Source organism: Geotrypetes seraphini, chromosome 6 (assembly GCF_902459505.1).
Source record: "Geotrypetes seraphini chromosome 6, aGeoSer1.1, whole genome shotgun sequence".
Classification (NCBI taxonomy): Eukaryota; Metazoa; Chordata; class Amphibia; order Gymnophiona; family Dermophiidae; genus Geotrypetes; species Geotrypetes seraphini.
In genome coordinates this window covers 216,893,916-216,944,728 of record NC_047089.1, presented here as the reverse complement: position 1 = coordinate 216,944,728, position 50,813 = coordinate 216,893,916, and the positions used below count along the sequence as shown (strand labels likewise).

Below are 50,813 nucleotides of genomic sequence, written 5' to 3'. Positions count from 1 at the left end.
GATTACAATGATCTAAAGGAATTTGAAAGGTTAAAAAGAGGGGAGATAAGAATAGATGCAGAGGGAGAACCGTTGAAGCAATAGAATTCTGGGAAAATTTAAATTAAATTTGAATGATAAAATAAAACAAAATAAGTGGTAAAACAATAAGTGAGATTAAAAAATATATCATAAACTAAAAAGAAGTGAAAATAAAATCAAAACAGTCAAAACTGAAGTCCAGCTTGAACGGGCCCCCGAGCCGACCGTTGGTCCGATGGCCGGACTGCAGCCCTCCTCTGTCGGCTCTCCCCTGCTGGAATGGGGGAGGAGCGAAGACAGTGTCGGGTGCCCCGCTGGAACGGGCCCCCGAGCCGACCGTTGGTCCGATGGCCGGGATTGTGGGGAATGGGGCCCGGGGTAGATAAGGGAGCAATGTATTTCCTCCTCTTCCCTCCGCCGCTGCTGCCGCCACAAATTTAATCTTACCTTTGCTGGTGGGAATGCCCAATCCCCGCCAGTGGATGAGGTCTGCTACCCGAACTGTCCCCAGCAGGAAGAAGTCAGCAGCCTCCTTTCCAGCTGCCGATGTCTGCACTCTTTGCGCATGCTCAGTTCGGGCTGATGGCCTAGGCGACTGCCTCATCTTGTCTAGACTAGCCCTGAGCTAATGACTTCCCAGATAACATCATACCTACAACCTGTAAATGACTTGAAACTGTACAGCGCATGTGATAATTGCTTGATGGTATAACACTAATTAGTGCCAAGTTATCAAGTGATAACTTCAGGATGGACAAATGTGCAAAAGCAACCTTCCTTAATAGTTAACTAAGTAAAACAAAACAAAAAAGGGCCTTTATGCATCACTTTTGTGTACAAATGTACAGAATACCAACACTTTTTGAGGGTAAGTGTCCTTTGTATGTGTATAAGTGGTAAGAAAAAGGACTAAGGGCTAGATTCACTAACCCTCCGATCCGTTTCCATTTGCATACAGGCCGACGAATTCACTAAGGCCTGCATGCAAATGGAGACGATCGTTGGCACGCCCCCAGCCAACTGCATGGATCGCTAAAGCCGTGACAGGAGAAACAGCCTTCTGTCACTGCTGTCAGGGCTTCTGTCGGCTTTTAAAAAATTTTTCCGGAACGTGCTATGATGCTGAACGGTTGCTAATCGCTTCGGCTCCTCTGCGACCTCCCAAGCCCGACTAATAATCATTTTAAAAACCTCTTTAGATTTGCATCTGACAGCAGGATTGTCAATCTAAATCGCATGATGCGGGTCAGGGCCTAAGGCCTCAGAGTGGTTGCGGGAGGCATTGGAGCAGGAGGAGTTGGGCACCCCTCCTGCTCTGTTAAAGGGAGCCTGTTAAAGGGAGCCTGGAATGGGGAGGGGGAGTCTGTGTGTGTGTGTGCCAGGAGGGAGTTGGCATCCGTTCTGCAGTTTGTTTTTTGGTGGGTGGGCCAGGCCGGACTAGATTTTGCCACAGGGAGGGAGGTGGGCTGGGCCCGGCCCGGCCAGGAGGGGTTTAACATGGTAGGAGGAAGTTGGCATCTCTCCTGCCTTTTCTGGGGCATCGACGCATGAGGGAGGGGGGGGGGCATGCGTCTGAGCCGTGACTTTTTTTTTCTTTTTTCCATTTTTTTCCTTTTTTGTCGGGAAGGGAGACCGTAGTTTTAACCTGCGAGTAAAAACCACGGGCTCCCAGTACGGGAAGGGCAGGAGAGATTCGGGGCAGCAGAAAGCAGGGCTTTTAATGGAGTTGGAGAGTCGAAAAGACATTTTCGACTGGTCCCCAGCAGTCGCTTTTTGGGTTGATCGGCCAGCCCAATCGGATCGGGAAATTTGTTTAGAGAATCGCATCCCTACCTATTTAGCATGCAGTTCTCCTCATTTGCAGGGATTGGAAGCGGATTGCAGGAGAGGTTAGTGAATCGGGCCAGGGTCGCAAACTGATCGGTACATGATCGGTTTGCTTAGTGAATCTAGCCCTAAGTGCTATTTGATAAGGGGTGTGTGCACTGTTCGCTTTAAAATGAGCAGAAGTCCTCCAACTGCAATCAGTTCTGGTCTCCTTATCTAAAAAAAATATATATATATATATAAATAACGGCACTAGAAAAGGTTCAAAGAAGAGGGACCAAGATCATAAAGTGGATGGAACTCCTCTCATATGAGGAAAGACTAAAGAGGTTAGGTTTCTTCAGCTTGGAAAAGAGACGGCTGAGGGGAGAGATGATTGAAGTCTACAAAATCCTGAGTGGATCGATTTTTCACTGCATCAAGATTTACAAAGACTAGGGGACACTCTATGAAGTTACAGAGTAATACCTTTAAAACCAATAGGAGGAAATATTTTTTCACTCAGAGAATAGTTAAGCTGTGGAACGCATTACTGGAGGATATGGTAAGAGCGGTTAATGTAGCTGGTTTTAAAAAAGGTTTGGACTAGATCCTGGAGGAAAAGTCCATAAACTACTGTTGAGGCAGACATGGGAGAAGCTACTGCTTGGCCTGGATCGATGGCATGAAATGCTGCTACTATTTGGGTTTTTGCCAGGTATTTGGATTGGCCTCCATGAAGAAGGAATACTGGGCTACATGGAACATTGTTCTGATCTAGTAAGGCTATTTTTATGTTCTTATGCATTGCTGCCAGTGTGTGTGTGTGGGGGGGGGGGGGATGTTATTATTTCAGTATTGTATTTTGAGTGGCTAGAGGCAGGCAGGTTCCCTGGAGTCCTGCAGAGCTTGTCTGTATCTCACTATTGAAAATGTGATAGTGAAACAGCACCACCTATTGGCAGCATTGTAGGTGGAGGATTCCTGCTCAGCTTAGAGGGAACAGTGTAAGTGTGTAAGTGGTATAATGTGTAAATGAAAAGGGGTATTCAAGTGGGCGATGCATGGGAGGAGCAACCACCAGTATGCCAGGCCTACGTCTGTTGTAACTGCGGTCATGCAACTGTTAGAACACTGTTGCCGGGTTGTGTTATTGTTCTATAACAGAATCTGGGTTAGAATAGGCCTCTCACCACGTGGCTTCAGGACACCTTAAAGGGGCCACCTAGTTATAAAAATCCCCCCCCCAGTGTCTATCTGATATAAGACTGTAATCCAAAAGAGCTTGAGCAGGAGGGTGTAGAAAAATGTCAGAATTTCTACAGCACCCACTGCAGCTTCCTGCAGCTACCCTGCAGCTACCCTGGGCAGGTCGCTTGGCACCTCCATTGCCCCAGGTACAAAAACTTAGATTGTGAGCCCGTTAGGGACAGAGATAGTACCTGCATATAATGTGTACAGTGCTGCGTACACCTAGCAGCACTATAGAAATGATTAATAGTAGTAAGGAGCCACAGTCCAGCACAAATTTCCAGAAGACTGAATCTGACGCTGAAAAGTGCTTTAACAGAATGAAATAAGATACACATGATCAAATCAGCTTGCAATCTCAGTACTCTCACAGTTTTGTACAGTAGCCTGCCCTCTCCCTCCCCCCCCCACATGCACAAGTGGTGTAATAAGGGGGGTGTGGACCGCCCCGGGCGCCGAGTCGGTGGGGGCGCTGACTCTTCTTTGTTGCGCCATCCCTCCCTCCCCACCCCATACCTTTGTATTACTGTCGTTAGCACAAGCATCTTCTGCCTGTTACTCGTGCCAGCCTGGTTTCCCCTTGGAATCACTTCCAGGTCGGGGGGGGGGGATCAGGAAGTGACATCAGAGGAAAACCCAACGCCGGCGCGAAGAGCATGCTGCTGAAGCCACTCATGCTGGCGAAGATGTAGAGGTACGTGGGGGTGGGGAGGGAGAGCACAAGTGTGGAATGGGAGGCAGGAAGGAGCGGGGAGGGCGCGGAAGGAGTGGGGGCACAGGGGAGGGTGACACTGCCCCCGGGCACTTCCTATGCCACTGCCTCCCTCCCTGAAAACTGGATGTAAAAACAAGAAACCTGAGAGCTGAATAGAGGAAAAGGACATATTCTGCACCAACAGCACAACTGGTGCTGCCCATTAAACAAGTCGTTCTCCCTTTCCTCCTTACCTCATAAAGGTCTGACTGGAAAAACAAGTTGCACTTTGGCCATTCATTTTGATTCCTGTCTGTTTATTGTCCTCAAAATTAATAAACGTTTGACCATTAACCCATGCAGCTTTCACCACATGGCAGCAAACTAGAACAGAAATGGATCCGTGCTGGGGATTTCAGCCCAGTCTTGAAACAGCAGGATTTCTAGAAAATTCCTATTAAGTTCTATGGTTGTTTTCCTGTGCAGTATATGGGCATACTATTTATTATATCTGGGATTATATTTGTATGATATAAAATTATCTATGCTGCTGTTATATTACACACGGAGCAGTGAACATCTCTTGGAAGGTCTGTAATGGTTACATGTTTCTCTTGAGCCGCAGGGAGTTGTCCAGAGCCACCAGCTGGCGCAGAAATCCCCGGTTGGGGATGATTCCCCGGTGATCTTTCACAGTTTTGATGGCCTCCACCAAGGCCATATGGTGGTGGATCATAAGATAGGCTAGCACCAGTGTCGCTGACCTGCTGACCCCTACAGCACAGTGCACCAAGATCTTGCCTGAAGAAGAAAAAAACACGAGAGACGCTGTGAGCCCTCTACATTGTCACAAGTTAAAGGTCATATATGCTGAAGTAATCAATGGCAGACCCACTGGTCATATGACATGGCTAACCTTCATTACAGTGTACAGGATGGCTATTAGAGAATGACACGGTGACAAAATTCATCACCGTTCCCGTCCCCGCGGGAAACCATCTTCATGTCATTCTTTAAGGAGAGAGGAAAGAACCAGAGTATAATTGGGCACAACCATTGACCCGCAAGCTTTGCTTTGAAGAATGCTGGTGTAGAAGGACTGAGGTTGAGATAGACACTACAGAATGACAGTCTCTGGTATCCAGAGCAGATATTGTGATGTCATAATGCCTCATTCCACCAGAGCCTAAGAGCCAATCACATCAGTGATGTCACAATGGCTTTATTATCCTTGGCTCACATAAGAATCAGAGTATGAATGGCCACAACCACTGACCCGCAAGCTTTGCTTTGAAGAATGCTGGTGTAGAAGGACTGAGGTTGAAATAGACGCTAGAAAATGACATGGGATTATTTCCCGCGGTTATCCGCGGGGACGGGAACGGTGATGAATTTTGTCACCGTGTCATTCTCTAATGGCTATCCCCCTTTTGCATCCAGAATGCAAGGCAATCAGTAATCTTATTAGTTTAAAAGGGTGTGGAGCCCATTGACATCATTTATTGAGTCACAATAGCTGTCATGTACCTTTTCTTTTTATCTGACCTTCTTACACATCCAGGGTGGGAGGGAGGGAGATGGGAAAACATAATCATTATTCATTATATCTATTCTATTGAAATTATACATGTGGTTCTATTTTCATTGGTTAAAGGGAGGAAGGCTTGTGAAAATGTTTGTTTTTGGAAATATTTATATATTTAAAGTGCTTTTGTTTGATTCGTTTATGTTCAAATTCATTGTATTGCATGGTTAATAATTGAAAACTAATAAAGATTTAAAAAAAAAAAGTAATCTCATTATTTTCATAGAGCTCTGCAGAACCCTGACGGTACTGCCCCAGAGACCCTTTTCATAAAGTTTTGGGCTTGGCCTCCTCCTGTTACAGCAGAGGGGCAGATGGGTTGACAAGTCCCTTCGATTATCCACGTTTTTTTCCCCAGGCCCTTGAGAAAAAATGGCCCTGGGACTTGGAGGGAGGCGATCAGAGACGGCGGGAGGGGGTGATCAAAGGCGGAGGGAGGTCACCAGAGGCGGGGGGGGGGGCAATCAGAGGCAGAGGGGGCGATCAGAGGTGGCGGGGGAGCGATCGGAGGTGGCATGAGGGCGATCAGAGCATGGACCTTACCTGGTGGTCTAGCGGTGACGTGGGGCAAGAGCGCTCTTTCTACACTCCTGCCCCATGCAGAGCCGTGCTGTGAGCTCCCGTGGTCTCACGAGATTACAACAGGGAGTTCCTGTTGTAGTCTCGTGAGACCACAGGAACTCAGCAGCATGGCTCTGCACGGGGCAGGAGTGTAGGAAAATCACTTCTGCCCCGTGTCATCGCTAGACCACCAGGTAAGGTCCGGGGGTGAGTCAGAGCCGGCCAAAATTATTCACGATTTTTCCCTATTCGCGGGCCGGCTCTGCCCCTAACCCCCGCGAATAGGGAGGGAGAAGTGTATAAAAATCAGGCCCCACTTTACAGTCATCTGAGTGGTGGGAGTAAGGGGCAGAAAGGAAGTTGGGCGCCTGTGCTAAAGAGCCATCCTCAATGTTATAGGGTGTGTCATACCTCCACTCTCTCTCAGGGCCTTGTGAATGAAGTCAGCAGCTGGGTAGAAGTGGACACTCATGTCAAAAGTGGGAGAGTCTTGAGCCTCAATGCCCTGATAAGTGATGCGCATGCCCTCGTAGTACTCAGGACCTCCTCTCCACTTGCTGTGGGATGCATTCAGTATGTGAGTGATTCCCAGCCGAGATAATTCCCGACGATCTGCAGCAATGTCCCTGAGAAAGAAGGAGAGGTGGGGTAAACAGTCTGCCCACTGCCAGGGCACTTGCCTTGTTCCTGTTTGAAGTGTAGTGTCTCACTTGCACCCAGCCCGGGTCTCTGAAGGGCACCCTCTGAGTACCTCTTCACATCTTCACCGGCAGTCAGCAGGCTGTCCTACGCACTGCTCACGTCGGCCTCGTCCCTCACTCTGCCATCACTTCCTGTTCGCAGGACCAGGAAGTAAGGTCAGAAGGCAGGCTCAGCTGGCGTGATGTGAAAAGGGACGGGGTGGGAGTGGGGCATGGTAATATTGGGGCAGCAGGGAAGAATGCACTGGGGAGCACACTGCTGGACACCCCTGCCCTGTGCACCAACCTCCCTTGCTCTCTAACATGTCCCTTTCCATGTCTCCTGCTCCCTCTCTCTTCCTGATACTGTAGTGCTGGTTACATACTGGTCACCCAGATAGAGGCTGGGCCAGACTTCATCGGCATGGTTACAGGCCGTCTTCCCTGTGTACAGCAGTCGCTCCAGCTCAAAGACACTAAGGACAGGAGGGTTGGAGGCCTCCGAGGAACTGCGGCTGGGGGAGTGAGATCTTCTTCCGGACAACCTGGATATAAAAGCCATGGAACTGGGCTCCAGAACTCATTCCGCTGGGGAGCACAAAGCTTCAGACAGATATAGATCCTGAGGACAGAAACACAGAATTAAACTCCTCTCCCTCTCTGTCTGAATGAACCCCCCCCCCCCCCCCCCACACACACACATACACATACACATAGGGAAGTGTGTGGGGCAATGGTTAGACCTACAGCCCCAGCATCCTGGGGGTGTGGATTCAAATCCCGCACTTCTCCTTGTGGCTCTGGGCAAGTCACTTAATCCCCCAGTGCCCCAGGTACATTCGATAAAGTGGGAGCCCGCTGGGACAGATAGGGAGAAAATGCTTGAGTACCTGAATAATTTGTAATCCACAGAATTGTAGGATATGCAGAATATAAATAATAAAAATAAATAAATAAACTCCTCCCAGATCTGGATTATTCTCCTTTCCTCCACCATTAGGCCTGAGGTACTTTCAGATGCCCTAGTTGTAATCATACACCCATAAACACTACATTCCCCCATATCTAACGTGAGCATTTATTTTTTTCATCAAAAGGAGACATCTATTAATTGTCAGTCCCTCCCCCAATCCCGCCCCCAATTTCTTCCATTCATTTTTCATGTATACATAATATCTTATTAATTCATAACGGTAACCATAAAATTTTAAAAAACTACAAAGCACACTATACGCAGAGAAAATGTTAATTATCATTTATATTTGGGGGTGTTTCAAAGATGTCAAGGCAGATAACTTTAAAACATGCAATGTCACCTCAGTAACTATAGAAAAAGAGACAAATATAGTGCAAAATACAGACAGCAGATATAAATTCTCAAAATTGACACATTTTGATCACTAAATTGAAAATAAAACCATTTTTCCTACCTTTGCTGTCTGGTGATTTCATGAGTCTCTGGTTGCGTTACCTTCTGACTGTGTATCCTTTCTTTCAAATTTCTTTTTTTCTGCACTCAGTCCCAACAATTGTCCCTTTCTATTCCCTCCCTCCTTCCTTCCCTATGTCCTTAGTGCCTTCAGTGCCTCCTTCGCATGTCCTTAGTGCCCATTCCTATGTCCTTAGTGCCCCCAGTGCCTCCTTCCCATGTCCCCCTCACTGCCTTCCAGACTTTGTCCCACCCCCACCCCTGAAGCCAGCCTGCCTGCTTACCTCCCTCCCTCACAAAAAAAAAAAAGACTCCCTCCAGCACTCGATTTAAACCCTCGCCCCGGTCTGTCGCCGCTGCTGCCCTCTTACCTCCCTGCTGCTGCTCTTAATCGCCACCCAGAAGCCTTCTTCCTGATGTCAATTCTGACGTCGGAGAGGACGTTCCGGGCCAGCCAATCGCTGCCTGGCTGGCCCAGAACGTCCTCTCAGATGTCAGAATTGATGTCGAGAAGAAGGCTTCTGGGCGGTGATTAGCAGCAGCAGCAGGGAGGTAAGAGGGCAGCAACGGTGGCGGACCGGGGGAGGGGGGGGCGGAAGGGAGGGTTTGAATTGGGCACTGGATGGAGGCTTTTTTATTTTTTTTTTGTGCAGTAGGGAGGGACAGGAAGCGATCGCCTGTCCCATTGTCCCTGCCCATAGCTTCGGGACGCTGTCCCTGAAAACGGGACATTTCGGCGTTCCGAAGCTGTGTGTGGGGACAACGAGACAGGGGATCCAAAAACAGGACGGTCCCGTTCAAAACGGGACGTATGGTCACCTTACCCATATCCCAGATAAACATACACTTTGCCTTAAAATAGAGTTCTCAGGACACACCCCATTGGTAAGGTTTTCAGAATGCCCAAATGAATATGCATGAGATAGATTTGCATTCAAATTTATGTCATGTATATTCACTGTGGATATCCTGAAAAATCCACCAGGCTAGATGTGTCCCAAAGAATGGGTTGATAGCCCCTGCTCTAAACTAAGATACACTAGGGTTACCAGATTCTTGCTGGGCAAAAAGAGGACACGTGGGCCTGTCCTGTTCCGTCCCCCATTCCACCTTGTTCTGCCTATAGCCCAACCCCATCCCACCCACAGCCCTGCCTCGTTCCATCCCCCAACCCCAGCCCCACACAAACCTCGCCTCTATGGGCCGCGTTTGGAGAGCATCTAGACTAGATGTCACCCGCATGCACGCACGTCATATCTGCACATGTACAGATGCCCTCCAGACACCGTCCCAAGCTCAAAGCTTTTTCAAAACCCAGATGAAGTGCCGGGTCTTGAAAAGCCATCCGGATGCCTGGACAGTCCTCTAAAAAGAGTAAATCCAGACATCTGGTAACCCTAAAATACAGACACAGATCCTATACCCAGATACAAACATACTACCCCACACTCTTCTCCAGAGATCTGTATGAAAGGTTTAGCTACCTGTGAATGTTCCTGGTGCTTTTTGAGTGTATCTTGTGTCCGAATGGTGTGTGCTCTGGAGCAGGTGGTGTCCTAGCTGAGACTTGTCAGTAGTGCCTTTTCTGGTTGGTCCCCTATGCTCCCCCTCCCCTGAACTCCATTCATTGGGCAAGTCCCTCCTATCTAGGGTTACTGGATTTTCTGCTCTAGAAACCTGGACACATGGCCCCGCCCCATTTTGCCCCCAAGTCCCGCCTTGTTCCACCTTCAGCCCCCCTCAAAGCCTCGTCTTTCTTCTCCGACCTCTGGGCCGCATCGGACCTTCTGGGCCGCATCCGAGCATGTGCAGATGTGTGTGACGTCATCCATGCATGCTCGGAGGCCCTCCAGACACAGCCGGAGGTTGGGGCTTTCCAAAACACAGACAAACTACTGGGTTTTGGAAAGTCTGTCCGGGTTTTCTCAGACGTCTGGTAATCCTACTCCTGTCTGTACCCTTCTCCTCCACTGCCAACACCAGATTCCGTCCCTTCTAGCTTGCTGCGCCATATGCATGTAGGGTTACAAGACGTCCAGATTTACCCGGACATGTCCTCTTTTTAGAGGGTATGTCCAGGCTTCTGGAGGCTTTTCAAAACCCGGCACTTTGTCTGGGTTTTGAAAAGCTTCTTCTTTGGAACCGCGTTGGGACGGCATCCGTGCATTTGTGGATGCGTGCGATGCCATCCCTCAAGACAAGAACAGGTTGAGGGGGCAGGGCTGGGGGGGCCATGATGTGGGCATAACGGTGGGGCTGGGTGGAACAGGGCGGGGCTATGGGTCCAGATATTAGTCAACTACAATCTAGTAACCCTATATGCATGGAACAGACTACCTGAGCCACAGGCTTCTCTAGCCCTCTAGCAGTATTTAAATCCAAGCTAAAGGCCCATTTTTTTCGAGGCTGCTTTCAACTCCTAACTCCCACTTACCGTAAAACTACTTATGTCCACGCTATCATTCTGTTTGCAAAAAAACTCTTCAACCCCTATATGTCATGTCTGTCTGTCCAAATTAGATTTTAAGCTCTTCCAAACAGGGACAGTCTTCTCTATTGCATGTTAAATGTACAACTTTCAGCGCTATAAAAATTGTGGTAGTGGGCCTCATTCTCAGTCTTTGGGGTGGTTTAGCTGGGGGTGGAGTGCATGTAAGCTGCATCTCCTCCCTCTTCCCCCCCCCCCAAGAGCGTCATGGGCTACAGGCTCATATTTTCTCTCCTATCTCCTCCTGCTCTGGTGAGTGGCGACCATTGGTTATTGCCATCCCTCATCACAAGGGTGCTTGGGGGCAAATGTCCTGTTTGCCCTACACCTAGAGCAGCATTTTGCTTTGGGAACAGTTCTTGCTGGCCTGCAGCTCGTGGTGTGTGCGTATTCCGTGCTCTAGGGCTCTGCCCACCACACTCCTCTCTCTGCAGCTCCTGGTGCATTTGTTATAATGTTTGTGCTTTGCCAGCCCCCAGCTCATGGTGTGAGTGCAAGTTTTGTACGTCGTGCTCTGTGCCCACGCCCTCTAGACCAGCAGCTTGTGGCGTGCTGTGAACGAAAGACATGTTTGGAGGAAAAGGACTGAGTGTGTGAATCCTGGCAGAGCTCGGAGATTCTGCAGTGCAGTAGGCAGAGGCTGTGTCATCCCCCCCCCCCCTCAAATGCCTTACCTCCTTCAGGGTGTGTGTCTGTTGCAGGGAAATCCACGGAGTTGAGTTCTGTTGTTTGCAGAGCTTTCAAGAGCCACAGTGCTGACGAGCTATTTTAAGGCATGGCATGTCTGGCAGACAGATCTGTTTATATCAAAATGTGTATGCGTGCCTGTGTGTGTGTGTGAGAGAGAGAGAGCAGAAAAGAGGGGAGGCAAGAGAGGTTGAGCTAACATATGGTCTCAGCGCACACAGCTGTACATAGACACCTCTTTTCTGAATCTATTGTGCTATGCTCCTTTCTTTTCTTCACAGATTAATCTCTGGATGTAGGCCTTTTTTTTCCCCATGATATCATTTTAAAGCTCTAGGGTGAGTTCATATGTTGGGTGGGAGGTAGAAATGGTGCACAGACTGCGCACAGCAGTTTTTGTGTGGGTGAGATGTCTATATTTGCAGCACAACCAACAGGTCCTTTAGTATTTTTGACAATGGTATTATTATGATGGTAGGATTTGCCAATTGACATTCTGAAGGAACAAATAGCTCATTGTCTACAATTGAAGTGGAATGCTATTTTAGGAGATTTTAACTGGCATTTAGAAGATTTCACTGATCCAGTGACTCATTTATTGGTTTTATGGCCTCACTCAACAGGTGTTGGCTCCCCACATCAGCTGCCTATATTGCTGGCCACGCCCTGGAGGGAGCGTTTTTATATCTGGTCCGGCTACTACAATCCAGTTGGTGATGTTGTTAGGTACCATCGACTTGTGCTCGAGTCCTAGAGGCTTGATGAATTGCGGATCTAAAAAGAAATCGGTTTTGTGCTAGCCCAGAAAGATCCTCTAGCGTTATCCCCATGGTTGTTTTCAACGTGTCCAGCCATCTGATTGCAGGTCACCTTCTTCACCTGGTTCCTTCAATCTTCCCAAACATGATGTCCTTCTCCAGTGATCTCTCTCTTCTGATGGTGTGGCCAAAATAAGATAGTCGTAACTTCATCATTAGGGCTTCGAGTGACATAGCAGATTTGATCTCTTCCAGAATCGATTTGTTAGTTCTTCTGGTGGTCCGCAGCACGCCTAAAATCCTTCTTCAGTACCAAAGCTCAAAAGAGTCAGTCTTCTTTCTGTCTTGTTTCCGTAGTGTCCAGAAATTGAGTGCGTGGACAAGTCTGATCTTCGTTGGAGTGTTACCTCCTTGCCTTTGAATACTTTGTCGAGAGTCTTCATTGAAGAGTGACCAAGTGCTATTCTGTGGAGTATTTCCTCCCTGCTAGTTGCTTCTTTGTTTACAAAAGAGCTCAGGAGATTGAAATCCTTTACATCTTCTATCACTTTCAAGGTCAAAATATCATTTTCTATGTTATGACTTTTGGCTTTGACTTTTCTCAGTAGATACAGCATGTCTTCTTTGCTGCTAGTGATGAGCATAGCGCAAGGTGTTTACATTTTAGCCATCAACTTTGAAACCGATACTCTTCTTCCAAATTTGCTTTTTTCTGAAGATGGTTTCACTTGACTTATCCGCGGCATTTGATACCATAGACCATCATCTACTCAGCAAAAGACTATCTTCAACTGGCATTTCCGACCAAGTATTAAATTGGTTTAAATCATACTTTCAAGATCGTTCAGCTAAAGTCATCTTTAATAATTCATCATCTAACAACTTCACTAATTCCTTCGGGATTCCGCAAGGTTCGATTATTTTCCCACTTTTATTTAATATCCTAACCCTCAGTCAGTCTATTGGATTTTCCTCATTTGCATATGCGGATGACATCCGACTTCTGTACCCTTTAAACTCAGCAGACCCAAAGGAGATAATAACTATAAATAACAAGTTAAAACAATAAGCCAATGGCTTAAGGACAATATGTTGGCCTTAAACGCAACAAAATCTTCTGTAATGTTCTTCCCATGGAAAAAGGATCTTAAATTTTCATCACAGATACTCCTAAATAACATCCCTCTCCAAATAGTAACTACAACAAAAATATTGGGAGTAACACTAGATCAGGAACTTTCTTATCAAAACCAAATTAGTTCGTAGTTAAAAATTGCTTTTATAAGTTACATCTCATCAGATCATTATCAAAAGTTTTAAAACCTGAAGCTCTCAACATCCTAATCCACTCATTAATCATTTCTAGGCTAGATTATTGCAATACTTTATACCTTGGCATAACCCCCCCAAAATAAGAAGGCTACAGATAATACAAAATACAGCAATAAAAATTATTACAAATTCAAAAAAATATGACCACGTTACACCACTTTTACAAGCTGCACATTGGCTGCCAATCACACATAGAATAGCTTTTAAAATCATACTGTTAACTTTTTAAATTCAACAATCACATGTGCTGATATTTTTGGATCGTCTTTTGATACCGTATTCTTCATTTAGGGCACTCAGATCAACACAACATTTATTAACTATTCCTTCTCTAAAAATAATAGGGACCAGGAGATCTACCATTTTCTCGGTCATAGCACCCCAGCTTTGGAACAATTTACCATTATATCTAAGTAATGAACCTTATTTAGATAAATTCAAGCTCTCCTTAAAAAGGACGCATTCAAAACATAGACAGCATAACTTACCAAGTACTAAATCTTTAGACCTTAATGAATCTTATGAGTAGGTCGCCAAATTATTCTTTATTTTACTTTGTTTTCTTTTTATGTGCTCCCACCATATGTGTTCTTCCCTAAATGTTTCTTTTTCTTTCTTTAAAGATTGTAGTTCATCGCCTTGCCTTTTGTACCAGTTTGTATTAGAACGTATATAATTAATATACAATGTCTTGTTTTGTCCTCCCCCTTTTTTATTTTTATTTTTTAAATTGTTATACGCATTGAAATATATGATATTGCGTAGATAACAAATCTTAATAAACTTGAAACGTGACAAGATGCATCCTTTCCTGACGCCATGTTTTACTGAAAACCAATCAGTGTTGCCGTATTCATTTCTCACAGCAGCTTCTTGATTTTCATGTAAGCTCTCTATCAGCCAAGTTATATGTTTGGGTGTTCCCATTTGAACTAGAGTTCTCCATAGTTTATTGTGATACAAAGCTGATGAAGCAAAGGTATAGGGGTTTTTGGTATTCTTTGCTCTTCTCCAATATCCATCTAACATTGGCAATAATGTCTCTTGTTCCTCGACCTTTTCTAAAACCAGCCTGAACTTCAGGTAGTTCTTGCTCAACGTGTGATTGGAGCCTTCATTGTATTATTTTCAGCAATATTTTGCTGGCATGTGGAATTAATGCAATTGTTCTGTAGTTGTTACAGTCCTTGGCATCACCTTTCTTCAGTATAGGTATGAACAATGATCTTCTCCAATCGGTTGGCCATTTATTTTCCTTCCAAATCTGTTGACACAGGCGAGTGAGGGCCATGATAGCACCTTCTTAGCCTTTTATTACCGGTAATTCAGTTGGAATACCATCAATCCCAGGTGACTTCTTTTTCGATAAAGCTTTAAACACTGCTATGACTTCTTTTAAAATATCTGGTTCTTCTTCGGCTTCAGTTTCCAGTTCAGTTTCCCCAATGTTATCCTCATTGCTTGGTTTGTATGAATTTTCCATATATTCTTTCCATCTCTTTTAATGCTTTCTGGATCATTCAATATCATTTCAATTGGTACATGCCGTTTCACTGAGCCTTTTAATCAGGATTGATCATCATTGTTTGGAATTTAATTTATGCAACCTGATTCTATTCTGTCTTACTCGTTCTATTGTTTTAGTTGAAAACTGCATGTAAACCATTGTATGGTTCCATGCGGTATATCAAATTAATAAATGATGATGATGATGATGACATAAGATGGGAAAATTTGAGTTGGAGCTGGTTTCAATAAGGATGTCTAGAACATGTTTAACTTTGTCTTGAATCCCTGGAGGGAAACAAAGAAATACAGTATGATGGCAGATAAAAGCCAACTGGCCCATTCAGTCTGCCGATCCATAATCTCTTCCTCTCTCTAAAAGATCCCACGCAGTGGCATAGTAAGGGGGGGGGTGTGGGGGGTACCGCCCCAGGTGCGGTCTTCCTGGGGGTGCTGGAATCCCTCCTGCTCTCTGCCCCCCCTGCCACACGTGCACACGCACCCCTTCCCTCCCATACCTTTTTTATCTTCAGCACGAGCAGCCATGAAGTCACTGCTCGTGTTGGCTTCGTCACTCTCTGACGTCACTTATGGGACCCACGCCTAAGAAGTGACATCAGAAAGTGTTGCACCAAAGATAAAGAGGTACGGGAAAGAGGTGTGTGTGTGCATAGCAGGGGGCGGGGAAGAAGGCGGGAGAGGGACGCCATCACCCTGGGGGCTGCTCACCCCTGCTACGCCACTGATTCCATGTGCCTGTCCCACGCTGTCTTGAATTCAGACACAGTATTTGTCTACACCATCTCTATTGGGAGCCTATTCTATACATCTACCACTCTTTCTGTAAAAAAGCATTTCCTTAGATTACTCCTGAGCCTATCACCTCTTAACGTCATCCTATGCACTCTCATTCCAGAGCTTCCTTTCAAATTGAAGACTTATTTTTTTATTTAATTCATTCATTTTCTATCCCATTATCCCCAAAGAGCTCAGAATGGGTTACAGGTTCTTGCCTCATGCACAATTACGCCATGTAGGTATTTAAACATCTCTCAAGCAACCAAAAGAATTATAACACTAAATATTCATAGTTCAAAAAATGTTATCAGCCAGTGGTAGAGGTGCCTGTCAGAACCACGCAGTTGATTCAAACAGGTGGAGAAAAAGCCTGAAGATATATAAATAAAGCACGGCAATCCACAGAGGATTTTTAGTCGATGCAAATCTTATCACTGGCAAAAAAAAAACTCCACCTAGGCAAAATGCAATTTTCTAAACAGGAACTAAACACACCTCTGTGCACGGGGGTGGGGGGAAGAAAAACCAAAGCAACTTAGCTCAATCCTCTGATTTTTCATGCGATAGCCTGTTAATACACGTTTTTTAGCGCTCTTTCGACTTGGGCAATATGCAAGCTTTTTGATATCAGACTGAGAGCATCTTTTTTGCCTTTTACTTATACGCTGGCGCCATCTACTGGATTTTATCTACATGCCCCTGAGGAAGGCTAGCCGAAACATGGACCGTGCTAGGGTCCAGGGGATCCAGCACCAAAAGGAATTAAGGACTCTCTATGAAACTTGACTTATGTTCTATTTTTTAGCCATTTATTTGTATATGCTTTTATTTATGTGTTTGTAATAAATTGATTTGTTCTTGTGGCTGATGTATGGTGTCCCTTCCCCACTCTTTTTGCTTTGTATAATCAGGAGCTATCATTAGTCATAAAAACCTCCAAAGTCAGTATTTAATTAACCATCCAATTAATAATTCTGAACAATTGTAGATAATTATAAATTGTTCAAACTGAGTCAAGTTGAGCAATGCAAACAATATAAACTTCCCACTGCCAGTTATCATGTGTCATCATTACGCACAAAAATTATGTCACCATATGAATAATCACCTGTATGGGTGGCAGAAAATTCCCTCTAAGCTGAGCAGGAGTCCTCCACCCACAGTCTCACCAATAGAGGGTGCTGTTTTACTGTCACATTTTTCAATTGTGAGGGACAGGCAAGTTCTGCAGGACTCCAGGGAACATACCTGTCCTTAGCGACTGAAAATATTCCACCCCCTAGTGGTAGCAATGCAGCTGGAGGACACCTGCTCAGCTTAGAGGGAATTTTCTGCCACCCATACAGGTGATTATTCATATGGTGACATAATTTTTGTGCGTAATGATGACACATGATAAGTTTTGGTGCTACCTTGATAACTTTCAAATGAATACTGATACGGAGAAAGTGAAAATACTCTTTTCTCGGTCTGGTTAGTATTGGTTAAGTTTTCTTAAAAGGTTATTAATTGTCTGATACACATAGTTGATGCTGGCTGACTTTTATTTTTTTGCTTTTGCAACTTTAGAAATTTTCACAAAAATTTGGATTAGCCACACGGCTCCTGAAGAAGCGGATTAAGTAAAACGGAGAAACTCCATAGAGCTGACATTGCTGCCTGGATGTCCTGCCTTCATCTAAAACTAAATATGTCCAAGACTGAGCTGCTCCTCTTTTCTCCTAAACCCTCTGCTCCTCCTCCTCCTTTCTCCATCTCTGTAAATAATACTGTCATTGTTCCAGTCTCCTCTGCTCGCAACCTTGGAGTGGTCTTTGATTCTGACCTCTCACTTTATACGTATATCCAACAAGCTGCTAAGACCTGTCGCTTCTGTTTCTTCAATATCACCAAAATTTGCCCCTTCCTCTCTTAGCACACTACCCGGACCCTTGTTCAAGTTCTCATAACCTCACGCTTAGATTACTGCAATCCCTCAGTGTCTCCTCTCCCCCTTGCAATCTGTGCAAAAAGTCTGCTACGCGACTCATCTTCTACCAACCTCGCTACGCTCATGTCACCCCTCTCCTTAAGTCACTTCATTGGCTCCCTTATCTGCCCTCACATATAGTTCAAGCTCCTATTGCTGACCTACAAGTGTGTTCATTCTGCTGCCCCTCAATATCTCTCCTCGCTTCTCTCTCCTTATACACCTCCCAGAGAATTCCGTTCTTCAGATAAGTCACTCTTAGCTTTACCCTTCTTCTCCACTGTCAATTCCAGACTTTGTTCCTTTCATCTGGCTGCCCCCTATGCTTGGAATAAATTACCTGAGTTTGTCCGTCAAGCACCTTCCCTTGTTTAAAAGCAGACTGAAAATCCACCTTTTTGATAGAGCTTTCAATCCTTAACCCTACTCCTCTGCCTTCCAACCAAGCCCGCTGATTAACCGTTCCCCTTAACTGTAATCATGACATCCAGTTTGTCTGTCTTGCCTGTTTAGATTGTAAGCTCTTTCGAGCAGGGACTGTTTTCTTACTCTTTGTGTCTCTGCAGCGCTGTGTGCGTCTGGTAGCGCTATAGATATAATTAACAGTAGTAGTAGTAGTAGTGGAGCATATCATGGTCCACAAAGCCAGTGCACTTAACCACCACCATTGAGCCTTGGACCTTCTAATGTGTATCTGAACAGATTTCGGAAAGTGGGCTCTTGGAATTCAACTGAGGATTGTTCAAAACACTGTGAGCTGCAGCTAAGTAACAATGTTTGGTTTTACTGCTTGACTTTGGGCAGTTTATATTGTTTGCATTGCTCAAACTTGCTTCAGTTTGAACTATTTATAATCTAATATAATAAAATGATAGGCCGCGCATGCGCACTAAAAAACGTGTTCCCTGATCCGTCGCGAAAACATGAGTGCGCATGCGCGGGTTTTACGTCACCACCTGCTCGCTTAATACATTACAGCCTCCCTGCTCTACACAAGCCCGACCGCAGCCAGACGACGATCTCCGTTCCTCCTGCCGCCGCCGATCTCCGTTCCTCCTTTGCCACCCACCCCCTTCTCTTCCCCACAGCCTCCCTGCTCTCCACAAGCCGGACCGCAGCCAGACGACGATCTCCATTCCTCCTGCCGCTGCCGATCTCCGTTCCTCCTTTGACACCCACCCCCTTCTCTTCCTGCGGGCCCGAATGGCGATTCCAGCAGCGTGTGCATCAGTCTTCACACGCTGCTTCGGGCCCTTCTACTGCCCTGATTTGCTCTGCCGCGTCTCTGATGATGTCATCAGGGACGTGCCAGAGTAAATCAGGGCAGTAGAAGGACCCGAAGCAGCATGTGGAGACTGATGCAAGCGCTGCTATAATCACCACGTTTGTAGTCTGGGCCGCGGGAAGGGAAAGGGGGGGGGTAGAGGAAACGCTAATGCTGCTGCACAGGGAACTGGTGGGGGGGGGAGGGAAATGGAGGGGGAGGGAATGCTGCTTTGGACAGACAGACAGAGAGAGGAAGGGAAACACAAAGAAAATAAGAAAGACAGGGGCATGTGCACAGGGAACTGGTGTGGGGGGAGGGAAATGGAGGGGGATGGAATGCTGCTTTGGACAGACAGACAGAGGGAGAAAGAAGAAAGACACAGGGGCAGGGAGATACACAGAAAGACAGATAGGCAAAGGGGGCCAGGGACACAGACAGACAGAAAGGACAGCGGGAGCCGCGTCAGGAGGGGTGCAGGATGCGGCAGTGGGAACTTTTCCAATGGGTGCAACTGGGCGGCTGTCGGGAACCTCTGATCAGGGACAGAGCAAGGTAAGAGTATCATAGGGATAAGAAGGAGGAGGGGGGATAAAAAAGGAAGGGATGCCTACTGCTGGACAGGGGGGAGAAGGAAAGAGATGCTGATGGACAGGGGGGGTGAAGAAAAAGGAACAGAGGACAGCCAAGGAAAAATAAAGGCAGAAAGAAAGAAAGCGGCTAAGGAGAGAGAGAGAAAGAAATAAAGACAGACACACACACATATGTTCTAGCACCCGTTAATGTAACGGGCTTAAAGACTATCTATAATTGTTCAGAATTATTGGTTGGTTGAAGGTGTTTATGACCAATGACAGCTCCTGACTATAGACATAAGGCAAGAATCATTTCTCTACTGTATGTCTGGAGCACCTGAGGTCTTTTTCTCCTACAATAGAGTTTGCTAGGTGTATCTAGCTGTTTTTTTGGGACAATAAGAAATTTGAAATCTGCCTTTAAGGGTCTGTTAGACATGCCTTCCTTTAAACAAGTGAGGCTTGATATATACAGAGAAAAGATATTTATGATTGCTGGTCCAGTCTTTTAGAACTCGCTGTTACATTATATTAGACTGAGATAGATGACAGGAGCCTATGGGAAACTTTTACAGGTTGTGAGACCTATTCCTACTTTTTGCTGAAGTTGCTGAAGTCTCGGGCTTGTGCAAACTGGTTTCAGTTCAAATGCTGAGATGCTAATGTGTGGCATGTGAGTGTGTGAATTTCTTGCTGTGAAGTTTCTCAAGGACACCAACCAGTGCTGGAAAGACAATGAGCTAACAGTGCTGAAAGAAAAATGTCAGTCAGCAAGACGCTCTATCAGTTGGGAACCTAAGAACTGATAAAGTGATGCCAGGCTAATGCGCTCAGGCACTGATATTGATGTACCCGTGTGAAGAATGGAAACTTCAAGAAGAAAAAAGTTCTAGAAGCTCTGCCTGTCCAGGGCCCCCCAGGGAAGAATGGAGGCGTGGACCAGGAGAGGGTTAGATAGGCAGTTGTTTTTATCCAATAGGGCAATACATATTCCCAGCCAGGGGAGCGGGTCTAAGTATACAGATACTTTCTATATAAAACCCCCATGCTGTGGCAGAGTTTCTTTGGAGAGACTGCGCCATACTTACAGAAAAAAATGCTGGCACTGTTTGTATGAGGCTTTTTTTCTCTCCATTGTATATGTCCAAACTGATTTATTTCTGATTTGACAAATGCTGCTATAATATTAATTACTAGAATAAAAAGTTATTTGCTTTGGAATATACAATTTAATCTTGTGGGTTTTATTTTGGGGGTTTTTTTCCTTCATGACGGACCCCCGGTGAGGTAAAGTAAGCAGCCTTTTACTTCAAGACAAATTGAGACATTTTCCATTTTTAGAAAACAGGTTAAGGCTTTTTTAAAAATGTATTTACATAGTCATATATTTGAATGTGCTTTGGTAGTAATGAAATTATTTAGTATGGTTTATGTTTAAAAAATATTATCCTTCCCCCTTTCACAAAACTGCATTAGGCTTTTTTTATTACTGGCCACAGCGGTAACAGCTGTGAGCATCGGAGCTGTTACCGCTGCAGCCAGTGATAAAAAGCTGCTGAGAATTGTAGCTGGAGTGGGATAAGAAATTTTTGAAGAAATAAAGGAAGGAATGTTGGAAGTTAGAAAAATCATGGATTTCCTCTGGATTAGATAGCAATAAGCTAGGATGGAAGGAGTGCATTAAGATCTGTAAATCAGCAATCAGTTCAAATTTAAAAAAAAAAAATCTTATTACTCTGAAACCCCCCCACCCCCCTTAAACGAGTCTCACCCTCTCTTTTGATATTGCACATTTTCTATTTAAAGATCCCTCACAGGATGATAATTAGAACAGCTGCTGAATTAGGAAATTATTTGGAACTTAAAATTTGTATTAGATGGCAGATGTTGAATAATCATTATCACCAATAATTGATGAGACTGTTTTTAACAGGGGAAGTGATGTTCCGGTTGACCAATTTTGGTGTACTTTCTCAGAAGTAAATCTAATATTCTTTCCTAGATGGTACTTGAAATTTGGCAAGCGAAGTTGTGGCTTGGACCCTTGCCCAGCAGCAATGTCAAAACATTTATTTATTTAGTTAATTTTATAGCCCATCCACCCAAGAGCCCAGAACGGGTTACAAGGATACATACACAGTTTTCAGGATCAGATATACATACGCTACAGAGTCAATAACATGCTACAGGATCAGAGACACATAGCTATAGAATCAATAACTTACAACTTATAGAGAATGCAGCTGGGAGGGGCCTAATGGCCTGATTGGCTCAGGCACTTAAGGCCCCTCCTGGGCCTGGTTCCGATTGGCAAAATCCCCTAGGAGGGGTCTTAGGCACCTAGGCCAATCGGAATCTTAGGCCATTCCCAGTGCATCCCAGAATGCGCTGGGAGATGGGCCTAGGATTCTGGTTGGCTCAGGTTTGGATCTTCTTATCTTTGCAAACTTGGATTTTCAGCTCTGACAGATATTAACCCCCCTTTTACAAAACTGTAGCACAGTCCTGGTGGGGGCTGTGGCAAACTATTGGGAGGTGGGGGGTTAACGTTTGGGGGAATCGTGGGGTATTGGTAGGAGGGATTGTGCACCCCTCCTACCGGAGAACAAGGGGGGGTATGTGGGGTGACAGCAGAAGGGATTGAGCATTCCTCTTGATGGGGAACATTGGAGTGGGGGGGTTCGCGGGGTGTCAGGAGGAGAGATTGGACATTTGTCCTGCCGGCGATTATTCGGGGGGGGGGTGGCGATTTTGGGCAGGAGGGACTGGGGATCCCTTCTGCTGCGATTGTTATGGGGGCGGGGGGATGGTTTGCCAGGGCCACTGAGCTGATCGCAGTAGCCATGATCAGCTCAGCGGCCCAATCCGGAACTCAGTGGCGTACCAAGGGGGGGTGGGGGGAGGTCCGCCCCGGATGCACGCCCCAGGGGGGTGCACAGCTGGCCACCCACCGGGGAATAAGCTGCGGCTGGGGAAAGGCTGCCACTGGCTATCGGGAACAGGCCGGCGCCGAGTTCTCGCTCCCTGCTTCTCTTCCCTGGCAGGCCGGAACGTCCTCTCTGACGTTAGAATTGACGTCAGGCAGCGAGAGTTGGTCGGCCCTGCAGGGAACAGAAGCAGGGCGAACTCGGCGCTGGCCTGTTCCCGATGGCCAGTGGCAGCCTTTCCTCGGCAGCGGTGGCAACAGCATGTTTCCCAATGGTGGTGGCATGGGGGAGAGCAGGGAGAAAGAAAGAAAGAAATAAGGGGGGGGGGGAGACAGGAGCCAGAAAGAAAGAAAAGGGGGGGATAGGGAGCCAGAAAGAAAGAAAGGGGGCATTGTGAAACAAAGAAAGAAAAAAAGGAGCATGAGGAGAAAGAGAGAAAGACAGACATAGAGAAAGAAAGGGAGCATGGAGAGAGAAAGAAAGAAGGAGGCAGGGTGAAAGAAAGAAATAAATGGGACACGGAGAGAGAGAAAGACAGACACAGAAAGAAAGGGGGCATGGAGAGAGAAAGAAGGGGGCAGGGTGAAAGAAAGAAATGGGGCATGGAGAGAGAGAGAGAGAGAGAGAGAAAGACAAACATAGAGAAAGAAAGAATGAAGGGGGTAGGGTGAAATAAATAAATAAATGGGGCACGGAGAGAGAAAGACAGACAGAGAAAGAAAGGGGGCATGGAGAGAGAAAGAAGGGGGCAGGGTGAAAGAAAGAAATAGGGCACGGAGAGAGAGAAAGACAAACATAGAGAAAGAAAGGGGGCATGGGGAGAGAGAAAGAAAGAAGGGGGCAGGGTGAAAGAAAGAAAGAAATGGGGCACAGAGAGACAGAGACAGACATAGAGAAAGAAAGGGGGCATGGAGAGAGAAAGAAAGAAGGGGCAGGATGAAACATAAAAAGTTGGGGGAGGGAATGAAGTCTGGAGGAGAGGAAGCATACAGGAGGCTGAAAGAAGGGAAGAAATATTGGATGCACAGTCAGAAGAATAAAGTGCAACCAGAGACTGATGAAATTACCAAACAAAGGTAGGAAAAATGATTTTATTTTCAATTTAGTGATCAAAATGTGTCCGTTTTGAGAATTTATATATGCTGTCACTATTTTGCACTATGGCCCCCTTTTACTAAACCGCAATAGTGGTTTTTAGTGCAGGGAGCCTATGAGCGTTGAGAGCAGCATGGAGCATTCAGTGCAGCTCCCTGCACTAAAAAACGCTATTGTGGTTTAGTAAAAAGGGAGGGGGTATATTTGTCTATTTTTGTATAGTTGTTATTGAGGTGACATTGCATAAAGTCATCTGCCTTGACCTCTTTGAAAACCCGCGGAATATAAATGATAATTAACATTTTCACTGCGTACAATGTACGGCCCGCACCTATCAGGTACGCTTCAACTGCAACCTCTCTAAAACATGGAGAAACCCATCAGGCGTTCCACAGGGGTCCCCATTATCCCCTCTACTCTTCAACGTCTATATATCATCACTAGGCATGCAGCTGGCCCAGCGAGGTATAAAAGTATTCAGTTACGCGGATGACTTTACAATCATTATCCCGTTTACTACGTCTCCCTCCGAAATCACCCCCACAGCAACAGAAGCACTAAACCTGATGGAACAATGGACCACAGAATTCAAACTCAAGCTCAATTCAGATAAAACTAAATTCTTTATAGCCTCGCCACACCCACATAACACGACAGAATCACTACGCATTAACAAACTCAATTACCCTATTCAACCAACAACGAAGGTTCTAGGGGTAATACTGGACCAAGGTCTAACTATGAAAGACCATGTAGACTCCCTAGTCAGAAAAGGATTTTTTACCCTCTGGAAACTTAGGTCCATTAGAGCATACTTCGACACCTCAGCATTCAGAATTCTGGTACAATCCCTAATACTAAGCCACCTTGATTATTGCAACATTACCCATCTGGCAATCTCTCGGAAGCAAATGCAGAGACTACAACTTATATAAAATGCAGCAGTCAGGTTGATCTTCGGGTTGAAGAAGTCCGATCACATAACCCCTTCCTACCGACTCCTGCACTGGCTGCCAATGGAGGCTCGCACGAAGTTCAAGCTAGGATGTCTCTGCTTTAAGGTATTATCAGGTCTAGCCCCTAAATATATAATAGACCTCTTCTCATTCCCAACTAACAGACATGAGAGAAGCACACACCTGAAATTTGTTTCCCCACCGGCTAGAGGATGCAGATATAAGAGACATCATCAACAACTTTTATCGTACCAAGCAGCCTTATGGGGCAAAGACCTAGGAAAACTAATCACACACTCAAACAACTATAGCGAATTTAGGAGACACCTAAAAACATACCTGTTCTTGAATTACATAGGTAACGCACAAGGACAATAGCCCCCTTCGTAATTCCACCCATATCTGATCTTGCAAACTGTTAACCTCTAATCTCTAAACTATGAATGTCCCAATCAATTAATGAAACTTTTCTAACTCATTGTAAATAGCACGGAACTTCCCGGTCCGGCAGTATATAAACTGTTGTTATTATTAATGTTGTTAATATCAGATGGTCACTGTTATACTCTGTAATTCACTGACTGTACAGTTTCACCTCACTGTAAACCGCCTAGAAGTCGCAAGATTGTTGGCGGTATATAAGAATAAAGTTATTATTATTATTATTATTATTCTTTGTGTTTTTAAAATTTTATTGTTGGTAGATCATTTTGACTTGGCCACGAAGGTAAGGGGGAGGGAGGGAGGGGAGCTGCTGAAAGACATCTAGTAATCCTTGCAGGCTTGACTGTGCAGGGAATTATTTTTGTAAAATCTTGTTTTGTTATGTGACTGGCATTATTTAGACTTTAATTTCTATGAATGAATAGAATGAAAATGATATAAAATTACTTGCTTGGTTTTATGTGTGTGTGCTGAAGGAAAGTGGAGAGAGGGATGGCTGAGGACGCTGAAGGGAAATGGGGAAGAGAGAGTGGGGAGAAGACGCTGATTTATAAATTGACAATTGTACAGAATATTGTTTCTTTTTATACTTTAATATAATAAGTTCAATATAAAACAATTCAAGGCTTGTGTGGATGGAATCAGGTGGTTAGTGGGGATGGGGACCGAGCTTACGGGGATTAGTCCAATAAAATGGTATTTTCTTATTTCTCATTATTTGTTTTATTTTTATTTGTTAATTTGTAAAGTGGTGATTGTTTTGTATCAGTTTTTTCAAATTTACATCTACTGTCTTTATATTTTGCACAGTATTAGAGGACATGTATTACTGTTTTTGTGGTGTGGTGTTGCATTGTATGTAGAGTCTGGTTTCTTGGCTGTTCAGTTTAACTTTTGTCTACATATTTCTATTTTTAGTTTGTGATTATTCCATATTGGGCGAGGGTGTATCTGTCTGTGTGTATGAAAGGAACATGGCTTTCTGATAGCATCGACTGTACAGGATCAATTGACTGTGCAGGATCTGGCTTGTTTAGTTTTACAATGTATGTGTTGGTGTTCTAGTGCTCACTGCAGTGTTTAAGATGCTGCCTTTTCCTAGGTACACTCTTGTTGTGCAATATGTGGATTGTTACTAAAATTCATATTTTTCATATAGATGGGGGGGTGTCAAAAAATGATGGGCCCCGGGTGCAGGGTATGCTAGGTATGCCACTGCCGGAACTTATACCTGTTTTGACTTGGTCTAAGTCAAAATGTATAACTTCCATCCAGGCAACCTGTCAAACTTTTCAATTATGGTTGCCAGACAACTAAGTGTAGGTCAGCCCACATCCCGCCCACCTCCTGCCATACCTACTCCTCCCAAAACACCCCTTTTTGCTCTGGGAGCACAGAGGCAGAGAAAAGGCCTAAGCTGGTTTTAGATATGTCTAAAACCCTGTTTGATCAGTACTTGGACGACCTGTCTTTTTGGTCGTCCAAGTGCCGATTTAGGCCGGTTTTTAGACGTATTTATTTTTTGATCATGAGCCCCACAGCACATATGTTATATGGACTTGCCGTGGGAAAACTGAAGGCAGGAATTTTCGATGGTCCACAGATCAGACAACTTATAAATGACCCAAATTGTCTGATCTGTGGACCATCGAAAATTCCTGCCTTATAAATGACCCAAATTTCATAGCATCAGTGAATGAAATCAAATCATGTGCCTGGTCTTCATTTGTTCTTTTTGTGAAAATCTTTCTTGGCAACAAGAAGGCAGACAACTACACACAATTAGTAGAGGATATGCTCTTTCATTTCAATAGGCTTGGCTGTAACATGAGTGTTAAAGTCCATTATCTGCACAGTCACTTAGGACTAGATGCACTAAAGTCAGTGATCATCACTAAACCTGTTTTCACAGCTTTAGCAATGAATGCTATTACTGATCCAATTCACAAAATGGCTCACCGCGTGTTTTTCCCCTCAATAGCCCATTTTCCGAACCAGCCATGAAAATGAGCTAAAATGCCATGCAAAGTAGCTAAGTGATTGATGCACTAACATCACTTAGCTATGCAAAAAAATAAAACAGGGGTTTTATCTATTGGAAAAAATTACAGTTTAGACCTGTCGGTAACTGTGTTACTGACAGCTCAGCCTGTTGGGTTTTTTTTCAATTGCACAGATATTTTGCGTGTGTTACACACAAAAAATATCTGTCCCATAAGAAAAAAAGAAAAAACCCCCACCCCTTTCGCCAATGATGGCCCTCCCTCCTTGACAAAATGACACTGTGAAATGGCCCTCCACACCAGTGAAAACATCAAGAGGAATGCTGACCCCCCAAAAAGAAAATTGGCCATGAAGGTAAGGGGCAGGGAGGGAGAAAGGGAGCTGTTTCAACACCATTCACCGCTGAATTTTCCGGACCTGGCCGGCTGTGCAACCCCCCTAAGGCTGCACCTGGGGCGGGCCACCCCCTCCGTCCGCCCCCCCTTGGTATGCCACTGCATGGCTCCATGTCATTCCCTTCATTCCCTTCTTGGTTGGACGGAGAACTTTCAGGACCCCCCTCTTAGGTGTGGGCATTCACCAGCCACATAGATAGCATAAATGCTTGCACCGGAAATTAGGTGCATAAATGCAGACTGATGCTAATATTCTATAAGGGCGACTGCGTGAGCAATTGCCCATATAGAATTTGTGCTTAGCATGCATTATCTTGGAGTCTAATTTTAGGCAATGTTTAGAGAATTGCTCTCTAAGTGGGGTTTTTTCTAAATTTTGTAAATGTTTAGGGAAAGATTTTTACAACACAATTATCCAAATCATAGTGCTACAGGGCTAGTTCCTACTGCTCCAATTTATGCCTTTCATGCTGTGCAAACACTAAGGTTTAGTTTAGTTTAATATTAAAGTCCTTTGCCATTAAGTACAGTTGGTTGTATCATGCTGCCATCTACTGGGTTGTAGAAGGAATGTCTCCTGCAGCCAGGTACAGAAATAGCAATACAGTGTTTCTCTACTTCTTCAAGTCAAGTGCCCCTTAAGTAGATCACATTTTCAACTAAACACCCCTGAGCTTTGATTGGCAAAGATTTTGGAAATGGACATTCCATAAACAGACATATTGTCATCACAAAATAGAAAATGGTATTATGTAGAAATAATCCTATAAAAATACGCTGTCACACAAATAAATACACTCTCACAAAGGTATAATAGAGAGAAATCAGGGGTCTCAAGTGCTCCCAGCCAGAAGCCTGATGTGCATTACAAAGCTAATGGCTTATATAGTGAGCTATCATCGGTCCCGTTTATGTTCTCTATACCAATGCTTAGTGTTTATTTTTATTTTCTTCTATTTCTATTTTGTTCTATTTTTTATTCTTTGTTATATATATAAATAAGTTCTTTTGCCATTATATTAGAGATTACTTAGCTTTCTCCTTCTTTGGCAGACTATGTCCTATTACAATTTTCTCAACATTTCCTTCCGACGGAAGATCTCCGTTTCGCTCTTATGGGAGCTTCGTCAGGAAAGCGCCAAAGGCAACACTGCAGATAAAGCAAAACAACTTTTCTGTTAATTTATATTAATTTAATTTAAAAAGTTAGATATTACCATGTACCATAACATTTATGACTACTTGTGTTCGACGAGGCTTCAAGGCATAACTCATGGGAACTTGAAGCCTTGAAGCCTCGTCGAACACAAGTAGTCATAAATGTTATGGTACATGGTAATATCTAACTTTTTAAATTAAATTAATATAAATTAACAGAAAAGTTGTTTTGCTTTATCTGCAGTGTTGCCTTTGGCGCTTTCCTGACGAAGCTCCCATAAGAGCGAAACGGAGATCTTCCGTCGGAAGGAAATGTTGAGAAAATTGTAATAGGACATAGTCTGCCAAAGAAGGAGAAAGCTAAGTAATCTCTAATATAATGGCAAAAGAACTTATTTATATATATAACAAAGAATAAAAAATAGAACAAAATAGAAATAGAAGAAAATAAAAATAAACACTAAGCATTGGTATAGAGAACATAAACGGGACCGATGATAGCTCACTATATAAGCCATTAGCTTTGTAATGCACATCAGGCTTCTGGCTGGGAGCACTTGAGACCCCTGATTTCTCTCTATTATACCTTTGTGAGAGTGTATTTATTTGTGTGACAGCGTATTTTTATAGGATTGTAGTGTGATTCACAAATTTATAAAAGTGATTATGTAGAAATAAAACAAAAAAGGAAACATATTCCTCTTTTATTGGACTAACTTACCCCCTCTTTTACAAAACCGTAGTGCAGTTTTTAGCACCTGTGAGCATCAGAGCAGTTACCGCCGCGGCCGGAACTAAAAATCACGCTAAGGTTTTGTAAAAATCACGCTACAGTTTTGTAAAAATCACACTAAGGTTTTGTAAAAATCACGCTATGGTTTTGTAAAATGGGGTGTGTGTGTGTGTTAATGTAGTTTATGATTAGCTTTCAAAGGTAAGCCCTTTTTCCACAGATCATTTCACGCCGTTTCAAAGCAGAAAATACTGGACTTAGTGCTTATAAATGGGGAAAGTGTTTCTGATGTTACAGTGGGTGATCATCTGGCATCCAGTGATCACTGCATGGTACGTTTTAATATTAAGACGGGTATAGAGAGGGCTCATTCAAAAGCAAAGGTTCTAGACTTAAAAAAAATGAACTTTGTTCGAATGGGGGATTACGTCAAGGAATTGTTGTCTGGATGAGAACGTCTGGAAGGAGTGGGAAAAACTGAAAGGAGTAATTATAAGGGCGACAAACCTTTTTGTGAGGCATGTAAGTAAAAGTAAGAGGAAAAGAAGGTCGCTTTGGTTCCCAAAAGTAGTAATACCGTAACAAGTGTTATCCAGGCACCGCAGGCAGAGAGTCTCACGTGTGGGTGATGTCACTGACGGAGCCCAGGTACAGACACTTTAAAAGTGCATCGCCACTTTAAGACTTCAGAAAGTTTGCGATAGCCCGCACCTTGCATGCGCAAGTGCCTTCCCGCCTGACGTAGACACGCGGTCTCTTCAGTTAAGATAAGCCAGCTAAGAAGCCAACCAGAGGAGGTGGGTGGGTTGTGAGAATATCTGCCTGCTGTCCCTGGATAACACCTGTTACAGTAAGTAACTGTTCTTTATTCCAGGACAAGCAGCCAGCATATTCTCACATGTGAGTGACCTCCAAGCTAACCAGAAAGGGATGGGGGGAGGTTGGCCTTTAGGAAGACATATTTTGCAATACTGATTGGCCGAAGTGCCCATCCCATCTGGAAAAAGATTCCAGACAGAAATGAGAGGTGAAAGTATGAACCGAGGACCATGTAGAAGTTTTACAGATCTCATCAATAGGGGTAGAGCGGCGAAAAGCTACTGAAGCTGCCATAGCTCGAGCTTTATGGGCTGTGACTCGACTCTCCAGTTGCAGCCCAGCCTGAGCATTACTGAATGAGATACACAAAGCCAACCAATTGGAAATCATTCTCTTGGAAACAGGATGACCCAACTAGTTAGGATCTTACTCTTACTCTTTGTGACTCTGTACAGCGCTTCGTGCGTCTGGTAGCTCTATAGAAATAATTAATGGTAGTAGTAGTAGATCAAAGGAGACAAAAAGTTGAGGAGATGATCTAGCGGCTTTGTTCTGCTGAGATAGTATGCCAACGTCCGCTTACAATCCAGAGTGTGAAGAACCATTTCTCCTGAATGAGAATGAGGCTTAGGGAAGAATACTGGAAGAACAATTGATTGATTGAGATGAAATTCAGTGACGACTTTAGGGAGGAACTTTGGATGAGTGCGAAGCACAATCTTGTCATGGTGGAACACTGTGAATAGTGGTCCACCAGTAGCGCTTGACGTACACTGACTTCTGGCAGAAGTGAGAGAAATGAGAAAGACAACTTTCCAAGTAAGGTATTTGAGATGAGCCGTAGACATTGGCTCAAAAGGAAGCTTCATCAACTTAGTAAGAACCACACTGAGATCCCAAACCACGAGGTGGTTTGACATTGAAAAGACCGTGCATGAATCTGGAGATAAGAAGATGAGCAGTAAGAGGTTTACCATCCACTGGTTGAAGAAAGGCAGTGTTAGTATTGAGATGGTGGGGAGAGAAATATTAGACATTATAGATAATTTAAAAATGTAGTATTTACTCTGAAATAAGATATATAATGAATTAATGAATTGCTTTGTATACAACTGTGCAAGTTCAGATGTTTTTAATTGCATTATTTTTCAATAAAATATATATTTTTTTTAAAGTAAGAAATTTGAACTGTATGCGGAAACGGATAGGGAGCCAATGAATTGACTTGAGGAGAGGAGTAATGTGGGCATAGCGACATTGGCGAAATATGAAGCATGCAGCAGCGCTGTGAACAGATTGAAGGCACTAGCTCTGTGGGTACTGAGGATGCCTGAGCACCCTCCAGTATTCTTCGATGTAAGTCTGTCAATGTGAAGCCAAAAGCTCCATGCTTCAGAGCTGCAGGGAAACAGAGGAAGAGGGCACTTCTGTATATTAGCGACTGCTCCCGCCTTTCCCTGCAGCCTGTTGACTGGATCTCTCTGACCCAGAGGAGAGAGTTGCTGGCCCCTAGCAGCTACCAGTTGGGAGGGAAAAGTGCAGTAGACAGACACTGATCAAAGAAAGAGACAGATTCAGAACTTCCCTCCTTTTACTAAACCGCAGTAGAGGTTTCTACCATAGCCCGGAGTGCTAAATGCTCTTGACACTGCTCTGATGCTCAGAGAATCGAAGCCGCGTTGAGGCAGCATTGGAACATTTAGCGCCCTTGGCCGCAGTAGAAACCTCAACTGCAGCTTAGTAAAAGAGGGTGTTTGTTGGTGTGACAGTTTTAAGAGCATAAGAATAGTTTGGGTCAGACCAATGGTCCATCAAGCCCAGTAGCCTGTTCTCACGGTGGCCAATCCAGGTCACTAGTACCTGGCCAAAACCTAAAGAGTAGCAACATTCCAGCATCTCAAAGAATAGCAAGATTCCGGAACCCCAATGAGAACAACTTTCTAGAGTTGAGACTGTGATGTCATAATGCCTCATTCCACAGTGCCTCAGAGCCAACCTCATCAGTGATGTAACAATGGCTTGATTGTCCTATACTTGGCTTACGTAAGAACATAAGAATAACCATACTGGGTCACCGTCAGACTAATGGTCCATCAAGTCCAGTAGCCCGTTCTCATGGTGGCCAATCCAGGTCACTAGTACCTGGCCAAAACTCAAGGTATAGCAACATTCCAGCATCTCAAAGAATAGCAAGATTCCGGAACCCCAATGAGAGCAACATTCCAGAGCTGAGACTGTGATGTCATAATGCCTCATTTCACAGTGCCTCAGAGCCAACCTCATCAGTGATGTAACAATGGCTTGATTGTCCTATAGTTGGCACACATAAGAACATAAGAATTGCCGCTGCTGGGTCAGACCAGTGGTCCATCATGCCCAGCAGTCCATACTGGGTTAGACCAATGGTCCATTATGCCCAGTAGCCCATTCTCACGGTGGCCAATCCAGGTCCCTAGTACCTGGCCATAACCCAAGGAGTAGCAACATTCCATGCTACCGATCTAGGGCAAGTTTTTCAGATTGTATGTTGCTAAAGTAAGCAATTGAGGTAAAAAAGACATATACCGGGCGAGGAATACTTGTAAGGGAGCAAGGAGAGGGCTGGCTGGGAGAGAGAATGGTGCTTTGAAATATTGAAGATGCAAAACTAAGAGAATGGCATAAAATAAATTGTATCCTGTCTTTAATAATAATAATAATAATAATTTATTGTTTATATACCGCCAAAGCCAAAGTAGTTCAAGGCGGTTTACAATAAAGAAGAGCTGGACATTCAGCGAAAAAAAACCCAATGAAGTCTTTGAGTACATGAGTAAGGTAACATTGTAGGGGCGGGTTTACAATAAAAAGTAGGTCGAGGCGGTTTACAAAGAGAAGAGCTGGTCATACAGTGTGGGATAAGCAGTGAAGACTTTAGGAATTCTTAGTCACAAATCGGTTGAACAGGTTGGTTTTGACTAGTTTTCTGAAGTTGAGGTAGGACGAGGAGTGCTTGATGCTGCTGCTTAGCCAGTCGTTCTGTAGACTTGCTTTGAAGGCAAGCGTTCTGCCAAGGAATCTTTTGTATCGGCAGGTTTTTATTGTAGGGTGGCTAAACAAGCGTATTCTGCTTGTAGGCCTAGTGGAGCAGTCTAGTTTAAAGTGGGAGACCAGGTACAGAGGGGCCAAACCGAGAATGGATTTGAATCAGAGGCGGGCGAATTTGAGCAATACTCTTGCCTCCAGGGGCAACCAGTGGAGTTTTTGGTAGTAGGGGGTTATGTGATCCCATTTCTTTATGCTGAAAATCAATCGCACAGCTGAGTGTCGTATGATTCGGAGTCTTTGAATGGTTTTCTTGGGAGACCCCAGATAAATGATGTTGCAATAGTCGAGTAGGTTTAAAATGGAGGATTGCACCAGTAAGCGGAATGATGTTGTGTCGAAGTACTTTAAAACAGGAAGTTATATCTCTGGGAGCAACGTTCCTGTTAGCTTACCCTTGTAAGTGTGTTGAGAAATATGTACAAGTCAAATATGTATTTTTTCCAACCAGACCAGTTAAAATCTTTTCTGGAGCTAAAAAAGATAGCCTGATGGAATAGATATGGTGCATTGGAATTAAATTGATAGCAAACTTGCGCTATAGCCTTACTTTGTTAATTTTTATTTCCTTTATTTTTTGATTAAGAAATGTTCTTCTCTTTATACTGGCGGCAACTCCCCTCATTATATTGGGGGTCTAAGGAAGGCTATACAATTATTCTACTTTGTTAAAATTTTGACGGTATATATTTACTTACTCTGCTGTATTTCTTTAACAAGGAGTTAATTTTCTTGTAAATATGATTTTACAAAGGTGCGCCAGCGTTTTTAGCTAGGTAGCGGTTAGCGCACACAGCATTTTAGCGCGCGCTATTCCGCGCGTTAAGGTTCTAACGCACCTTTGTAAAAGGAGCCCAAAGCATCCAAAGCAACAATGTAGGACAGATAATATCCAAAATATGTTATTAAGTGCTTATTTAAACAAAAATGTTTTCAATAAGCTCTTAAAACTTTGTAAATCCTACATAACTCTGAGCTGTTCTGGGAGCAAATTCCACCACTGAGGACCTCTTAGATTAAAAAAAAAAAATTAAAAATAAACACCCCCCAAACAGAATCTTTCCATTCCTCCAGATAAATCCCTGTTCTCAAAATGAAGCTTGTGATCTCATTTCTCCCCCAGGATACCAGGTCACTTTATTGAGTAGAAATGGTGCTGTTCAGTTTTTAAATGCAGTGTGGAGCTAATATTGAGAGGGAAAAAATCCTCAACACACTAGGACAGGAGCCTAAGAGTTTAGGGCACAGAAAACGAGGGATCCCCCATCTGATTCAGAAAGTTCCCCCTGATTCTTGGGTGCAACGTATATATGTATGCCCCCCCCCCCGGGCAATAAGTGTTTCTTACATTTAAAAGTCAACTGCAAATCTCTAAGTTCTATCAGCAGGAGATCATCTACTATTCAGCATCCACTATTCAGGCAAACTGGGAAAATCCCTTCTCTTCAAAACCGCAGGTCTTTGGAACGACCTCACCACCCCGCTGCGGAACCTGAGCTCCCTTCAGTTATTCCGCAAACAACTGAAAACCTGGCTTTTCAGCAAATTGTAGCTCTATCCTTCCCCCCTTTCTCTCCCCCCTTCTACACATAAGTTCATGTAATCCTTTTTCTTCTTCTCTACCCACTATTTTAAGTTCTTGTAAACCGTGTCGAGCTCCATTCTCATGGAGATGATGCGGTATATAAACTTAAGGTTTAGATTAGATTAGATTAGATATCCTATTCCCTCAGTATTCAGCTAAAAATAATTCACAGTCACTAGGGGTTGGTACTGTTATGAAGCAGAATCTTCCAGAAGTGGTATGGCAGAGATGGTACATTCTACCAGCCAATACTGGACAGTATGAATTTTCTACTAGGTCACCCTCCTTAGGAGGATCTCGCTGGGGAATTGGATTTGGATTTAACTCAGAACTTTCAATTGAAGGGCAAGGTCAAAATGTGGTAGAGTGACACGGCTGGAAGTAAGTTTAATGTTTGCTCCTGCACTTACCACTTGCCAGCTTCATTAGAGGCTTGATCTTTTACCTGGTGGGGGTGGGGTGGGAGGGAAGCACCCTTCCTGCTATGGGAGATCCTATGTAAAATTTGGCTTGAGGGCCTAGAATTTGTGCTTATACGACTGACCAACATCTCCCTAAGCATGCATGTCTTTCCTTTCCAGTTACATTGTAAGTCCCAAAGTGTTGGAATTAATGGGCAGTAAGTGAAGAATGGACAGTAGGACCTAATTTTATGCAACCTAGAATCCTTCTAGCCTATCTTATTTTCAGCTTTTGGCCACATGCGTCCTTTCTATGTTCACACACAGCCTGCTTCATTTAGGTGTATTGCTATACACAACCCCCCTCCCTTTTTTACAAAGCCGCGTTATAGAAAGAACATACGAGAACCTGGACAGTCTTCTAATAAGAGGACATGTCTGGGTTTTCCCAGATGTTTGGTAACCCTAGGAATAACTCAAATTATACTGTAGTAAGTGACTTGAAAGCTCGATGGCTGTGAGAGTATTTCTTAGTTTGGCCACCAGAGGGAGCTCAGAGCTAAGGCAAAAGCAATTCCCAGTTAAGGCACAGCTCTGATCCAAGTATGGTAGTCCTGGGACTAACTCCCAATCTTTCTTAGCTCATCTCTTAGTCCTTGTTTAAGATGCTTCTATTTCCTTTATCATTGCTTTCACACTGGGCTCTGTTTTAATATAAATACAATTTTATGTGTGTCTGCATACTAAGAACATAAGAAGTTGCCTCCACTGGGTCAGACCAGAGGTCCATCGCACCCAGTGGCCCGCTCCTGCGGCGGCCCATCAGGTCCGTGACCTGTGAAGTGGTTTCTGTCTAATCCTATAACCTACCTCTACTTCTTTCTGTACCCCTCAATTCCCTTATCTTTTAGGAACCTATCTAGACCTTCCTTGAACCCCTGTAGCGTGCTCTGGCCTATTACACCCTCCGGGAGCACGTTCCATGTGTCCACCACCCTCTGAGTGAAAAAGAACCTCCTAGCATTTGTTCTAAACCTGTCCTTTTTCAATTTCTCCGAGTGCCCCCTTGTGCTTGTGGCTCCCCACAAGAAGAATTTGTCCCTGTCTACCTTCTCTATACCCTTCATGATTTTGAAGGTTTCTATCATGTCTCCCCTAAGTCTCCGCTTTTCCAGAGAGAATAGCCCCAGCATTTCCAATCTGTCAGCATATGAGAAGTTTTCCATACCCTTTATCAACTTTGTCGTTCTTCTCTGGACTCCCTCAAGTACCGCCATGTCCTTTTTGAGGTACGGCGACCAGTACTGGACACAGTACTCCAGATGGTGGCTTTGGTATGTAGTGTTACAGCAATCTAATCAGCTCAATGAGATAAAGAAAGAGGAGAAAAATCAAAGTCTATATTGCTCTGGCATCATGCCCTGCCATGTGGTGGAGCTCCAACTAGCTGTTCGGGGTCGTTGGGGGTCCGCCCACCCCAGGGCTCATAAAAGAAACGCAAAATAAAACCAAAATCAAGTCAGTTGAGATTTTTTTTCACAGTCACAGTCATAGTCATAGTCACTCACAGTTCTTACAGGAGCTTGGGCATAGGCAGGGGCCAGATAAATCCAATGGACAGTAGGACTTGTGATCCTGGGCTCAATCACAGACGCAGAACTCAGTCTCTCATCAGTCCCTTGCTTCGCAGTAAACCAGCAGGTGGCCAAGTGGCAATTGAAACTTAAATGTTTTTGTTTTTTTTTAAATCTTTATTGATTTTCAAACTTTGACAGTGCAATACAATTAATTGAACATAAAATACTGCATAAAGCGCACTATTAACTACACAAGTAATACATAAAATAATCATTTTCTCCCACCCTCCTCCCAATTATTATTTACAGACAGCTTTATTTGTATAGACAGTCAGCAAGAAAAAGGAGGACAGATTGAGACATCCTCCTCTCTCATGGCAAAAAGGGACCTCTTCCTCTTCCTGTGTCATCTAGCCTAGTTCACCAACTTAGTGATCCCCCTGGAAAATCCCACACCACTGCTTTACCAGTAGATGCATTTTCCAGGAGGGAGTCAAACTCACACCCCTCTGGGCAAAAAAAAAAAAAGGATTTCTTTTTCCACCTAAAAATCATTTTTTTCTGCCTTCAGAGGGCAATTTTCCACCCTTCCCCCATCCTTAAAGGAACCTGCACAGTTTCTAAGACCATAAGAATTTCTGCTGCTATGTCAGACCATCATGCCCAGCAGTTCACTCACGCGGCGGCCCTCTGGTCATAGACCAGTGCCCTAACTGAGACTAGCCCTACCTCCGTACGTTCCGGTTCAGCAGGAACTTGTTTTGAATCCTTGGGGGGATAACAGTCCCTATAACAGTCTCCGGAAGAGCGTTCCAGTTTTCCACCACTCTCTGAGTGAAGAAGAACTTCCTTACGTTTATACGGAATCTATCCCCTACTCAACTCTATTCTACAATTTTCAGTCCACATTATCTCTTATGTTACCATTTTTTTTCTATCGGGATTGCACCTTTATGTACATTACTGAAACATAACACTTTACTATAATTATCCACAGGGTGCACACAACCCAACTTTTAGAGTTTTTCATTTTCTCAGATACAACACATTTGTGTTATACCTTTTCTCATCCTAACAGCAATACCCAAATACAAAATGTTACTTTTCCCCATTATTATTGCTTCTCAAGTCATAATCTTTCCTCTTCCAATACCACAAATATTCCTCCCCAATTCAATTTCGCATTATATTAATGCAGTCACCTTCCTTTTTTCATTCTTCTCATGCTACAAATGTCTCTTTTTCTATAGTATCACACAATCCTCCCAAATATTCCCCTTACTATGCCACTGGGTGGGATCTTTTAGGAAGAGGAAGAGATTATGGATCGGCAGACTGAATGGGCCAATTGGCTTTTATCTGCCATCATACTGTATTTCTATGTTTCCCTCCAGGGATTCAAGGCAAAGTTAGACAAGTTCCTGCTGAACCAGAACGTAGGCAGGAAAGGCTAGTCTCAGGGCGCTGGTCTTTGACCTAAGGGCTGCCGTGGGAGCGGATCCAGCAACGGCAATTCTTATGTTCTTATCTTCTTAACACATCCAGCTTATACAGTATACTGTAATTTCTCACATCCTCAACTGATTTTTCTTAGTCACAGCCCATAATATATTCTGTTAGCATCTTATCCAGGATTTATCACTTATCATCACATTCATATATATATATATATATCTTCCACACTCCTGCTCTCCTGCTCCTCACCCAACAAACCCCCCTCCCCATGCAGGTCTGACATCTTTTACTCGTGGGCCCTCCCAAAGTAGCAGCAGCAGCGGCCGACCGGCAGAAGTAGGGCTATGAACAGGGCCTTTCTTCCGCTGCATCACATATTCTAATGAGGAGAAGGGTTGAAAAGGAGCATACGAGACTTTATACACTTCTCCCTCCGTAGTCGCTGTGATAGGGGATTAACAGACCCGCGAATACAGAAAAACCGCAAATAACTTTTTCATATGTTATTCGCCGTTTTCTATTAAAAACCATCGTGAATATAGTGAAACCGCGAATAACATGGTGGGAGACCTGGCCTTTTCCTGAAGGAGAGGCAAAACACGGTGAAGAAAGTGCCGGGCATTGGCGATTTTCTCTGTAAACGCTTGGAATCAGCGATTTCTCTTTGCAAGCTGACGGAATTGTGGGGGGAGGAGCCATCAAGCTAAAAAACGTGTATAATCGAAACCGCAATTGCTGAAACCGCGAATACGGAGGGAGAAGTGTAAATACTCTTTACAGTCTGCCTGTGCCATGGTTACTACTTCTGCAATTGTTATTGGTCCCAAACAGTGGCGTAGCGAGGGTGGGAGGTACCCAGAGCTGTGGCGCCTCCGCATCCTCCTCTCCGCCCTCCAACTCCTTCCCTGCCCCGTGCCACACTCACACCTTCCCTTCCCCCCTCCCTCTTTAAATCATCGCCAGTGCGAGCAGCTTCTTCTGCCTGCTGCTAGCGCTGGCGTTGCCTGTCCCTCTGACATCACTTCCTGGCCCCGAGACCCAGGAGTGGTTTCAGTGGGGAGCCAGGCCGGTGCGAGCAGCAGGCCTGAGAAGATGCTCACGCTGCAGGAGATTATGGGGGGAGGGTGCAAGCTTGGCATGTGGGGTAAGAGGGGTGCCAGTGCCCCTATCAAGATGGCCCCTGAGGTGGTCTGCTCCCCTTGACCCCCCCTTTCTACACTTCTAGTCCTAATTTATATATTGAAGAGCACCAGTCTTGGAGTGGGATGTTTTACTGAGTGTGTGAAGAGTGCGACGTGTGGAATTACTGCCAAAATAGTCTCTCGGTCATTGCTGGTCCCGGTTTTAGTCCCAAACCAATAAACTTGCTATGTGAATGGTCCTCCATACAATATTGAAGCATGCAAAAAGAACCCATTTACACATAAGTCTTCACACCTCTTGACTCAGCACTTGGTAGAAGCTCTTTTTCCAAAATAACAGCCTTGAGTTCCTTAGCATAAGTGTCTTTCAACTTTGCAGAGTGAGAAGGTGCAGTTTTTGCTCATTTTCCTTGTCAGAATAGCTCAAGCATTTTCAACTTGACTGGAGATCTTTGTTTTGCAATCTTTCAGTCTTGCCGCACATTTTCTGTTGGGTTTAATACTGATAAACCTTGCTCCCACACACTCAGAGGGTCACATATTAGATTTGCCTTTTATTTCCCCCCTTATGACGTAGATAAAAAGGGAGAAGTTTAACAAATGATCTGACTCGTCGTACCTCCCCTTTGATTTGGCCTGATCATTTAAAACTTGATTTTACTGTGTTTTGATTTACTGATTCTATTTTTTAAAAAATATTATAATTATTTATCCATTTTAACACTTCCAATAAGTGAAAACAGTAAAGAAAACAGTTTGCACATTAAACAACACTTAATAATCTTACATGACATTAACAAAGTAACATCCCTACCCCCTATTATCAATCAAATAATCCATTAGTTCTTAGAAGTATAATAAGTATCATAAAACAAATCCTGCCTATATAACAATCATTTTGAAATCATAAAAACAGTAAACAGAACCTTTACCCCCTCCCAAATCTTTAAGAAAGATATTATTTCATTTAAACCCTTTTGTTCCCTCCCCCTCCCTTCCTTTGGATATGTAAAGTAATACGTAAAATAAATTTAAACTATAATAATTCTACAAAAGACGTCAATGGGCCACATATTAATTTGAAATTTTTTGTATTCCCTGTCAGATCAGCATTCATTTTCTCAAATTTATAGATTAAGCGTAAGTTTGCCCACCAAAATGTGAAATTAAGTCGATCCCAATTTTTCCAATTTCTTGTGATTACCGGTAATTGTATCACTATTCCCGTCATAATTTAAAAAAGTTTTCTTTTATATTTATCTAGGGGATCTTTTACATATAACAGTGTGCCACAAATCACAACTTCATAGGTCAAAGGGATCACAACTTCTAAAATATTATTTATATGTCCCCAAATCGACTTCCAAAAAATTTGAATCAGAGGGCAATAAAACAGTAAGTGATCCAATGTTCCCATGTCCAGATGCCAGCATCTATTAGACCTTGAATTATCTAACTTATTCAATCTAACCGGGGTCCAAAAAGAACCAAGATTGTTTCATAGATGCCGACGCTGTACATCTCAACCTCCAAGACCAAATCCGTGGCCATCGAGATACAGAAATGTACTGTTTAATCTCGACACTTCAAATGTCTCTAAGAGCATTTTGGGGTTTCTTATGCACGAGTTCAGATATCAATTTATACCACCCGACAGCTTGATGTCCAAGCATATCTGCCTGAAAGCAAAGGAATTGCAAGCTATAATAATTTTTTAAATTATGCCATTCAGGGAACCCTTTCTGGGGATAGATTCCGTACGAACGTAAGGAAGTTCTTCTTCACCCAGAGAGTGGTGGAAAACTGGAATGCTCTTCCAGAGGCTGTTATAGGGGAAAACACCCTCCAGGGATTCAAGACAAAGTTAGACAAGTTCCTGCTGAACCAGAACGTATGCTAGTCTCAGGGCATAGTCCTAGTTTTTACATTGTGCTATTCACATCTCTTGCCCATGTGCTTTCCGTTATACTCCTTTGTGGTTTTATGCTTCTGTTTTATTTCTTTCTATGGCTGGATATTTATTAACCTAATTTTACACCATCAAAGTTTTCTAATAATAATAATTAAAAAAAAACAGGTTAGAAAACCACTGCTTCATAGAACACAAGGGACAATTCTGACCATATGGGGTCGCTGTGGCACCAAAAATCAAATCGGACTGTGCCACAAGGTCAGAGTGGAAATAGTTTAGCCAAAAGGTTGGTACAAATTTCTGACTAGACACTCCCAGGAAGTCCAGGGCTACCTCTACCATGAAGTGCAATTTACACAAAAGCCCACAAGCGTGTTGCAATCATATATATACAAGCCAAGGCATAAATCCACTGGAAGGAGGGCATGCTTGAGCTTGATCTCTAGGAAAGCAAACACGCTTTATAGTAATGGGCTGAATTTAAATCTCATTTTGGAGAAAGATGCTTTTGAGTAACAATGCATTCTGTACTCCCCTGCCCCCGAGCGCCTGCCACCTTGAGCCTCGGCTTGGAAGAACCTGGACGCCAGGACTGGTGGCGTATTGATTTGATTTTTCATGTAAAATTAACGTGACCATTTATTTTTTTCATCAAAACGGGACATCTATTAATTGTCAGTCCCTCCCCCAATCCCACCCCCAATTTCTTCCATTCATTTTTCATGTACACATAATATCTTATTAATTTATAATGGTAACCATAAAATGAAAAAAAAACACCCCACAAAGCACACTATACGCAGAGAAAATGTTAATTATTAGATTACATTACATTAGGGATTTGTATTCTGCCATTACCTTGTGGTTCAAGGCGGATTACAAAAGAGTTAAAGAGGGTGTTTTACAAAAACGATTTCTGGTATTTGGGGAGTTTTCAAAGATGTCAAGGCAGATGACTTTAAAATATGCAATGTCACCTCAGTAACTATAGAAAAATAGACAAATATAGTGGAACATATAGACAGCAGATATAAATTCTCAAAACAGACACATTTTGATCACTAAATTGAAAATTAAATCATTTTTCTTACCTTTGCTGTCTGGTGATTTCATAAGTCTCTGGTTGCATTTCCTTCTGACTGTCCATCCTTTCTTTCTTTCTGCACTCAGGCCCAACAATTGTCCCTTTCTATTCCCTCCTTCCCTCCTTCCTATGTCCTTAGTCAGTGCCCTTTCCCATGTTCTTAGTACCCGCAGTGCCTCCTTCCTATGTCCTTAGTGCCCCCAGTGCCTCCTTCCTATGTCCTTAGTGCCCCTTCCCATGTCCTTAGTGCCCCCAGTGCCTCCTTCCTATGTCCTTAGTGCCCCTTCTCATGTCCTTAGTGCCCCCAGTGCCTCCTTTCTATGTTCTTAGTGCTCCCAGTGTTCCTTCCTATGTCCCCCTCACTGCCTTCCAGCCTTTGTCCCACCCCCTCCCCCGAAGGCAGCCAGCCAGCCTCCCTCCCTCCCTGCCATGCTAAAGCCTGCCTGCCTCCCTCCCTCCCTCCAGCGCCGAAGCCTGCCACCCCGGACCAGCCCCCGCTGCTGCTTCCTGCCCACCGAAGCCTGGCCTACCGCCGCTTCAAACCCTCCCCCCGGTCCACCACCGCAACTAAAGAAAAGGAAGGTCCAGGCGCCGGCCAACAAACCCTCTTCCCGACGTTAATTCTGACATCGGAGAGAAAGAGGAAGTTCCGGGCCAGCCAGGCAGCGATTGACTGGCCCGGAACTTCCTCTCTGATGTCAGAATTGACATCGGGAAGAAGGTTTGTGGGCCGGCATCTGGACCTTCTTTTTCTTTAGTTGCAGCGGGCGGCGGTTGACCGGGGGAGGGGTTAAAGCGGCGATAGGCCAGGCTTTGGTGGGCAGGAAGCAGCAGCGGGGGCTGATCTGGGGGGAGGCAAACTTCGGCTTCGGCTTCAGTGCTGGAGGGAGGCTTTGGCGCGGCAGGGATGGGAAGCGAGACATTTTGGCGTCCTGAAGCTGTGCGTGGGGACAACGGGACAGGGGATCTAAAAATGGGACATATAGTCACCTTATGTAAAATGGCAGTGGCTGAAAGTCGCTCCGCTGCACAAGGCAGACAGCAAGGCCTGCAATAGGCAGGCTTTCAGTTCCATCGGATAAAAAAAAGCATCAGGACGAACAAGTGACATTTTATTTCATTTTATCCTAGGAATGAGGATCAATACTAGGCTTGGGGGATGGAGCTATTGCCTGAGGAAAGAAAGAGGGCCTCTTTTTAATCCGCGTGTGGTGGGAACAGGTGCTACACGCGGCATGGCTTTAATTTCTTGTTTGCAAACTTTGATTCCATCGATTTCTGAGCAAAGACTCCAGTAAACACAATATGTTGAGAGAAGGCACCTAATGGAAGCACGAGGGCAGCCAGGAGGCGGTGGCCTCGGGAGCACAGCAGGTCCTTTGCCTGCCACCTGATCACATGCTGCTGCTAGCAATTTGAGCATCCTTTCCCCCCCCCCCAATAAACTCATGCTGAAAATCGTGCTGTCTCAAATTTGGGGCTGTGATTCAATGTTATCATCTGGGAAAAAGTGTCAGGCGGCACGCCAGGTTCTAATCCATCCAGCTGAGTCCTTTTTTTTGTGAACCTCTGGTTGAATCACCTAATCTCCAGTCCCTTTGCTTGTGAACTAATCCCTGGCTCTGTCCCTGATTTTGTGTTCGTACAGTATGTGACCTTAGGTGCTCTAATCCTTTCCTCTGCTCTGGGAATGTGACTTCAGGTGCCACTTTTTCTCCCTCTGTCTCTTGACTGTGATTAGTTTTTGAGTTGTAAGCTCTTTGGGGCAGGGGTCTTGCTGTTTTTCTTTCTTACTACCCTATGAAGACACACTGAAGAGGGTCAGAGCAGATCTGCACAAGCTATGTACTATTCATATCCCTGAAAAGTGTGTGTGTGTGTGGGGGGGGGGGGGGGAGGGAGGGGAGGGAGAGGTTTGAAGCTACCAGATAATGCGCATGAGCAGAGGTGAAGGAGAGAGTGAATTTTCCTGTCACTGCTGTGCATTTTTTATATATTATTTATAGCACTTGTGTAATGAAGATTCCTTTGTTCATACATCCTAGTGTAAGCATAAGTACTCTCCTTTCCACATTCCTTCTCTCTCCTTCACCCTTCATTGTGCCTCCCTCGCTCCTCTCCTGCTTCCTCCTCTCTCTTCCCCTTCTTTGGCAACCCTAGCTTACCTGAATCACTCCACAGAGAGCAAATGCATGGCCACCAGTCCTCCAGGCTGTCTCCGATACAGGTGGGGGCTCTGGGGGCTCTCTAAGCCCAAAAAGTATCTACATTGATCACCTACTTTGTCTTTGGTAAACCACAAGGCAGTTACTCCACCCAAGGGGCAGCAGACCTCTTTTAGCTGAGGTAATACCGATTGCCAAACATTTGGAATTAGAAGGGGGCTGGTATAAGAGTTATTGCAAATGCTTCCTTTCTGTTCGGATACCCACAAACTTGATTGTCCTATACTTTTGTGTCATTCTTACTCCTTGGTATAGCTCTGGATAGGGCACACTGGTGGAGTCCCACTGGAATCCTCTGGATTTAGTAACATAGAAACATGATGGCAGATAAATAATAATAATAATAATAATAACTTTATTTTTGTATACCGCCATACCCCGAAGAGTTCTAGGCGGTTCACATTAGTTAGACAGAGATTACAAGTGGTTACATATCAAATTGATCGTAGAGTTGCGAACAGCAAGGAGAGAAGTAGGGGGGAGAGGAGGGAGACGGAGGAGGGGAGTAGATCAGAAGGGGGGGAGGAGGAGGATAGAAAAGGGGCATTAAGGGTCTTGGTCTCGAAATAGGTGAGTTTTGAGTAGTTTTCTAAAGTCGAGGTAGTTGTAGGCCTTGAGGACCATTTGGGCTAGCCAAGGGTTTAGTTTGGCGGCTTGAAAGGCGTAGGTTTTGTCGAGGAATTTTTTTGAGTGGCATAGTTTTAGGGAGGGGAAGGCGAAGAGTTGAATTTTACGGGAGTTCTTGTAGTTGTGGTTAAGTGTGAAGTGGGGGGTGATGTAGCTTGGGGATAAACCAAATATTGTTTTGTAGCAAAAACAGGCGAATTTGAACGTGATTCTGGATTCTAGAGGGAGCCAGTGGAGTTTGTGGTAGAAAGGGGTGATATGGTCCCATTTTTTCAGGTCAAATATGAGGCGGACAGCGGTGTTCTGGATCATCCTTAGTCTCCTGATGGTTAGGCCAAATGGCCTGATAAAGGCCAAATGGCCCATCTAGTCTGCCCATTCACAGTAACCATTATCTCTTTCTCTCTCTAAGCGATCCCACGTGCCTATCCCAGGCCCTCTTGAATTCAGACACAGTCTCTGTTTCCACCATCTCTTCCAGGAGACTGTTCCATGCATCTACCACCCTTTCCATAAAAAAAAGTATTTCCTTAGATTACTCCTGAGTCTATCATCTCTTAACTTCATCCTATGCCCTCTCATTGCAGAGTTTCCTTTCAAATGAAAGAGACTCGGCTCATGCGCATTTACATCACGAAGGTATTTAAACGTCTCTATCATATCTCCCCCTCCCGCCTTTCGTCCAAAGTATACAGATTGAGATCTTTAAGTCTGTTCTCATACGCCTTATGACGAAGACCATACACCATTTTAGTAGCCATCCTCTGGACCAACTCCATCCTGTTTATATCTTTTTGAAAGTGTGGTCTCCAGAATTGTACACAATATTCTTGATGAGGTCTCACCAGTCTTATACAGGGGCATCAATATCTCCTTTTACCTATGTTCCAGTTACAAGTATGAAAGAATGAATGCGGAATGTTTGGGATATAGTAACGCATTCAAAAAGGGGTGGAGCCCATTGACTGCATTTATGAAGTCACAATAACTGTCATGCACCTTTCCTTTTATTTGACTTCCTTACACATCCAGGATGGATGGGGGGCGGGGAATGTATTATGCTCCGCCCCTCCCCCGACCAGCAAAAGACCCGATTTCCCCTGCAGCAGCGGACTTTTGTTCTTCCAGAGCCCAGCAAAGGAGAGGAAGCGTGGGAGCCCTGCTCCGCCCCTCCCCCCGACCAGCCAGGGACCCGATTTCACCCCCTGCAGCAGCGGACTTGTTCTTACAGAGCCCAGCAGAGGAGAGGAAGCGTGGGAGCCCTGCTCCGCCCCTCCCCCGACCAGCAAAGGACCCGATTTCCCCTGCAGCAGCGGACTTTTGTTCTTCCAGAGCCCAGCAAAGGAGAGGAAGCGTGGGAGCCCTGCTCCGCCCCTCCCCCGACCAGCAAAAGACCCGATTTCCCCTGCAGCAGCGGACTTTTGTTCTTCCAGAGCCCAGCAAAGGAGAGGAAGCGTGGGAGCCCTGCTCCGCCCCTCCCCCCGACCAGCCAGGGACCCGATTTCACCCCCTGCAGCAGCGGACTTGTTCTTACAGAGCCCAGCAGAGGAGAGGAAGCGTGGGAGCCCTGCTCCGCCCCTCCCCCGACCAGCAAAAGACCCGATTTCCCCTGCAGCAGCGGACTTTTGTTCTTCCAGAGCCCAGCAAAGGAGAGGAAGCGTGGGAGCCCTGCTCCGCCCCTCCCCCGACCAGCAAAAGACCCGATTTCCCCTGCAGCAGCGGACTTTTGTTCTTCCAGAGCCCAGCAAAGGAGAGGAAGCGTGGGAGCCCTGCTCCGCCCCTCCCCCCGACCAGCCAGGGACCCGATTTCACCCCCTGCAGCAGCGGACTTGTTCTTACAGAGCCCAGCAGAGGAGAGGAAGCGTGGGAGCCCTGCTCCGCCCCTCCCCCGACCAGCCAGGGACCCGATTTCACCCCCTGCAGCAGCGGACTTGTTTCTTACAGAGCCCAACTCACACAGCCTCTTCTCTTCAGAGCAGCCCCACTGAAACCGGGAGCTGCTCCAACGAAAAACAGACCCCTGCCGTAGGGAAGGAACTTCGGGCCGCGTGGGAGCCCAACTCCGCCCCCCGAAGCCCCCTGCAGAGCAGCTCACACAGCCTCTTCTCTTCAGAGCAGCCCCACTGAAACCGGGAGCTGCCCCCCCCCCCCCGAAGTCCCGAACAGGTCAATCTTTTTGATCAGACATACAACATAACCCATCTACCACAAAACAACAAGATCTATCTCCCTCACCAATAACAACAGGACAAACGACTTTTAGAATCAGTCCAGACCCCCACCAACTGCCACTAAAGATGAAGCTATCCACACAAACACATACTCAAGCCACCCTAATAATAATCCTCCTCATCACCAGCTGGAAAGTAGTAGCAAACAACTTATACACCACACCCACAAGCTCCTCTGTAACCAATTTCCAACTCCATAACGGCAGAACCTTCTTAACAAGAAACTCGAACCACCAGACCAGCACCCAACATTCCATCACCACAACCTGGAGAAAAAGAACAACTCCTCCCAAGACCAAACCTAAACCTCCTCCCAAAACACTCATCTACCCTGAAACGACCCACAAGAATCAAACAGAAACCACTACTCTAACGTGTGCCTACCTAAACATCAGAGCCTTAGGATCCAAAACAGAACATATAAAAAATTGGTTAAAAACCGAAAACCTAGACTGTCTCTTCCTCACAGAAACCTGGCTAACCTCAGACACAGACCCCAGAATAACAGAGGTATGCCCGCAGGGGTACAAAATAACAGTGACCTGCAGAGAGAAAAAAAGAGGAGGAGGACTAGCAATAATATTCAAAGACTCCCTAACCCTAAATATACAAGAAAAAACATCCACCACACAAATGGACTTCCTTGCCTGTCATCTCACAAGCTCCACACTAAAAAACTCACTAGCATGCATGCTCTGTTACATAACACCGGGAAATTGGACCACAACGAGACCTGAATTTGAAAACTTCATCTACCAAAACTCCTTAACAGCAGAATATAACCTTATCCTAGGAGACCTAAACCTCCACCTAGAAGACCCAAAATCCACACCAGCAAAAAACTGTCTAGCATTTCTCAATGCCTTATCCTTCCAAATCCTAGACCCACAAACCACTCATGAAAAAGGACATCAACTAGACATTGCAGCCTTCATGACCCACCAATCAACCACCCCAGTAATTCAAACACCCAATGGAACCTGGTCCCCATCCCTCTGGTCAGACCACTACACTTACAATTTCAGCATTAACTGGACCAAGAACAAAACCACACCTAAATCTCAAAAAACAACATACACCTCACGCAAACATATCGAGCCAACTGTATTCTGGAAAAAAATAGATGAAACACTCCAGGACTGCGACCCAAAAGACTTCATCTCTCACTGGAATTTTCTAGCCACCAACACCCAGGACGAACTAACCCCACTACAAACCAAAACTAGAACCAGTAGAAGATCAGACCAATGGTTTGACAATGATCTGCTCCAACTTAAAAGACAATGCAGAAGATTAGAAAGAAAATGGAGAAAAACAAACCTAGATCAAACGAAAACCGCCTGGAAAAAAACTAACAAACAATATAAAATCCTACTAAAAGACAAGAGAAAAACTCACTACACAAACCTAATAGGCACAGAAACCCAAGATACCAAAAAACTATTCAAAATATTAAAAGACCTAACGGACACCAAACCCTACACGACAACTAACAACAACCCAACCCCCTCAGCCACCCTTCTAGCAGACCATTTCAAGAACAAAATCACTAACGCCAGAGCCACCCTCAACTTTACCCCATCCCACCTAAACGAAATCACAACCCAACCCACGGATAAAGAATCTACTACAGCGGACAGAACATGGTCTCAATTCCCCAACATACAATGGTCCGAATTCAATAAACTCTACAAAAAATACAGCCACGCCTCCTGTGACCTCAACCACTGCCCAGCATATCTCCTTACCACCTCCAGTATAAAATTCCGTACTCTACTTCTGCAATGGATACAAACAACACTCACAGATGGCTTTTTCCCTACTGACTTCAGCGAAATTATCATCACCCCAATTCAAAAAGACCCAAAAGGACCAACAGACCAACCATCCAACTTCAGACCCATTGCCTCTATACCGCTATATGTCAAAATTACAGAAGGCCTAGTAGCCAAACTCCTCACAAACTATCTAGATGACCATAACCTACTCCACCCCATGCAATCAGGATTCAGAACTAACTTCAGCACAGAGACACTCCTGGGCTCCCTTATGGACACAGCCAGACAACACCTCAGCACAGGAAAAAAAATGCTTCTCATACAACTGGACCTAACTGCAGCATTCGACCTAGTTGATCATAACATCCTTCTCCAAATCTTGGATGCAATAGGTATCTCAGATACAGTATATTCTTGGTTTGAAGGCTTCCTAAAATCCAGAACCTACAGAGTAAAATCAAACAAAGAAAAATCAGATCCTTGGTCAAACCCTTGCGGCGTACCACAGGGATCCCCACTATCCCCTACTCTCTTCAACCTATACACTGCCTCTCTCGGGGCATACCTGGATAAAATAGGCATTACCACCTATAGTTATGCGGATGACATCACCATCCTCATACCATATGATCAGCCAAAGACCATCATGACAAACATAATACACCAAACAATAGTAACAGTTACAACCTGGATGAAAGAACACAAACTAAAACTCAACCCAGATAAAACCAAATTCATCCTCCTCGAAAATGACAAAGTCCCAACCATAACCAATTTAGAACTTAACTCAATCAACTACCCAATCCAAACCACCATAAAACTACTAGGAGTGACAATAGACAGATGCTGCACTATGCAACTGCAAATAAATAAAACCATACAGAAATCCTTTGCAATAATGAGAAACCTGAGACAAGTCCGGAAATTCTTTGAAAGATCACAATTCCAGCTCATAGTGCAATCCCTAATCCTAGGATTGCTAGACTACTGCAACATCCTCTACCTCCCCTGCCCTGCCACGATGACCAAGCAACTACAAACAATCCAAAATACTGCTCTGAGACTCATCTACTCACTGAGGAAACATGATCATATCACAGAAGCCTACATCAACTCACACTGGCTACCAATCCAAGAAAGAATACTATTTAAATTCTACTGCATGATATTCAAAACCCTAAATGGAAACAGCCCAGCCTACCTAAACAATCGCCTCATCCAAGCAACCTCAACCAGACATAGAAAAACGCACTCCCCTTTCACACCTCCCCCGATCAAGGAAGTAAAACGGTCAAAACAATACGACGGCCTCCTAGCCACTCAAGCTGCAAGAATGGATAACCAAATCTCCAACCTACTGTTAACCACCCCAGACTACAAGATTTTCAGAAAACAAATAAAAACTATACTCTTCAAGAAAGCCCTGAAACAGTCCTAACCACACCCACTCTTAAAACCTCTTACTCTTAACAACACTTTTACCTATCAAATGCTATCTAAAACCCATAATTTCACCATATTCTTACCTCCTAAAGACCTCCAATTCCCTTTGGTAACTCTTTATCCAATGTTTATTACCTTAAAAAATTCTATGTCATCGCTTATTCAACTCCTTTTAATTTGTATGTAATTCCTGTTTTTTAGTTGGAATGTAATCCGCCTTGAACCGCAAGGTAATGGCGGAATAGAAATCACTAATGTAATGTAATGTAATGTAATGTTTGCTATACTTAATTATCTATATTATTGAAATTAAATATGTACTTCTCCTTCTATT

At 44.4% G+C, this 50,813-nt stretch overlaps 1 protein-coding gene across 4 annotated transcripts; it reads right to left on the bottom strand.

The window, feature by feature from the left end:
• Window positions 1–3,491: 3,491 nt before the first annotated feature.
• On the bottom strand, window positions 3,492–42,453 carry DUSP26 (dual specificity phosphatase 26). 4 transcript variants are annotated; one of them, XM_033950164.1, is made up of 5 exons: window positions 42,183–42,453; window positions 36,234–36,367; window positions 6,985–7,220; window positions 6,330–6,544; window positions 3,492–4,573 (listed from the first exon to the last, which is right to left on the bottom strand). In XM_033950164.1, exons 3-5 carry the CDS (start codon window positions 7,158–7,160, stop codon window positions 4,374–4,376), a joined length of 591 nt encoding a protein of 196 aa, XP_033806055.1. In that variant the 5' UTR covers window positions 7,161–7,220; window positions 36,234–36,367; window positions 42,183–42,453; the 3' UTR covers window positions 3,492–4,373. The 4 variants fall into 4 exon arrangements, with proteins under 4 accessions (XP_033806055.1, XP_033806056.1, XP_033806052.1 ...); XM_033950165.1 differs by having other exon boundaries at window positions 36,234–36,359; XM_033950161.1 differs by lacking the exons at window positions 36,234–36,367; window positions 42,183–42,453 and adding an exon at window positions 11,190–11,361 and having other exon boundaries at window positions 3,493–4,573.
• Window positions 42,454–50,813: the final 8,360 nt, after the last annotated feature.

Bases quoted from the DNA above. Each gene is read 5' to 3' on its own strand.
- DUSP26 (XM_033950164.1), bottom strand. From the start codon at position 7,160: ATGGCTTTTATATCCAGGTTGTCCGGAAGAAGATCTCACTCCCCCAGC. The intron at 6,545-6,984 runs GTATGTAACCAG...CTTCTTTCTCAG, and splicing joins AGCCTCTATCTGGGTGACCA to GGACATTGCTGCAGATCGTC. The intron at 4,574-6,329 runs GTATGACACACC...TTTCTTCTTCAG, and splicing joins GGCCCTGAGAGAGAGTGGAG to GCAAGATCTTGGTGCACTGT.